This window comes from Saccostrea echinata, unplaced genomic scaffold, assembly GCF_033153115.1.
Source record: "Saccostrea echinata isolate AGI-Se365-2 ecotype Australia unplaced genomic scaffold, CSIRO_AGI_Sech_v1 ptg000027l, whole genome shotgun sequence".
NCBI classification, from domain to species: domain Eukaryota; kingdom Metazoa; phylum Mollusca; class Bivalvia; order Ostreida; family Ostreidae; genus Saccostrea; species Saccostrea echinata.
This window is the reverse complement of record NW_026889776.1, coordinates 13,142,834-13,208,323: the sequence shown is the minus strand read 5'-3', so window position 1 is coordinate 13,208,323 and position 65,490 is coordinate 13,142,834. Positions and strand designations below refer to the sequence as shown.

Below are 65,490 nucleotides of genomic sequence, written 5' to 3'. Positions count from 1 at the left end.
TTACCTTTTTTGAATGTCATCTCCTGATTTGATTGTAAAAATGACCTTCCTTTGTCCTTTGTAAACATATTAGATAAGGAGAGAAATGACGGTGCAAACAGGACTACTTAAGTAAACTTTTGAAGAACTTTTTTTTCAATCAGTCCAGTAAATAAATAAATAGCGATAGAACATGTTTAAAGCTTAATCGAGCACGGATATTTTGAGTGCATTCTTACAATGATGGTGCATATTTTTGTAAGAGTTATAGGAATAAAAGGTTGAAAATTCTACTACTAATAACTATAATTATAGGATATTACGAAGCCACTTTAGTCGTTTCTCCTGCTTCTTTATAATCGTGTTTACTGTCTTTGTTACATTAACGATTCATTAACCATTAGTATTGCATGTAATCGCTCAATCATGGACTTTGACGTCTCGCTGTTTGCGGACATAATACACCATTAAACAAAGAAGGATTAGAAGTGTGTGAAATTACCATTTTGCTTTTGTCTATCCCCCCTAAGTTTCTGGGGTCAGATTTGTATTTCAGGTCACGACTTCTAAGTCAGTAAAAAAAAAATCGTATAATACACAGTCTATGCAATTCATACAATTAATATTTGTCATTGATATGTTAATGTTCAACTGAAATGAATCACAAAAATGAGCTGTTAGAGAAATGTGCTTTTTTAAAATATATTGTTGACAATTTCATTGTATTTCAGGTATGAAATTTACATACCAACTTCAGTTACAGAGTATACATGTAACTGCTAGTAAATATGAGTATTTTGTACTTCATGATAAGTTGCCCTGGAAAAAGGATAACAGAATATTGTCACTTTTAGTGCTAACTTCCTAATAGTTGTAAGTATAAAGTTTTTTAAAAATTACAACCTTTTGAAAGTTCAAAAATTACAACCTTTTGAAAGTTCCTAAAAAATAGGTTTTTTAAAGCTCAAATACTGGAAAATATTTTAAATTAATGAAAGAAAAAGGTAGAAAAATTAGGGTTTTAGTCATCCGAATGGAAAGTGGTTAGATCGTCTCTTTATAACGCAGCTATGTTAAGGCTTCCTGAAGCTTTAAAATGCGCTCAAAACATAATATGTCATTGCGAGGTCGTTTTTGGTTTTAATTTATAAGTATTGAACTTTAGTACTTCCAATTTATATAAAGGGTTTCCTCGGCTATATATTAGCATATTTCTTATGATATCACATGACTTTGTTGATCACGTGACGGTCATTTATAATTTTTTTGAAGTCTTTCATATAAATCGCTTCGGCGCAGCTGATTAACACAATAATTATTAACATTTTGTTATATAAATAAAGTCATCGTATCCTTGTGTATCAGAAATGTGCTTGGGAAAAGTCATAGTATCATTTGGGTACAAAATATTTCCTGAGAAATTCAACTTACCTACAAATTTGAGGGTATTTTTCACACAATATCGTAATCTGTATTAAAACAAAGCCAGCACACATTTTTCCCAAGCAAGATTCAGTCAGAGAACAACGTCTTCTTACAGATTTCCACAAAAATTCTCAGATTAATCCTCATTAATCACCTGCGCCAGACTCTTTTATACACACAAAATAAATTCTACCTCCAACCACGGGTATAAAACAGAGTACATTTCAAAAGTATATTTTTCATAAGCATTTTGAACATGATGAATTTCAATCAAGGGTAGGTAAGCGGTGTATTTTTTAAAATATTCGGACATAATAGACTTAAAAAATCTTTAACGACCCGTGAATTTTGCAATAGCTATCTAGCATTTTACATGCAGTTTGAAGTAAAGTGTAAAGTTCATGACACTCTCCCCGTCATAACACCTCACGTTTGCAGTGACCTGACGTCATTTTCTATTATGACGTCATATTTTGGTAGTTCAGAGATGTGAAGGCACAGAGTGCACTGTCATATTCTACGGGAAGCCTTAACCTACCTGCGAAATCCGGAGATAATTTTTAACTCGCGATTTCAAATTCTACTGTGGTACGTGTAGACAGATGCTACAAAAGCGAAGTCCCATGTCGCAGTACATGCTGACATGAAAAGTAAAAGTGCTTCAGACAGGTTTTACTTTGTAATCTTCCATCGGCAATCTAGGGCGTTCCAATATAATTGAAAAAATTTAGAAGAAAGTAAAAAAAATATATTAACGATTCGTATTTTCCCTAATCATAATATATACTCGTATTGTTGAATTCTGTTCAAAATTGTTTAATAAATTTAATTTTACTGAAGTATCACCCTCCTCCCCCCCCTCCCCCCCCCCCAGAAAATAAAAGTATAATTTATTCATCAAACATTGAAAACAATGGGGCAACAGAACGGGTTTTCATTTGTCTCAACAGTATTGGTATTTCTCACATTTCTTATTAATTATGAAAAATGTTCTATTCTGAAAACTGTAGGTGGTGACATCCCGACAATATTAATGACCATATAAAAATATTATGCATAAAAATGACCAGTTTCCACATCTGGTATTTGCGGCATAAATAATCAAAACTGAAAATAATCAAAACTGAAAATCCAAGTCTCAGATTTATATTTCTAAAGGATATTCAATTTGTGTAAATTAGAATTCTTGTCTTTGAAAATGTAAGAGGAGTTAGGCGGACAAATGATGTACCCTATTAAGAGAGCATGTCAGTAAGCATTGAGCTTTCTATGGAAAGTCAAAAATATGAATTTTTTTTTTAAATAGTGTGTATGGATTATTTCTGTCCCAAATAACAAGAAAAATAAAAATTAATGATTTCAACCATAATCACTGAGTCGTATCTAAGGAGAAACATTTCCTTAGTTACCATGGCAATTTTTCACATTCAAAACGGGCAAATACTGACATAAATAAATGTATTTTTCATGCAAATGTTCTCAAAAGATGGTTTAATACTACCTATTTTTTAAAGATGACTAAATTGATAGTTCTACTTTGCCTGATTAAATTGGATTAAGTTCTTCTATTATGTTGCTATGGCAATGGGAAAAAGTGACAAGTTTAGCATTGAAAAAATTGTTGAATTTAAGACATTTTAAAACGCATTTGACAAAAATCCGTACAACTGCTTATAAACTACTCTATAATGAAATTTTGTAACTGTTTGAGTATACAAAAAAATTAAAAAATAAAATTCGGTAGACTTTCAAAAACATTGTTGCCATGGAGATTCAAAAATATGCAAATTTTGGCATTTTTTGATGATTTCCTGTTAACAATTCAGATTACTAGAAGTAATTTGTCCTTTCAGACACAAGATATCCTTATTCCACATGGGTGCAGTTTAACAGGAAATGAGTCATGCACTACTATGACCGTCTACTCACTTTGACCTTTGACCCAAGGTCAAATTATTCTTTATTATATATTCTATGTATAATAATTTCTTATCTAAATCTACACGATTCTTTATATTTTGAACCTTGCTCCAAATGTTTCATACATTGATACACAGTGTATACTGTTAGACAATTCAAGAAGATAAATTCATGCTCTACTGTTGACCTTGACCCCAATGGCAAGGTCATTTAATTAATTTAGGTCAAAGTAAAAAAAATTATCTGTTATGACCTGTTCTTGAAATACATGTATTTGAAACATGTGCAAAGTAATGCATCATGAACAACCTTCAATCAACACTAAATAATGAAGCTTCAACATCAATAATGATTAAAATGACCTTGATGTTCCCTAAAATTGTCCTTCCCTGCACTATGTAAAATTTTAGCCCCATTCATACCTAGAGGTTGACGATCTGAGGGGAAAAACTAAAATCCACATAACTTGAGAATCTTTGCAAATTAATTGATTTAGTTGGTCTTGCTATTCTTGAAAAGAATATCTGAAAATTTGTACATTTATTCTCATTTAGTCTCCATTTTAGCCTCATCTTAGCCCCTGTGACCACAATTAGTACACAATGACATCTTTTCTACCCGAGAATTCCTTGCATAATATGACAAATCCTGGCTTCGCTGTTTTTATTTTTTGCCTATATACTTTAATTCCCTGTTATGGTTTCACCTTAAACTCAATGGCCATTATTTGATATATCAGGAAGCTTTCACATCATCTTTTTCTTAAGATTTATGCAAATATCAATGACCCCACCCTATTTTTGGCTTTCCCTGATTATCTCCTCTTGGGAAGGAGCTTGGCCATTTATTTGTACGAACTTGAAATATGCCCCTTTCCTAAAGGATATTCGTTGTCAAGCATGGTCCAATGGTATTTTCAGTAAATTTAAAGATGAAAATGCAGAAGTGTTTAAGATGAGGAAAACAACAACACAAATTTTTTAACAGAAAAGCCCATTAAGTACAGCTATGGTTAATGCCCCTTTAAAAATTTCTCCTTCAATAGTTCCATAAATACACTACTGAAAGCACTTACAGGGGAAATCCAATGAAAAATCTATTTTATTTTCCCCCTCTGCTTATATCATTCAACCTCTTATTTAGACAAAAATGATTCAACAAAAATTAATTTGACCACATTCATTAAAAACATCCTTAAAGTTCAGCCTACCGCCCCCCCCCCCCTAATTGTTTTTTTTAAATAAATTAAATGAAAAAAAAAATATATTTTGACCCTTTTGTAAAATCTTTTAAGGAGGCGGTTTGTTCATAGTGCATGAATAATGCTTCAACTTTTGACAACTACTTCTTAAGAAAATAAATAAAATTAGAATTTTCTTCCAAGTCCCCAATTTTAACTTGGAAAATCTTATAAGAACCAAAAATAGAATTTTAATGACTACTTATTTTTGCAAGTCCCATTTCCTAATATCTCAAAAATACAAAAAGAATTTTCATTATTTTTCAAAAGTCATTATATTAGATCATTTAATGTTCAGTTTATACACAAATGAGACTCAAAAACAATACCAAAAGTCCAAGCAAGTTCAAGGTTTGCCTGTGATTTGGGCACATAAATGTATTAACTGTCTATATCATCCAAAAAAATACATAACACATGCAATCCTCCATTCATTCAGATTCAGATCTGGGGATTACCGGTATGTGGTTATTAGACAGATATCTGATTTGGAACATGGTAAAACAAGATTAAACTTTAAAAATGATTCCGATCAAGATATGTTTCCTCCAGTGGCTTCTTTAAAGGAACAGGGTGTCATCTTCAACTATCTGTAAAAATAACAAAAGTTTATGTATTAATACTAAGTGATACAGTAGTAGATTAACACACTTGTACATCCTATCTTCTGTAAAGATTACATTTATGATATATGCATATAATTTCCACCATGCTAGTCAATGTTATTAATTACATGCAGCATGAACCGGTTACATATATGTAGACAAGGGAACAATTCAGATATATGAACAAGCTTCAAAATATATATAGGAGCTCTGGATTCTGGAGTGGTTGTGGGATGGGGTCAATTTTCATAGACAAACATCACTTAATTCCTCCTTCATATGTATGACTCTTTTGACCAAATAATAAGGTCTGGTTTCCTGAAGATGGAGGGGTGGTATGATAATTTTATTAATTACTTTATTATATACATTTTATAAACTTGGGAATTGTACCCAATAATTCATTTTTTTTCAATTCATAAGTTTTATTCACACTTTACATAATTCAACACTCAGACATACTGATTTATAAACTACCTACACATTTTCAATCGTACTTCCTTTCATATAGATTCAACAGCCTCAATCCATCGTTTTCTGTAGAATAACTCTTCATTGTGTCAAGTTATATTATTATTATTTAACCCAAAACTTAAAGGTAAATAAATTTGATGCTATTTTTCAACATTGAATTGGTATCAGTACCATTCCCAATCCATTTGGTAATTGGTAGAGAAAAAAACTCATTTGATATGTTTGCTGCATTGACTGTATGGAAGATGCAGGAGAAAAAAATAAGATTTGAACAAAGTTTTAGTTTTAATGTGAAATAATATAAACTCTGATTTATAAAAGAGGAAGGGCGTGAGTTAGAATGACCTTTTTGTGCTGTTAGGGACTTTAATCTTACCTGCAGTGTGACCCTATGACCTCTTTATACACTGTATATATATTCATAAACATCATAGACATGTCTCTAATTATTTTAGATATCATTATAGCATTTATCTATCCTTAATTGCATTAAGAGTAATCTATCAACTGCAGAATTAAACATTAGTGGTCATATAACAGGTTGCTCACAAGCTGTAGGTACGTTGCTGAACTTGCATCACTCATGCAGTCAGTGTTTGTATCAATCATGGGAAAGAGAAATAAATCTTGAGTACCTTCCTAATCTTTAATTTTACTTTAAAAGGATAAACTTATCAAAAGTTTACCCAACAATATACATGAAAATAAAACATTCAACATACCACTATCTGTTTTTGTCCAACAACTCCAAGTTGGAAATTTTCCTTTTTCTCCCGCAATTCCTCTATTGTTGTCTGTTTCATTCTTTCCGACCTCTTTTGCTAGAGAGCTCTTGCAAGGGAGGTAATCCAATCGTTTTCCGACATTGTTTTACAACATTTCCTCCAGATATTTTTCTTAAAGTCTTTAGTGTCTACCCAATTTTATTTATTTAATTTATTGAACAGAGTATTCTCCCTTTACAGATATATGTAGAATTTTCTAAAGTTGTCCGGATTTTGCAAACAACATAGCTCTTCATGCAATATAATTCTATAGGTAAAATCTAATAAAAATCAATTACAAAATAAATTTTCCTCATAAAATAGAAAAATGTATGTCAAAGAACTTTATGACCCACATTATAAAATGATACATGGAGTTTGGATGTAAAATACATGAATTATAACAGGATAAGGCAGTCCAAGTATTTCCGTAATAAAGTATAGCAAATTCCCTGGTTGCCATGGAAACAAGAGGTCATATGCCTGGGTAGGTATAATTTTTTGAAAGACTATTCATATGCATCATGTTCACAAAATTTGAGCTAGAAATAATTTTTCCACTTTCCATGTTTATATAGCATGAAGCTCAATGCTTAGTGACATGCTCTCTTAACAACATATACATTTTTCATAAAATTGACTTAGTTTAACTATTGGTGTTTTTCTCATTTATTATCAAAAATTAAAAAATACTAGTACTATGCACATCTCTGATATAATTGTTCTTCAAAATAAACCCATCTACCTTAACAATTCTTGTCTTTGAAAATGTAGGAGGAATTATGCAGACGAACGATGTTCTTTAAGGTCAGAAATGACCATCCAAGTACCATGTGCATCTCTCTGATATATATGTCCAAATGATCTGCAAAATAAAAAAAACCTCCTATCTTGCAATATCTTGAATGATGATGTACCCAGTTTACAGCCACCCATCAAACATTTTCATCATTTCAAAAACCGAAATTTCCCGACGAAGTACAAAGATAAAATCGATTTTATGGTCGCACCGTCATTCTCCAACTGTGTTGTTAAAGCACAAAAATTTACATATTATCATTCATAAAAAAAAACCGACATCTTTTTCCAGACACAGATTCAGCTAAATAATTTTCAGAATATGAAGTAAATGTATACATTTAATGTATTTATATAATATGTGTTTAAAAAGGACTTTGTCTAAAATGCATATACCTATGCACGTGGTCTGCTTAAGGACTTACAAGCAAAACTTTAGAAAATACATATCCTATGTAAAGAAACTTTACTAATGGTTAATGTTATATTAATCTGAATGTATACCTAATCTAAATTTCCTCTTTTCGGACGATTTCATCGTGCAACTGTATTTTGAGCGTTAGTCATTGTTAAGAATTGTGTTAAAAGTTTTTTTTCTATTTGTTTGAAAAAAAAACCCCCAATCATATCAAGATAAAAAGATTTTCTAACTGCGTGATTTAGTCCATGAATGTTTTTACCAAAGCATTAATATAATCAAAATGTATTTTTGTTGTTTGCTATATACTAACTTCTGCATATATACAGTTAAGATTTTGGCAAGATACAGTGAGGGTAAAAAAAAATCAACGGATTTTCCATGTAACCACAAAGTACCATCTCATGAACAGTAACTTCCTGGTGGAGATGATTACACTACTTAATGTGTGTCCTCGTACCTTCTTCCGGTATAGCGAATGCTTTGAAAGCATGATTGATGTACATGCAGCTATATTTCATCTGGCTTCCTCTTGATTAAGTTTCCCAACACAAAGGATATATAATGTTTTTTTGGTTTTGTTTTTTAACATAGGTGTCTCTTTTGTAACAGATGATTCTATTCGAGCCATAGCCTAGGGAGCCTCAGCCAGTATGATTTATATTTATTAAAACTTTTAAATATTGTTGCTCAGGCAAAATGCAAAAGTAAAGACGAATCTTAAACAAATTATATATGAAAAAATATCATCCGACACACTTAGCTGCTTCTGTTCATTTTTTTTTTTTGGGGGGGGGGGGGGCAATTTAAAGGGGTGGTAGAAAAAAAAAGCTCTCAGTGTCTGTGTATTATGACAAATTTCCAGCTTAGAAACAGTTATATCCCAGTAGCAATGAACAGAGTACTTCCCCGTTTTACTCCTTCCGCTACAGGTTATGATTTAAATGCAGAATATTCATTTGCAAAGTGGGTTTGTTAAATTTTGTTCAAATTCAAAAGTATTTCAAATCAGATTTTTACAAATTCTGTTTTAAATACACTGCAGATGTGTCCGTCGAAAACATAACTATTTATAATCTGTGACGAATCCACATGTAAGGCTAAATTTGGAACTTCAGAATTATTATAATGGATGTTAAGTGCAGTGGTACAGCTTAAGTCGAGAAAATAATTTGATCTAATAATCTGCTTGATAAAAACTAAGTTCTATCAAATATACAAAAAATCACTGATGGCATTTAAGTGAACATCAAATAAATTGTTGAAATGATGACCTTATCATGTTACCAAAGCTGTCCATTTGTATCTTAGAATTATTCAAATTTTCTTTTTCTTTCTGAAGAAAAGATCTCTTAAATTCTAGAATTTGAACCCGGAAAATTTGAATTCTGTAATCTCCTTGCATTTGCATTTTAAATTGCTATCAGCAAATAGAGCGTACCGAAATAAACAAAAAACAATCGCACGAAATTTGGGAAGAATTCAATGATAGATTGTACATAGTTTTCACACCTATAAACCCAGAAAGATCTCTGTTTTGCTTAAAATATTATACACATTGTTCTATATTGAAATATTCAAATTGAACTATTTTTATGCCCCCGTAATCGAAGACTCGGGAGCGTATAGTTTTTGCCCTGTCCGTCTGTTTGTCTGTCTGTCTGTCTGTCAGCAAAAAAAAAAATTTAACCTTGCCCATAACTTTTTATTGCTTTGAGCTATGGCTTTCATATTTCACAGGTGTATTTCTTGTGACAAGACCTTTCTTTGGGTACCATCATATTTGACATTTTGACCTTGACCTTGGAGTTTGACCTACTTTTGCAAAATTTTATGAGACTTTATCCTTGGCCATAACATTTGAGCACTTGGAGCTTGGGCTTTCAAACTTCAAAAGTTTAATCCTTGTGAGAAGACCTTCCTTTGGATACCAACATCTTTGACCCTTTCACCTTGACCTTGGAGTTTGACCTACTTTAACCTTGGCTATAACTTTTGAACAGTTTGAGCTAGGTCTTTCATACTTCGCATGTGTACTCCTTGTGACAAGACTTTTCTTTGCATACCAACATCTTTGACCTTTTGGCCTTGACCTTGGAGTTTGACCTACTTCAGTTTAAAAATTTTTAAATCTTGGCCATAACTTTGAACATTTGGTGTTAGGGCTTTCATACTTCACATATGCATTCCTTGTGAGAATGCCTTCCTTTAAATACCAACAACTCTGATCCTTTGACCTTGACCTTGAAGTTTGACCAATTTTTGAAAAACTTTAACCTTTCCATAACTTTTGAACAGTTAGTGTTAGGACTTTCATACTTCACATATGCATTCCTTGTGAGAAGACCTTCCTTTAAATACCAAAAACTCTGATCCTTTGACATTGACCTTGAAGTTTGACCTATTTTTGAAAAACCTTAACCTTGGCCATAACTTTTGAACAGTTGGTGTTAGGGTTTTCACAGTTCACATGTATATTCCTTGTGACAAGACCTTCCTTGGATACTAATTTTGGCATTGATCTTGACTTGGACTATGACTTACTTTTAAAAATGTTTAACATTGGCCATAACATTTGAACGTTTGGTTCTAGGGCTATCACATTTCACGATCATTTGTATCACTTGTGACAAAAACATCCCTTGGGCACCATTTGACCTTGACCTTGTCGTTTTACTTACTTTAAAAAAAACTTTAACCTTCGCCATAACTTTTCAACGGGTTGTACTAGGGCTTTCATACTCAGTATTTCACAGGTATATTCCTCGAGACAAGACCTTTCTTTGGGTATCAACATTTTTGATTTCTTGACTTTGAGCTTGACTTGCATTTAAGAAACTTAAAGCTTCGTCATAAGCTGCCATAGGGAGGTACATCTTGTTTTTTCACTAATGGGGCTAAGTAATAAACAATAAAACTACCACATTTGAACTCCAAATAAATGCATGTATTCAAATTTTGAACTCTCCAGGCGCTTGTGCATTTCACCATTTATGTGTATCGGACGGCGAGAAAATCCACACGTTCTTACTACAATAAAAAAGTCATGAGAGAGAGATATAAATGAATTCTGCAATAAGGAAATTACTGGGGTTGACATGAGTATGTCTCTTGAAAAGGTTTCAGAAAAGTTTTTCAAGTATGCCATTCCATAGGTTTTGAAGCTGTATAGTTAATTAATATTTACAACGCGTTTTAGTTTAGTTTGCAGACAGTGCGCCGTGCACGATTTCAGACATGTTATAATAAAAAGGTAGATTAAGAAAAAAGAAGTCGATAAAGTGCACCAGATTTTCTTTCGATCTTGTTGTACATACCGTATCCAGTTGCAATAGATATTTCAATCAAAAGCAGCATATTATACTATCTAAGAGACTTCATATCTGTTGTTATCATGTACCTACTAGCTACATGTACATGTATGTGGCCAGGAAGTTAGAAGAAAAAATAAAAATGCCTCGTATGGTGAAACCTTCAGACGATTATTTAAAAAAAACAAACAATTATTCCGAGTTAGACAAAATATAACTAAAAATATTTGTATTATGTAAGTGTATCGTCTCATATTCATTTTGTATGTAATTTATTAACCTGTAGAGTACCTGATGAAGTATCCGTATAGTTAAAGGAATTAAATTCGCATAAAAAATTATATTAAGTTCTCATAAAGTAGCAGATTTACAAAGAGATCAATGACCATTTTCGTCAGGTAAAATCGATATCTGTAAGGAAATTCAATCTGTCAGTTTTATATTTAATCTCTGCTTGTAATTTACACATATCATTTTTAGAAAGAAAAAAAAATCTTTCTTGCAGTGTATATAGGGATTTCTCATTTGTTTCATGCATTTTCGTCTTTAAAGACAACGAGAACACGTAATCACAAGAATAAATAAAAATATTAACTTTCTAAGGAAGAAAATATTTCTTCAATCAATGCCATAACTTATGTACATGATCGCCTTCTGCTACAAACTAAAAGTGTTTTGAAGCATTGAACTAGTATCATAACTAGAGTAAAACTCGATTATAGTAAAGTTCTGGGGACCTGCGAATTTACTTCGCTATATTCGTAATTCGCTATAACGAATTCGTTAAAGTATACATAACAAATTCGCTATATAGATTTTTTTTCCCTTCAAGAATGACTACATAATGTATTTAGGGACGTAAAGAATACAAACATTTACCTCAGAGTTCAAGAGTTTTTGGATGAATTGAGTTTTAAATATGACTTCTTACAAAATTAATATCAGTTTAATATTTTAAAAAATTGACATCTTTGAAAATTCTCTATAAAAGATGTTAATTTCGTTATTTTTAACTTCTTGGGGACACGAAATTAGTTCGCCATAACCGTAAATTCGCTATATCCGAGTTTGTTACAGCCGTAAAAGTTTACAAGAATTATAAGGAATTTTGCCGGGGATTGCAAAAACTTCGATATATCCGTAAATTCGCCATATCCGTGTTCGTACTAAACGAGTTTTACTGTACTTGTCTGGTGATGAAATAACGAGTTGGTATTGAGATATTAGGGTACACAAAAATACCTAAAAATTCACATCAATTACCACCACTTTTCTATATCTAATTGAAACGTAATGTTAATTTTCTATTTATTGAAATTTGAATTTCTTTCTGCCTATCTGTACGAACAAATAACCCTATATGGTTGTTTTATGTGTATTTGCTATCCGTCTTCTACTCTACACCTATAATCCTATATTGTTGTTTGAGTTGTACACATATTGAAGATATCATCACCACAAACGTATATAATTATATATATATTAAGCATCCTTCATTTCTTATTTCATTTGTTCAGAATTGTGCTTCTTATATTTTATTAGCAATACTACAACAACAAAAAATCGGAGAATTAAACTATTTCATTTATGTTAGTATTAATCAAAAAGTTGAGTTTTGCTATTAATAGAATGCGTCTAAAACCGTGCAGAATAACAACAGGTTTACATTTCCTTTTCGGGAAAAATATAGTGGCAGTAGATAAATTTCAAGAAGCTCAATTTCAGTGAAAAGTCACAAAAGTTCATCTCAAAACAGTTACTTCCTGGTGAATTTAAGTACTCTTCTTTCCGTTCCCCCTTGTACCTACTCTCGTTTTAGCGCATAACTGTATTTAGGAAGAACTATTGCGTTAATCTACTTTCCTTGTGTCTTTCTTTTAAGATAAGCAAGCTGTATTTTTATTTATATTCTGATTAAGTCTAAAATGGTGAAATTAACATGTACGTCAAATAAAACGATGTATATTTTTCATAAATTACGCAGAGGTAAATTTAAAGTATTTCTCAGATTCTTAACAATGTCAAGTTAGATGTTTTTATGATTTCTATGGACGTTATAATGACCTTATTAGCAAACATTACCTATCAACTGGTCGTATTGTGACTGACATCTTTCATACCAATTCTTACCAATCTAATACCAATTCTTAAGTAATTGTTTTTATACCAAGTTTAAATAATATTCCAGTACCTGATCAAAACATAGTGCTCACATCGGGTGTGACCCTCAACAGGGGATGCCTACTCCTCCAAGGCACCTGATTCTGCCTCTGAAATTTCCGGGGTTCTGTGTTTAATGCCCTGTAAACAGATCTGTTTTGTTTTAAATCGATTACTTTGCTATCTTCACCTTTTTCATATCATATTTGCATCTTCCAACAGGAAGGTGAAATGTCGTTTTGGCACGTCATGATGCATTTTTTCCCATTTCTGAATGAGTATGAGTACAAGGTACATGCGTCTGGCTGTGGGTTCAAATATAATGCAAAATTACTGACATCAACGTTAATATAGAATTTTTTTTAAATAATCTTATAAAAACATACAAATAAAGGACTGAATTCGGTAATGATCAATATTTGCCCCCAAAATAAAACTTTGACGGAGAAATATATATTTATGTTCTAAAACAGGGGAATATCTGCAGACTTCAAAGCACTGAATATTTTCATAAGCCATGACGCCATATGTTAGATATGACGTCAGAAAGATGACGCAAAATCAAAATTTCCATTATTTATTCAGAAAAAAGTGTATATTACGTCGATAATTTGAGTAAAAGTCACCGAGCGCAGGTCTGCTCAAACTCAATATTTTGATATAATGTGTAGAATGATAATATCAATGAAATATGTAAATATTGTTCTTGAGCAGGCCTGCGCTCTATAAATTTTATAGTAAAAATTGAACAAATTTTGTCTATTTTTTTCCTTTTTCTGAAAAATAACACAATATCCGAATAGTTTGTGAGGTCATAGAAACAAAAGTTGCCAATAATCTACTTCGGAACTATAATATTTTTTTGTTAATTTAGATTTCTCACACAATATATACAATTCAGCACATTTCAAGAAATTTTCAAAATATGACTCTTGTGGGGGCAAAACTGTGCATATACCGCATATAGTTCTTTAGGTATTTCCTTAGGGTGAGCCAAAACGATAAATATCATAATTGGGACTAACTAAAGATACTTTACCTATTCGCCATTTATATAGGGAGACCAACTTCTTCACTGCAAGGGACGTTTCATATAAAGAGACATAACTCCTGTTTCAAACAAACAATAGCAAAATTTAATTAAAAAAATGTGTTTTCATAGGTAAAGATCAACATATTTTGGTACTTTTTTAGGGATTGTTATCTAAGATATCAAATCGATGGTTTCGTTAGTGGTATGTTTACAGATACTCCCCGGATTCTGCACTTCAAGAGATGCTTGAATATTCATTTAATTATGTAATATTTGTCTTGCTGTTTTTGAGAAGAGGTCGATTTTTTCTATGTTAAACTGTAAATATCTTCTTGTGGCCCCATCTTGTCTTCTGGGACCACGATTAAAACGAATTTAATTCTGCCTTGAGGCTGCTTACATATTTATTTAATATAGCTAACTCTGACGTTACTCTTTTTGAGACGCAACGAAACTTTTCACAGAAAGTTTTCTTATATATTCCAATAAAGAATTGTAATACTGGATATAAATTTCTTTATGCAGCTTCAGTTTTATGTTACATGTACAAGTAGAAAACAAAATATGTTTTATCTAGTAAATTAATGAATAAGACGAACGTGCTTTACCACTCAATAAAATTCAAAAATTTCCTGCTTTTCAATAAAAGTAATTGAAAGTCCTTCAATATAAAGCATTGTAATATTGTAATGTATCTGTAGTGTACATTCCTCGGAATAACATTGATCGTAGCATGGATATCCTGAAATTTTTCAGAATAATATTTGTCTTTTATTCAGTAGGTCGATCGTTTGGATATGGTGAGTACCAATTCCAAATATTTAATGAATTTGTCTCTTTTCTTTTCGTTTTGCAAAATGAGATTTTCACAAATGAACTCATTCCTTACACATGGGGCTATATAAAAATTTAACTGGGAAATCAGAAGTCAGTCTGTGTTTTATATACCAAGTATTCAGTATCCTGTCTGCAGACATGGCATACATAAAACAGAATGTCATTTCAAACGCTATTATTTCGATACAATTGGGCCATATGAGAGTAAATGCAAACTCCACCAGGCAATTTTATGATGTAGCACTTCAAATCAATAATCAGTAAGAGAATAACAACGAAAGTGCTATATAAATGTAGTACATATTCAGAATGACGGAAGTTGTTAAACAAAGTTTATTTGCTAAAATGTGAAACATCTTCATAAAACAATTAATTTTTTTTTTAATTTATTTTAGCTATAATGAGAAGAAAGATATTTTGCATTATCGGACTGATATTGATTTAAGTAAGCTTTGAGAAAAAAAATAAAATATTAAGATTTGTTTTCCTACTGTTCTTATGTCTTGGGTTTTTGTTTGTTGTTTATTGTTTAACGTCCCTCGAGAGAATTTTTCAATCATATAGAGACGCCACCACTTGCCGGTGGAGAGCTAAAAATTTTGACCTACGCAGGTGAGTTAAGGCTAGGTGTAGGAATTTCTATGCAAATAAACTAATTAAAATGCCTAAAAACTATATTTATTATACAGAGAAAGTTAAAACTTATTGTCTAATACATACTTGGTACCCACGACATGAGATAGCCGGTACACATTATGACGTCATTCTTTACTACACAAGATTATAATGAACTTCAACAAAAATGCTTCGGCGCAAGGGCATACTCTATTTTATTTAACTGAAACAAGGTATATTTAAAAGCAAAATATTTCAAAGATTGCTGGTATTGCTGCACAAATATCAACAGCTCAGTTGTATAATTTCTATTTGTAAAGTTTTAAGTTGAATCAGGGTAAAAATGCACAGTCCGGTATACGTTTCCTCAAATTCTGATCAAATGAGAAAATACCCAGGATTTGTGCAGCAGTTTTATTAATCTACAGAATATTCTTTTTAGTATTATACATTTTTTATGTAAAATTAAATATGGAAATCCCTTGCGCCGAAGCTGTTTTGTTGTGTATATTATTGCCTCCAGTAGGTAAGAACAATGACGTCATAATATGACGTCATAATGATTACTGGCTATAACATATCGTGGGTACTAAATATGCATAAGAAAATAAATCAAAACTTTCTCTGAATAATAAATATACCTCTTTTGCGTTTTTATTAGCTCATTTGCATAGAAACGCCTATACCTAGCACATGCGTATACTCGGCACTTGAGCAGTGAGGGATCTTTTTTCGTGCCAGCACCTACTGCGACTCGGGACCTCGGTTTATACGGTCTCATCCGAAGGACCGGTCTCCACGTCCCTTAGTGGGATTCGAACCCACGACGTAATTAAGGATCTGCAACTCCTTACTCTAGACTCTAGAGCGAACGCTCTAACCACTGCGCCACGCGGGCGACTATGTCTTGGGTAAAGCAAGCTTTTAAAAAGTCATATTAACATAAGGGTTTGATTGGCAATGAATTAAAGTGCATTTGTGAAACTTTTCTCAAAAATGGATTTCATGATCTAGGAAATCTGATGTTTTTTCAATGTAAGGAAAATATTTAATAAAATATAACGATATCAAGGTGTCAACAGAAGCTTTGAATTTAATTAATTATTAGCTGTAAACTACATACTATGTTACTTTTCAAAGCATGAGAAACGAACAGGAACCATTTTTTCATACATATTACTTGTGTCATTGTGTAACGAAAGTGGCGGTAAGAACAAAATTTACAAATGAAAACTACAAAGCAATATTTGCATTGACTGCTTCCCGGTAAATTTTAAAATTTACAATAAGATATTTTAATCAAACATAATTGTTTACCATGTAACCTAAAATTATAAACCATATTACAAATTAGGAGCCTAACAAGGAAATATTCATAACTATTGTCACACCTGCCCTGGGCCTTTGGTTTTAATCAGGTAAACGGAGGACGTGTATTCAGTAGATAAGTCAGCATGGAAACAATTACTTAAGGATTTGTTTCAAAAACGTCCCAATTAGTTCCAACGACATATTATATTTGCAAACGAGGCCACTGTCTCGACCAAAAAAATTTAGAAATATATCTGATATAAATAATATGATTAGTTTTTCCGTGTCATTTTAAAATGGCATTTCTAATATTGCAAGTTGATTTCATGATATTAAGTCTACTTTCCCCTATTTTATTTCTTTTGTTTTTCTTGCCTCTGATAGATCCTGGATATCTTAATCATGAAATATGGAGATAACAAACCATAATCAAGATCAAAAGTCCATTGAAATAATATGAATTTGGAGCAGAGCAAACACGGATATCTAAAAACATCAGAGGTGGGATCAGATGCTATGGAGGAGTGAGCATCCTCTGCCGACCGGCACATCCGCCGTGTGCTCCTTGTCATGACCGTGAAAATCTAAAACTCCGCAGACAATTCATTGTGCAAATAATGGCCTAACAATTTGTATGAAAAATGTCAGTCATCACTCATCTTAAATTCTTAATGATATATTGTATTTGTTGACTATTTCATTGTATTGATTATAGAATTTGCGAAATGTTGACTTTATATTAGATTGTTGATATCCTTGCTTCATCAACTTAATTGTCAATAGTTTGCCTTGTTTAAAAATCGTACGTAGAGTATGCTCCTGCGTAACGAATCAAACATAAACTCCACATGCCGGTGATAAGGGTATATCGCTACATAACTAAGGGAGGTTGATGAAAGAAAAAAATGGAGTCATTCTGTTTATCTTAAAGTTTTGTTGTTAGGTTACATGTACCATTAGCGTGCTTATCTAGTAAAATATCCAAAAACGAAGCAGATGTGTCAGAATCATCTTTCTTTTCTTCTTTTAAAATTTAAAATTCATGGCTGTGCAAGCTTCTCAAATTATTTTCAGAAACAAATGATTGCCAGTTGGGTTCATTCCTAAAAATCACGTTTTATGAAATCAAAGGAGATTTCATTTACAACAAGACACTTACAAAAAATCTCACCGAAATCCGTAATATATACGTTTTCTATGTACTTTCTGTTGATAATTACATAATACAAAATAATAACGAAAAATAATCAAAGAATGAACATTAATCAAACATCCAAACAAAATGCCAGTCCATTTATAAACCTATCCCCGAGACAGACTGGTCTAACTTACAATTCTCTTATTACCCGACACAGCCTGCAACTGTCTTAAATACTCTATAGCAAGCGGCCCATTGGCCACAACTCTCACCTGAGTAACTATGACCCTTCTTGTTCTTCATCAGCAGACTTTTTCATAGCTTTGCTGTTCTTTAGGAGAAGATTTTCGAAGATTTTTCCTATATATTAATATGTAAAACTTGATCACCCTTTGTAGCCACATCCTATCCCCGGGGGTCATGATTTGAACAAACTTGAAGCTACACTATCTTAATCCATATAAATAAGACATATCATGGGTTTGCTGTTCTTAAGAAGAAGATTTTTACAGATTGTTTCTATTTATTTCTATGTTAAACTTCGTTTGCTCTTAGTGGCCCCATCTTTGCCCCGGGGATTTTGATTTGAACAACATGAATCTACCTTACGTGTGGATGCTTAGACATAAATAATACTGATAATTGCTTTGCATTTCTTTATCAGAGGATTTTTTAAAAAGATTTCTCCTATGTTTTCCAATGGAAACCTCATTGTAACCCTACCCGCAGGGGGTCATGATTTGAACAAATTGGAATCTACACTATCTGAGGATAATTCCATATCAATATGACTGATCATGGTTTTACTATTCTTAGAAATTTTTTAATTTTTTTTCCCTATTTATACCCATGTAAAATTTTGATCACCCATAGTGGCTCACCCAACCCCCGGGGGTCATGATTTGAACAAATCTAAATCTACACTACCTATGGATGTTTCCATATAAATATGAGTGATCATGGCTTTTCTGTTCTTTAAAGAGGATTTTGAAAGATTTTTCCTATAAATTCCCATGTAAAACTTTGATCGCCCATAGGGGTCCCACCCTACCTCGGGGGTCATGATTTGACCACACTTGAAATTACCCTATGTCACGAAGCTTTCACATTTGCCCCCGTGGTTCTTAAGAGGAAGATTTTTATATGGCCCCATCAATTTTTTTTTCTTTTTGTTATTTATCTACGGACTAATTTTGATCAGAAAATTTCACTTGAGCCTTCGGCTCAAGTGAGCTAACAAAGGGACTACGACCACTATATCAGTTAAAGTCAACAAGTTACTATAGCTATATCAGCAGGACACCAAGGAATTACATTATATGTAGATCCCCCAACTGAGTGATCTTCCGAACAATTCTGCTGTTTTCCGACAATTCCAAGAGCCTAGCCCAAATAACGTATGAATAACGCAAAGTAAAATAAAAAATCTTGATGTCCAAATTTGTTCTTTCTGCAACCTGTCCAATTACTCTTGATAGGTTAATAATTGCCATTAATTGGTAAGCTGTGGCTGACTTAAACGTAAACGTTGTTTCGCTAAATTATGCAATATATTTTGGTAAGCAAATTCCAGACACTTTTCAATCCAGTATAAACCTTTTATATACCATTACCTCTGTCATCACCAAAAGCCCCCCCCCCCCTCCGCACACACACACAACACTTTTTTCTGGTCTGTTATTAGAAATGCCTACGCAGGTTACCTTTAACAAAGAAAATACATCGTGTAGATATCCTGACTATTCATATTTCTTTTCTTGCTTTTTGCAAAAGAAATATGATTGCGTCCATGAGAAAAGGGTGCTTATGGCATTTTCACTAAAACAGAGAAATAACGTCATAAAGATGTGACGTTGCAGAGTGACGGCGAACGTCAACGCAGGTTTTTTTTACCACGTGTAAACTACGTTTTGAAACTTACTTTTGCCGTAAAATTATATGTGAATATTGATAAAAAATTTATTTTCTTTCTTATGTTTAATTTGCGTCTTAATCTCTATGTCCACTGGATTTTATGAAGATATGACAGAATATTTTGTTCGAGATCGGTTTCTTTACTAGTAAAGATCGAGCTATGTAACTTAATTACTCTCTGATCGAGGCCTATAATTAATTTCTGTCAGAAGATTCAAACAAGGTGATTGACTGGCGTGTTGAATATATGGACGATGAATGTGATTTTATATATGAGGACAAGTTTGAGGATACGTGTTAAACACGGACATTATTATAACATCGCAAAGGATATTGATCCGCTCCACCATTCACAACATGTAAACATTTAACCATCGGTGCATGTTGCATAAACTTTTGTTGTAATTATGTTCCCCAAACGAAGTTTGGGAACATATTGTTTTTACTCGGTTTCTTATTATTATTATTATTATGTTCCCCAAACGAAGTTTGGGAACATATTGTTTTTACTCGGTTTCTTATTATTATTATTAAGGTCTTCCGTCTCCAACGGAAGACCTTATTGTTTTCGTTCGGTTTCTTTTTCCCTATTCTTATTATTATTAGGGTCTTCCGTCTCCAACGGAAGACCCTTCTATTATTCTATTGTTTCTTTTTCACTTTTATTATTATTAGGGTCTTCCGTCTTCAGCGGAAGACCCTTCTATTATTCTCCGGTTTCTTTTTCACCTTTATTATTATTATTTTTATTCTTTTTTCTTCTTACAAATTTTGTGCAGAGGATTTCTCGGAGATGGCTGGATTAATTTCATTCAAATTTTCATGGTTGATGCGTTTACATCTGAAGTTAATTCCGGCAATTCCGTTAAGGGATATTTACTTCCGGTCGGAAGTTATCTCCCTTTTATGAAAATTTAGAGGGCCTCCTTGTCTGCGATGGAACTCAAAAACGGCTTAAGCTAGAGTGCTGAAATTTTCAGTGATGATAGAGGACATGTTGCCATTATGCACCTGGGTTTGGATATTTTCCGGAAGTGCCTAGTATGGAAGCTCGGTAGGGGTCGAAATTTAGGACACGAATCATGAGTGAATTTTTGAGACATTTTGTATCATATCTTTTAAAGTGTAATTATTTTGTTAAAACATACTGAACATAATTTGTGCAGAATGACAAGATCTTTAATATGATATCAGGAAAAAAGGGCTGACTTATCATATTAGGGGCCGAGAGGGGCCAAAAGTATTAACTCAATAACTCTTTAACGATCAATATTTTGGTATACATTACTGAAGCAAAAATGTTTATCTCAACAATTCACAACTATATTTTATGATATTCATATCATATGTTACATAATTAGGGGCCATAAGGGGCCAGAATGCTAAATCTTTGACGCTTTATATCTCAAAAGTGGGAAATTATTTGATAAGCAATATTGAACAAAAGATGTTCAAAATAATGTTCTTAACAATATGCAACCTTTCATTTTTTGCTTAACGTCCCCCTTAAGGAGTTGAAGGGCTGGCCCCTAAATACTTCTTTTGCAAGTATATCAGAAACGAAAAAGAATTTCTAACTAGTTGTTGAACAAAAAGTGTTCAAAATCATGAGAGCTTTAAAGTGATGTGAAGAAAAAGGGGCTGGCCCCTGAAAATAGGGGTTGAGAGGGGCCGAAAGTCTTTGAACAATAACTCTTTAACGATCAATATTTTGTAATGCATTACTGAAGCAAAAATGTTTATCTCAACAATTTACAACTATATATTATGATACTCACATCATATGTTATATAATTAGGGGCTATAAGGGGCCAGAATGCTCAATCTTTGACGCTTTATATCTCAAAAGTGGGAAATATTTTGATAAGCAATATTGAACAAAAGATGTTCAAAATAATGTTCTAAACAATATGCAACCTTTCATTTTTTGCTGAACGCCCCCATTAAGGAGTTGAAGGGCCGGCCCCTAAATACTTCTTTTGCAAATATCTCAAAAACGAAAAAGAATTTCTGACTAGTTGTTGAACAAAAAGTGTTCAAAATTATGAAAGCTTTAAAGTGATATGAAGAAAAAGGGCTTGGCCCCTCAAAATAGGGACTGAGAGGGGCCGAAAGTCTTTGATCAATAACTCTTTAACGATCAATATTTTGTAATGCATTACTGAAGCAAAAATGTTTATCTCAACAATTTACAACTATATATTATGATATTCACATCATATGTTACATAATTAGGGGCCATAAGGGGCCAGAATGCTAAATCTTTGACGCTTTATATCTCGAAAAGGGGGAATATTTTGATAAGCAATACTGAACAAAAGATGGTCAGAATAATGTCTTTAACAATATGCACCCTTTCAATTTTTGTCAAACGCCCCCATTAAGGACTTGAAGGGTTGGCCCCTAAATATTTCTATTCTACATATCTCGAAAACGAAAAGAAATCTCTGAATAGTTGTTGAACAAAATGTGTTCAAAATCACAAGACCTTTCATTTGATACCAAGAAATAGCGCTGACCCCTCAAATTAGGGGCTCAGAGGGGCCAAAAGTCTTTCATCTATAACTCTTTAAATGTCAATATTTTGTTATCAGTTACTGAAGCAAAAATGTTCATCTTAATGATTTGTAACTATATATTATAATATAAAGATTATATGTTGCATAATAAGGGGCCAAAAGGGGCCAGAATGCTAAATATTTGACGCTTTATATCTCAACAAGGGGAAATATTTTGATATGCAATATTGAACAACAGATGTTCAGAATAATGTTCTAAACAATATACACCCTTTTAATTGTTGCAAGACATCCCCATTAAGGAGTTGAAGGGCTGGCCCCTAAATATTGTTATTCTATATATCTCTTAAACGAAAGGAAATATCTGAATAATTGTTGAACAAAAAGTCTTCAAAATCACAAGACCTTTCATTTGATATCAAGAAAAAGGGGCTGACCCCTCAAATTAGGGGCTGAAAAGGGTCAAAGGTCTTTCATTTATAACTCTTTAATGATGAATATTTTGTTATAAGTTATTGAAGCAAAAATGTTCATCTTAACATTCTGCAACTATATATTATAAAATTTTGATCATATGTTATGCAATAAGGGGCCATAAGGGGCCAGAATGCTAAATCTTTGACACATTATATCTCGAAAAGGGGAAATATTTTGATAAGCAATATTGAAGAAAAGATGTTCAGAATAATGCTCTAAACAATATACACCCTTTTAATTTTTACAAGACATCCCCATTAAGGAGTTGGAGGGCTGGCCCCTAAATATTGTTATTCTATATATCTCTTAAACGAAAGGAAATTTCTGGATAGTTGTTGAACAAAAAGTCTTCAAAATCACAAAACCTTTCATTTGATATCAAGAAAAAGGGACTGACCCCTCAAATTAGGAGCTCAGAAGGGCCAAAAGACTTTCGTCTATAACTCTTTAATGATGAATATTTCGTTATAAATTACTGAAGCAAAAATGTTTTTCTTAAAGTTCTGCACTATATATTACAGAATTTTGATCATATGTTACGTAATAAGGGGCCATAAGGGGCCAGAATGCTAAATCTTTGACACCTCGAACAAGGGGAAATATTTTGATAAGCAATAATGAACAAAAGAAGCTCAGAATAATGTTTGAAACAATATGCATCCTTTCACATTTTACAGACGAATATCTCAGTCAAGATCTTGACTTGTCTTATCCAAAATCAGACGGAAGACCCACTCGTTGCTCGCAACGAGAACCATCTAGTTATTATTCTTTTTTTTTCTTTACAATTTTTGTGCAGAAGATTTCTCGGAGTTGGCTCGATCGATTTACTTGAAAATTTCAGGGAAGATGTATCTTTGTCTGAACCTTATACGTTTTTCTCATTTTTTTGAAATTCACTTCCGGTAGGAAGTTATCGCCCTTTAATCAAAATTCAGAGGACCTCCTTGTCTGCAATGGAACTCAAAAACGATTAAAGCTAGAGTGCTGAAATTTTCAGCGATGATAGAGGACATGTTGCCATTGATCACCTGGGTTTTCAAATTTTCCGGAAGTGCCTAGTATGGAAGCTCGGTAGGGGTCGAAATTTAGGAAACAAATCATGAGTGAATTTTAGAGACATTTCTTACGATATCTTTTTAACTCTGAGTATTTTGTTAAAACATATTGAACAGAAATTGTGTAGAATTACAAGATCTTTTATATGATATCAAGGAAAAAGGGCTGACTCATCACATTAGGGGCCAAGAGGGGCCGAAGTTCTTTAATTAATAACTCTTTAACAATCAATATTTTGTAATCCATTACTGAAGCAAAAATGTTTATCCCAGCAATTTACAACTATATATTATGATATTCACATCATATGTTACATAATTAGGGGCCATAAGGGGCCAGAATGCTAAATCTTTGATGCTTTATATCTCAAAAGTGGGAAATATTTTGATAAGAAATACTGAACAAAAGATGTTCAAAATAATGTTCTAAACAATATGCAACCTTTCATTTTTTGCTAGAAGTCCCCATTAAGGAGTTGAAGGGCCGGCCCCTAAACACTTCTTTTGCAAATATCTCAGAAACGAAAAAGAATTTCTGACTAGTTGGTGAACAAAAAAATTGTTCAAAATCATGAGAGCCTTAAAGTGATATGAAGAAAAAGGAGCTGGACCCTCAAAATAGGGGCTGAGAGGGGCCGAAAGTCTTTGAACAATAACTCTTTAACGATCAATATTTTGTAATGCATTACTGAAGCAAAAATGTTTATCTCAACAATTTATAACTATATATTTTGATATTTACATCATATGTTACATAATTAGGGGCCATAAGGGGCCAGAATGCTAAATCTTTGACGCTTTATATCTCAAAAGTGGGAAATATTTTGATAACCAATATTGAACAAAAGTTGTCCAAAATAATGTTTTATACAAGATGCAACCTTTCATTTTTTGCTAAACATCCCCATTAAGGAGTTGAAGGGCCGGCCCCTAAATACTTCTTTTGCAAATATCTCAAAAACGAAAAAGAATTTCTGACTAGTTGGTGAACAAAAATTGTTCAAAATCATGAGAGCTTTAAAGTGATATGAAGAAAAAGGGGCTGGACCCTCAAAATAGGGGCTGAGAGGGGCCGAAAGTCTTTGAACAATAATTCTTTAATGATCAATATTTTGTAATGCATTACTGAAGCAAAAATGTTTATCTCAACAATTTATAACTATATATTTTGATATTTACATCATATGTTACATAATTAGGGGCCATAAGGGGCCAGAATGCTAAATCTTTGATGCTTTATATCTCAAAAGTTGGAAATATTTTGATAACCAATATTGAACAAAAGTTGTCCAAAATAATGTTTTATACAAGATGCAACCTTTCAATTTTTCAAAAACGTCTCCCTTAAGGAGTTGAAGGGCTGGCCACTAAATATTTCTTTTGCAGTATCTCGGAAATGGAAAAGAATTTCTGAATAGTTGGTGAACAAAAATTGTTCAAAATCATGAGAGCTTTAAAGTGATATGAAGAAAAAGGGGCTGGACCCTCAAACTATGGACCGAAAGGGGCCGAAAGTCTTTGAACAATAATTCTTTAATGATCAATATTTTGTAATACAATACTGAAGCAAAAATGTTTATCTTCATAATTCACATCTATATATTATGATATTCACTTCATATGTTTCGTAATTAGGGGCCATAAGGGGCCAGAATGCTAAATCTTTGATTCTTTATATCTCGAAAGTGGGAAATATTTTGATAAGCAATATTGAAAAGATGTTTAAAATAATGTTCTTAACAATGTGCAACCTTTCAATTTTTGCTAAACGTCCCCGTTAGGGAATTGAAGGGACGACCCTAAATATTTCTTTTGCAAATAACTCCGAAACGAAAAAGAATTTCTGAACAGTTGTTGAACGAAAATTGTTCAAAATCATGAGAGCTTTAAGGTGATATCAAGAAAAAGGGGCTGGCCCCTCAAAATACGGATCGAGAGGGGCTGAAAGTCTTTAATCTATAACTCTTTTTGATCAATATTTTGTTACACATTACTGAGGGGAAATTGTTTTTCGTAAGAAATTATTTATATCATTATATTTGAATGAAAATCTCAATCAAATTCTTTTCTCATCTTACCAAAAATCGGACGGAAGACCCACTCGTTGCTCGCAACGAGATCTCATCTAGTTATTATTATTTTTCTTCCAACCGATTTTGTGCACGCGATTTCTCAGAAACGGCTTGGCCGATTTACATCAAACTTTCAGATGTGAAAGATAATCAACTGATCTTGATAGGTTTTTTTGTTTTTTGATGACGTCACTTCCGGTCGTGAGATATCGACGATTTTCTGATTTTCAGAGGGTCGGCTTGTCCTGGGGTGTTCTCCTAAACGAATAGAGATAAAGGGATAAGATTTTCAGTGAAGATAGAGGAAAGATTGTAGATGTGCCATTTCGCATCTATATGTTTCCAGCTCAAAAGGCGCTGAAGCTCGCCTGAGCTCGAAAAATAGGCTCACAAGCATCTCGCAAAATTTGACACGTTTTCTTTTGTATCTTTTTACCTGTAAATATTTTGTTAAAACATATATTACAAAAGATGCACAAAATGACAAGACGTTTCATTTGCTATCAAGAAAAAGGGGCTGATCCCTCAAATTAGGGGCTCAGAGGGGCCAAAAGTCTTTCATATATAACTTTTCAACGATCAAAATTTTGTTATCAATTACTGAAGCAGAAATGTTCATCTTAAGGATTTGTAACTATATATTATAAAATGAGGATCATATATTGCGTAATAAGGGGCCAAAAGGGGCCAGAATGCTAAATCTTTGACGCTTGATATCTCGAAAAGGGGAAATATTTTGATAAGCAATATTGAACAAAAGATGTTCAGAATAATCTTCTCAACAACATTCACCCTTTTAATTTTTGCAAGACATCCCCTTTAAGGACTTGGAGGGCTGGCCCCTAAATATTGTTATTCTTAATATCTCTTAAACGAAAGGAAATTTTTGAATAGTTGTTGAACAAAAAATCTTCAAAATCACAAGACCTTTTATTTGATATCAAGAAAAAGGGGCTGACCCCTCAAATTAGGGGCTCAGAAGGGCCAAAAGTCTTTCATCTATAACTTTTTAATGATCAATATTTTGTAATAAATTACTGAAGCAAAAATGTTCATCTTAACATTCTGCAACTATGTATTATAAAATTTGGATCATATGTTACGTAATAAGGGGCCATAAGGGGCCAGAATGCAAAATCTTTGACACTTGATATCTCGAAAAGGGGAAATATTTTGATAAGCAATATTGAACAAAAGATGTTCAGAATAATGTTCTAAACAATATACACCCTTTTAATTTTCGCAGGACATCCCCATTAAGGACTTGGAGGGCTGGCCCCTAAATATTGTTATTCTAAATATCTCTTAAACGAAAGGAAATTTTTGAATAGTTGTTGAACAAAAAATCTTCAAAATCACAAGACCTTTTATTTGATATCAAGAAAAAGGGGCTGATCCCTCAAATTAGGGGCTCAGAAGGGCCAAAAGTCTTTCATCTATAACTTTTTAATGATCAATATTTTGTTATAAATTACTGAAGCAAAAATGTTCATCTTAACATTCTGCAACTATGTATTATAAAATTAGGATCATATGTTACGTAATAAGGGGCCATAAGGGGCCAGAATGCAAAATCTTTGACACTTGATATCTCGAAAAGGGAAATATTTTGATAAGCAATATTGAACAAAAGATGTTCAGAATAATGTTCTAAACAATATACACCCTTTTAATTTTTGCAAGACATCCCCATTAAGGAGTTGGAAGGCTGGCCCCTAAATATTGTTATTCTAAATATCTCTTAAACGAAAGGAAATTTATGAATAGTTGTTGAACAAAAAATCTTCAAAATCACAAGACCTTTTATTTGATATCAAGAAAAAGGGACTGACCCCTCAAATTAGGGGCTCAGAAGGGCCAAAAGTCTTTCATCTATAACTTTTTAATGATCAATATTTTGTAATAAATTACTGAAGCAAAAATGTTCATCTTAACATTCTGCAACTATGTATTATAAAATTAGGATCATATGTTACGTAATAAGGGGCCATAAGGGGCCAGAATGCTAAATCTTTGACACTTGATATCTCGAAAAGGGGAAATATTTTGATAAACAATATTGAACAAAAGATGTTCAGAATAATGTTCTAAACAATATACACCCTTTTAATTTTCGCAGGACATCCCCATTAAGGACTTGGAGGGCTGGCCCCTAAATATTGTTATTCTATATATCTCTTAAACGAAAGGAAATTTTTGAATAGTTGTTGAACAAAAAATCTTCAAAATCACAAGACCTTTTATTTGATATCAAGAAAAAGGGACTGACCCCTCAAATTAGGGGCTCAGAAGGGCCAAAAGTCTTTCATCTATAACTCTTTAATGATGAATATTTTGTTATAAATTACTGAAGCAGAAATGTTCATCTTAACATTCTGCATCTATATATTATAAAATTTGGATCATATGTTACGTAATAAGGGGCCATAAGGGACTAGAATGCAAAATCTTTGACACCTGATATCTCGAAAAGGGGAAATATTTTGATAAACAATATTGAACAAAAGATGTTCAGAATAATGTTCTAAACAATATACACCCTTTTAATTTTTGCAAGACAACCCCATTAAGGACTTCAAAGGCTGGCCCCTAAATATTGTTATTCTATATATCTCTTAAACGAAAGGAAATTTCTGAATAGTTGTTGAACAAAAAATCTTCAAAATCACAAGACCTTTTATTTGATATCAAGAAAAAGGGACTGACCCCTCAAATTAGGGGCTCAGAAGGGCCAAAAGTCTTTCATCTATAACTCTTTGATAATGTTAGATAAATCAAAAGAATGAAATATAATGAGGGAAGTCTATATATTATTATCTTTTAATAAAGATCAAAATCTTATCTCATCTTATCGGAAAATCGGACGGAAGACCTACTCGTTGCTCGCAACGAGATCTCATCTAGTTAGGTCTTCCGTTCACAACGGAAGACCTATAGTGATTGTATTGTTTCTTTTTATTATTATTATTATTATTATTATTATTATTCCTCCCAAATTTTGTGAGCGCGATTACTCAAAGATGGTTGGATAGATTTTCACAATTTTTCACATGATAGTAGGCTGATATATGAAGTTTATATAAAATTCCGTTTTTTGAAAAATTCACTTCCGGTCCGAAGTTACGGCCGAATTTCCAATTTTTAAATGGACTTTTGTCCGGAATTTTTCTCGGAAACGGTTTGAGGTAAAGATGTGAAATTTACAGGAGTATTAGATCATGACATTCTCTTTGTTTCGAAGTTGTTTTCGTGTGTTTCCGGTACTTCCTGTCCGAACCGGAAGTGAACTTGTGTATGGTCAATTTTAAACTTTTTTGTTTTTTAATATTTTTTCAAGATATTTTTATGTATAACAGAGATTAGTCTACAAATACTAAATATATAATTTGTTTTGAAATCAGATTCCACATTTTGTAGATTTTCGGTACCGTCATTTTCCCTATTTACGTAATGGGCAAAGAAAGATAACTCTGACTTGTAAGTGAGAATAGAACTTTCGAGATAAAGGCTGAAATAGTATCGATGACGTTGTCGATGTCTGCATTCTATTTAGACGTTTCATATTCACTCTCTTCTACATGTAAGAGTACCTTGCTTTCCACATTCAGTGTATAAAGTTGCCACTGCAGTGTAAGACTGTACATATTGACAGTTATTGAAGAATGCATATGTATTTACACATGTATATATATCTAAAATAAACTGATATATGGCAGCTAGCACATTCAAGTAAATATATATTATAGACAGTATACATTTATAGTGATGGAATGTAATCGTAATACAGCTTTAAAGCTTTTTTATATAAACTGAAACCCGTCACTTAAAATTAGGCGAAAAGGCGATTCTTGTGAAATACTCAAAGAGTTAATAAAATATTATGTGAAAAGGCGATTGTGTGTGAATTATGGCTCTGCTAGATGTTTCTTCTGAAAAAGAATTATTACAGTGATAAAAAAAAAATGCACAGGTCAATTGATAGGTCGGATAAGTATTAAACTATCTACATTGTACTTCCTTTGAAGCGCCCCACCCCTGTCTTGATTTATATTTGGAGAGGGTGGCGCAAATAGGCGGTATTTAAGTTATACATGTGGTTATAGTTTCTTCATATTCTATAATGGTAGATTTTTTCTCATAATATGAAATTATGATACTGAAATGTTAAATTTAGATGTCGAGAGAGAGAGAGAGATTCCCTCTTAATCGCTCCTCCTATCCATATATACATAGAGCAAAGAAATGTTCTATATCTTTAATAAATGTTCTTTGATTTCAAGGTCAGACATGATCACAACCTGTTTTTTTCTGCTTAAAGTATCACACGAAGTGTTTGGCCTGTCAATCAAAATCACTTGACGCTGTATGAACTGCAGTATTCTATATAAAAGTATTTCGCCTACTACCATTTAAATGGAAAGTACCTTTTACTATAAATAGACTTACTTGATGCATAATTATGCTGTATTGAATTATGGAAACTGACTTTGTGAAATACATGTACATGTACAGAATACGGAACTGCTTCTACATGTAAATTATAGAAAATATTTCTGGGTAAACCTATGCTCTGATTCGGGCTATAAATTCAAGAGAAATACTTTCAAACTGTATACGAGATATCGTCAACATACCTGCACTGCTCTTGCACCTGGTGTGAAGTATTTACCTTGAATACCATCTGGTTCCAATGAAATGCATCTACAATGTACTTATTTTCGGGATTCTGTTCATAACTTGAATGAACAACACTTAATAGAAAATAAAGATGTTATCCTAAGAAAATGAGATAATTGTACAATTTATGGATTTTTTTTAAAATTCTAGGCTTAAATTATAAATCAAAATTTATATAAACGAATTTAATGAAATGATGTCCATAAACTACACCCGTTGATTTATATCATTTGTATAATGTTTATATTTTGTTTGTATAATTTAGTCTTTAAAAAACTTTTTAAAAATACTGCGTTTATGGTACATGAACTTTCGGATCATCGGTTTTTCTGTGTAAAACAAAAAATAATTCTCGGATAAATTTTATTGAACAAAGAATAGGGTGAAATAATTCTAACATTCTAAAAAACAAAATTCACCTGGCGTTATTTTTTCTCGCTATTAAAATCATGTATTAAAGAAAGCAAAACAGATTGTCTGGTTCCGCCGTGATTACGCAAGACGAGTAAAAACAAATTTAATTTATAGTATTTACATGTGTAGTATATAGTATTTCATTCAATACATGACTATATTTTTAAGAAGTCACTGTTATTTGTTGCTTTTTTAGTCGGATCTTGTTTTTCTCACTTTTAATCGGCTATGAACCTCCACCACACCCCCACCACCACCCCCCGGCGAATATGCCTCATACAGGATTAAGACTATCATAATTTACATGGTTTCAATTAATTTGCCGATATAGACCTATATTAAATAAGGGTTATTTTAATAACAGTTAACATAAAGTCTAATAGCAATAATTTATAATTATTTACTCCGAAAAGTTTTATTTATTTATTTTGTGTTCTTATGTATTTTTAACAAAAGAGGATGTAATCATTCAATGTTTGCTAATTTATACGAAGTTTTGAGTATCTGATATATAAATGATAAACAATAGAATGTTAAACGACAGTGATTTTCACCGTTTCCTGTCTAAATCAGAACCCCTGTTTCGTATGGTCAGTTCCTTCGAACTCGTATGAAATCCTGTTACGTAAATTTATTTGAAACTCATAGCAAGTCCTCCTGAACAGATTCCAGACATCTGCAGATTCTGTGGCAAAATCTTTCTAGATATATTTATGCACATCACCTGTTCTTGCTCGCTGACATCGGATTTACGTAATGGCTGGTGGGATGATATTTCCAATAATTTTGATGTCCACCTCTCTGCAGAAATTTGTGCAAGGACAGATGACGAGATATTTCTTTTTCTTCTTGGAAGTAATTCTGTTCATTTACTATCTGGAAAAGATCTTCGGCAGCTTAATGTGACCAACTTTCGATACATACGAAATGTTGCCACGTGTTACAACCGAGCCCTCCAATTCTATCCATAGGTGCTAATTGGTCATCAAAATCAAAGTACCTTAAGTACTGAAAGGGTATTTTTCCAGTTAAATATTGTATGTGTTGTTTTCTTTTCTACATAGAAAAAAGCGAATTCTTACAGATTATATAGAAAAACGGAAGACCTTTTTGTTGCCATGGCAACAAGAGTCTAGTTATTATTATTATTCTTATTTCTTCTCCGGTACTTTTTTGTCCGCGAGTGTTCTCGGAAACTGCACATCCAATTGAGTTAAAACCTTTTTAGGGTTACTAGGTATGTTATGTAGATTTGCGGAACGAAGGTCATTTTGCGCGCACGTGCACGCACGTGCGTGCGCGTGCAATGCGTAAAATGAACAATATACATGATATAGCTGTAACTTATATATTTTTTGATGAAATGCTTTGATACTCAGAATACAAGGATATATTAAAAGTGTAGACAAGATGACATGGTCAACATGCACATGCATGCACGTGCGCGCACGCGCAAATCGTAAAATGACCAATTTACTTGATATAGTCGTAACTTTTATATTTTTTGATGAAATGATTTGATTCTCAAAATATTTATACATATTAAAAGTGTAGACAAGATGACATGGTCATCATGCACATGCATGCATATGCATGCACGTGCGCGCGCATGCAATGTGTTGAATGACCAATATATTTAATATAGTCGTAATTTTTATATTTTTTGATGAAAAGCTTTGATATTAAGAATATACAGATATATTTCAAGTGTAGACAAGATGATGTGGACATCATGCACATGCATGCACATGCGCGCGCGTGCAATGTGTTAAATGATTCATATACTTAATATAGCCGTAACTTTTATATTTTTTGATGAAAAGCTTTGATACTAAGAATAAACAGACATATTATAAGTGTAGACAAGATGGCATGGTCATTATGAACATGTATGCAGGTGCGCGTGCGCGCAATGCTTAGATGACCAGTATACTTGATATAGCCGGAACTTATATATTTTTGATGAAATGTTTTGATACTGAGAATATAAAGATACATTAATAGTATAGACGGGATGGCATGGTCATACTGCACATGCATGCACGTGCGCGCGCGTGAAATGGAAAAAACGACCAATATACTTCATTGCCTTATTAAATGAAGCTTACAGGAAATAAGACACCAAAAGGGAGTTGGGGAGCGTTTGGGGAACATCTGTAACGGTCCCCGTTACAATTATAACTAGTTTGTGTTTTTATGCAATGTAATTGGTCAAAAATTGAACCTCGACTAACTTCTTCTTACAGAAAAGAAAAGCATAGTTCTGATGAATGCTTCACAAACCTAGAAAAATACACAGGAATGACGATAGTAGAGGAGATATTCTTTTCTATAAATAAAATCAAGAGAGATAACCCGAGGTACTACAGAGGTACCAGAGAGGGAATTTCGTTGCAAGTTTACACATTTCTTTTTCAAAATATTTCAACTCGCATGGGTTTGATCCCGGATTATATATATAAAAAAAAATATTTAACAACAGTTAAAAACACGTTTTAGTTATTATTAGATTTTTAAGAATAAATATTTTTGTACTGTTCATGAGCAAGTCTCTAGAAATAAAAAACAAAATTGAACTAATCTTCTCCATTATCTTTAATAACATATTTAATTTGACAAAAAAGTAAGGAAAAAAAAGAAAATGGCTTGAATTCACAACAAAATTTATAATCATTAATTTCAGCGCATTTCAAATTTTTACTTTAGTTGTTTGTTAGTTTGGTCGTTTTTATTTTATTTTATTTTAATTTATTTTTTTAGTTATTTATTTATTTTTTTTTTTTGCCTAGTACTTTTGTTTCTCACTTACACTCTCGATATTTTTTAAGCATTTAAATGATTAACAGAAACTACCATATGAAATAAAATATCACTTGAAAAACAGAATGAACAAGTTATTGCTTTAAAATTGATACGAGAGAGAAAGAGAAGGGGTTAAATTGAATTCAATTTATTACGTGTAATATGTGTATAAAGAAATGTGAAACTTAAGTAAGAAGATGAATTTTCAAAACAATTTCATTATTAAAAAATTAAATAAAATCCTTCTTTTCTAAATTATGCCTATAAATTTTCTGGAACTCAAAATTTTAAATTTTATGGTACTAGTTTAATGCGTTTATATGAAGGTCAAAGGTTTAAATATCATCTGCAATTTTCACTGTAGTCAATTTGGTCTTTGTCATTCATAATATCTACGCAGTACAAGTCTTTACAGTCATATTTTTATTAATGATACATGTATATAAGCTTAGTTATCGACTTGGAATAATATTGCTTAACTTGCCTTTGAATTATGTAAATGTTTTTTTAGTCTTTATTTGTAAAATAATGCTTTAGAATTACATGTAGTTTAAATCAGGCTTTATTTGTGCATGTACGTAATAAAATTACGTACAAATACATTGCGTGACACATGAACATTATGCTTGCAAGGTTTTTATTTTGGCTGTAGACACACATGCAGGCACTTGTTTCGGCAATAAATTTTTTAAACCCATAGTATAATAATGTTATTAAACTATGGGTTAAATTTTTTTTTACTGAATCAAGTGCCCGTGGGCAGACATGGGGGATGAGGGCATTTTTGTATAACCGGGACCTATGTCTGACAGATGTAAACTTTACAACGCTTCGACATAACTTACATTAGAATTTCATTTGAGAAAGAAACTGAAGGGGGAAGGAGTGTTGAAATTTTGAAATTCTTTTTGAAACTATTAATTAATAGCAATAAACCTCCATGTACCACTTTGCAAAAATCCGTCATTTCAAAACTCGGCCAGTCAGGAAATATTACGTACATGTAACAGATACACTTAACTGGACATGCACAATATCAGTCTGATTTCCAGTTGAATAAATAGAGGATATTCAATGTTTTGTAGATGAATATGGAATTCATTTCACGAGTGGGACAGGATTTTTTTTATATTTTTACGAGTGCGAAGCACGAGTGAAAATACAGGTGACTCTCGATCTCTCGAAGTTCAAGGGACCGCAAGAAAAGTTCGAGAGATCGAGGGGTTCGAGAGACAGAAAGTGAAAAAAATCCGGAATTTTCATTTCCGATCATCATTGTTCTACTATTATAAATACCGGAAGTAAATGTCGATAATGTCATTGCACGTTTTCATTCGTATTTTACAGGTAATTCACTTGATTTCAACAACAATGATCGTATTTTGAATAAATAAAACGATCTCTTTAAGTTTCTGTATTTATTTGTTCTCATTTCATAACTACATGAATCCTGAATAGCAATCGTCGGCGTGGCTACCCCCAGCGCTTCATCGGGTCCTTCACCAGATTTCTCGTATTAAATGGGTATTCAATTCTTCAGATAGGATTTCTTGTGCAGTGTTTGTCATACTGGGAATATGTAAACTCTAATAAAACTTCATAATCTATGAAAAATTATTGTCACGTCTTTTAAATTATTTTCTAAAAATTACGTCTCGCTGTCAAGTCAAAATAAGTTGTTAAGCAATTCGTTTATAGTTTACCGATTGTAACCAATTAATTATATCAACACTCGGATGCTCTCAGGTATAGTGTCATCTATGTAAACACCCAATTAACACCATGCCAGCCCGAGGCGTTCACTGTTATCCAGGTAAGTCTAAGCTGCATTTTACGTTTGATCGGCGTGTGCACACACGCAATCTAAACTTCGAGAGATAGAGAGTGAAAAACAATGAAATGTGTGTAACGGGACCCAGGTCTTGGTTCGAGAGATAGAGAACTTCGAGAGATCGAAAGTTCGAGAGATAGGAAGTAAATTTGCTTAGTTATATAGAAGAAAAAAACGGGACCGGAGGTTCACTTCGAGAGATCGAGAACTTCGAGAGATCGGAGTTCGAGGCATCGAGAGTCACCTGTATTAAAAAATCCTGTCTCAAAACATTGAATTTTCTGTTTATTACATTTTCTTTGATTTTCCCTTTGCCTCTGTCTTTTCTTACATGTAACACAGTGTCATAGGCCTGACGTCATAGTTGAGCGGTTGAGACGTCATAGTTTAGCAGTTGTTTGATTGAAAACATTACATAGCATGGATTTTAGTAACATATGTACGTAGAAATTTGCAGTGTTAGCTCTATCAAGATGCTTAGGTACTATCTCTATCTTATGACAGGCCAGAAATTATTTTTTACTTACTTTGATATCCTTTCACACTGTGAGAGAATATCATTCTGGTATCCTTTCACAGTGTGAGAGAATATCAATTTTATCCAAAAATAAATCACAGTATTTCACTGTTGAAAATGTAATAAAATTAAACCTTTACTATAAATTAAACAGCGTGATTCATTAAAACAACATATATATATAATTATATCTGATTTATCTATTAGAAAATTTATTTGATTTAAGTAAATGAAAAGATAGACAAATCGATATCACAATTTTACGAAATACGGATTACTTCATTTTAAATGACAACGAAAGTGCCCGGAATCTATTACATGTCTACTTCTAAATCATTTTCATTTTCTAAAAAGAAATTCAATTGTTGTTATTCGTCAGTGCCATTTCACTCATTCAGGTCGCCCGCGTGGCGCAGTGGTTAGAGCATTCGTTCTAGAGTCGCGGAGTAAGGAGTTGATCCTTACGTCGCGGGTTTGAATCCCACTGTGGGTCGTGGAGACCGGTCTTTCGGATGAGACCGTATAAACCGAGGTCCCGTGTCGCAGTTGGTGCTGATACAAAAAAGATCCCTCATTGCTCAATGGCCTTCAGTGCCGAGTATAGGTCAAAATTTGCAGCTGTCCACCGGGAAGTGGTGGCGTCTCCATATGAGTGAAAAATTCTCGAGAGGGACGTTAAACAATAAACAAACAAACACTCGTTGATAGCAGTTAAGTTCCTACTTTCGGGCATGTGGAGCCCGGTCAAAGATCCAAGAATCGTTGATTGTTTATGAAAATGACATTTAATTATATGAAGAGAGATAAAGGTGCAAAAGTAGATTGAAAAATAATTTCCCTTTGTTATTTTAAAGTATCTAAGTGGTGTGTATCGTTTGTTCGGAGGGGGTGGGGGGGGGGCATTAGGCTTGCGCACCTTAAGAAAGCTTTTAAAAAATGCTATTCAGCTCATATTAACCATAAGTATGTCATTTAACTTTTTAACTCCAACCCCACCCGACCCAACCCAACCCATCCCCAAATAATCACCACCGGAAATCTTGGAACTGACCTTAAGTTAGAATTCATGCGTGTGAACTGTAACTCATTTAATCAGCCTGTTTTGTAAGTTAATAATAAAAAAAATTGTTCAATCCTCGAATTAAAAAAAGGTGTATTGTGTCAATTAAAATAACTATTATTTTATTACCATATACAAAATAAAAGTCCTTCCGAGTTTTTGTTTGAAAAGATTTTGTGGAATATTCCTTTAACATGCAAGTATCTACTGTGTATCAACTTAATGTCCTTAAAATGTTTAATATTAGTCAATAATTACATTTCACATTTTAGTTCTTTATCATGTTTATATTTAGAATATATATATATATATATATATATATATATATATATATATATATATATATATATATATATATATATATATATATATATATATATATATATATATATATATGATTAATGTTATGTCATGAATAACCATAAGTGTAGTTTTTTCCTCTTTTTATATTTAATCATCATGATGTCATCATGACATTGTAATCCATAGTCATGGACTGAAATAAACTAATTATTCAGAAATTGAGATTAATTGTTCATTATATAAAATAATCATTTGTTTATAAGAATAAACCAGATGCATGCCTTTCGTGTTTAACATTTGGAAAAAAACTTGATAGTATAATATGTTGAAAAAAAAATAAAAACAAATATTGTTTTGCCGATCTTAATACATTAATAAAATTCACTTTATCCAATAATTCTCATCAGTATTTCATTTCTCATTTCTGCTCATTGTTTTGTATTCCCAAACATACATTGGATAGTTGTATTGCATTGGATATCTAGATTTTTTTTTCTCAATTCTTGAGCTAGGAATATGATGTGAAATGCTGGGTTTTTGAAGGTACATAAGTAAAAAAAAATGATAAACATAAGAGACATTACACACTGAAAACTTACCAGAGATTCATACGGTCTATCTGGTCTGTTTTCAAAGGTTATTAACGCTGGACTCGGATATTCATTTTGAATTTCAACCTAGTGTAATACAGGGAGAATAGACAGAATAAACATATAAACGGATTGTGCATAATTACACATTTATTCAAAAATATTTTTTATATGGAAGAATGAGGGGAAAATGCGTAAAAGAACTAAAAAAAGGTACGATTTTATAAATGAAAATATATTGTTAAACATGTCATTAAGATATGAGTATTTTTTAGTTCTTTTAAATTATGTTTGTTGGCTTATGTGCTTACTTTTTTGTTGTTGTTGTTGTTATAAGTATTAAAACAATCATTTAAAAGTCATATTTACATAATCTTCGTTCATATTTCCTTTCCTAGTCATAATGTTTTATTTAGTATTTTCCTTCTTGAATCTCTGACAAAAAATACTAAAAAATATCAAAATATTATATTGTAAAATTGTAAGAAAAATTAACATTTTAAGGCAAATAACTGTTTCTCTTTATCTTTCATTAATAACTGAAATCTGTCATTGGAAGCTATTTTATATATGTAAGTTGAAATTGACAAATGAAAGGAATAGGAATGTCTTTAGAATATAATAAGTAAAAGAATACAATTGAGACACTAACTCAATGTCAAAATTGCTGTTTATGTGCAAATATTCTTCTTCATTTTTGATTTAAAATCATTTACAAGTGAACATTCGATTTTGAAGAGGTGAAACATAGATGAACGAGAAATAAATGTGAGTTGAAATTTTATGAAATCCAGTTTCTACCTAGTGACTAGATTTGTTTCAGAATTTTCTAAAATTTCTACTCCCAAAATGGATTTTTCAATCATTTACAGGAATCAAGCTCCTTATTTACATGTGTACGAACGTGTTCCTAATAAAACATAAAAAGCAATCGCGATTAACAGAAGGTAAACGAAACTAGAAAAAGGGAGATACCAAAATAAGTTAAAAAAAATAACAACAAAGCAACCAACATAATTTTGAAAAAATTATATACAACGATTTTAAAGAGAAAAATAAGGTAATAAGTAAATGAAATATACAAGGGACAATCTAAAATTTACCATCATCTTGATATACCGAGGTCACATTTTAGCCAATGGTCAGGCGACCAATTTTTTTTTCTTATCATCGGCTGAAAAACATGATCGGCCGATAAGGGTATCAGGCGACGCTGAGCAGTTACATTAATTCTTAAGAAAAATAATAGTTTTTCAAAAACTATATACATGTAATTCTAAGTCGGCAAACAGTCGACCGATCATCGTTTGCTAAGCTACAGTTTATGAAACCCAATTTTTAAATGTCGACCGACTGACTTAACGAACTGTCTGCCGATGGTCAGACGATGACTGAAGATTGGGCGACGGACTATTCAACGACTGCTTCAATTGATTGAATCGGCCATTGACGCAGAAATAAATATCACATGGCCCGACAGACATAAAATTCGTCCGCCGACGAAAAAAGAGGTCAAAATCGGGCTAGACAACGCTTGATGAACTGCCGAATGTCGCTTGAAGATTCCTTTTTTTGCATCAAAAAACGACGGCAGTTGGTCGTTTTTGGAAATGTGAATGGGGTTTTACTAGTAATGATCAATGAATTTAACTAGATTTATTGACATCTGAGAATAATTAAGTAACCCATTCTTAAATTCAAAAGATTTAGAAAAAATAAACAAAATTCCATACGCTTTAGACAAGATAGAGTAAAATAAAGGTTACCTTTTGGCGTCTGTACTAATATATCCATGGTCACATTAGGGTACTTAACAAAACCGGAAGGAAAGGGAAAGGTTAAACTGATCAGTGACTAGTTTTTTGTCTAGTCATAAAGCGCCCAATGTTGTCTTTGTATAAAATATAATAAAAGAAAATAATCTTAACTCAATTTGCTATTCCCTTTTACAACATATCATGTATGTGTAAATCAAAAGAGTAAAATTAAAGACTAGTATAATTACCGCTAAAGCTGATAATAAATATTTTGTTAGTTTGAGTGATGGGATATAATATTTCGTTGAATCTGTTAGAAAAAAGGAAACTTTCTTTCATCATCATTGACGCTTACGAAGATTTTTGTTTCAACAACAAGTTAATAACAAGGTTTCTGGGAGTATTTCATTATATAATTAGCAATATTTAGTCCTCTTTCTGTATGAAACGTACACGTATGTAATTTGTCTAAAATCATCCACGCAGAACAAATTGCAAATTTGACGTAACTCATCAAAATATACTCAATTTACAAAAATCAGTTCAGTAAAAGTCAGCATCGAAAGACAATTGTTCTTAAAACTAAGTAGGGTTGACTGAATGACAGACACAGAGACAGACAGAAAAAAAAAACATAGTCCCTTCTTACATGTATTAAATCGATAGGGGGCTAATGAATCATTTAGTTTCAAATCATTGAGAATTAAAAAAGATACTGTTAAAACGAAGTTTTCAATGATCGTATATTTTCAAAAACCAAATTGTTGCTATGAGGCCATAGTAAAAAATCCTAGATTCTAATCCCCGTCCGCCCCGATATTTTACAGACGCTTCATTTTTTTTTTTTTTTTGCAAACAATTTTTTCGTCCTTAGTCTGATCCAGATAGGTATTCAACTTACAATTGAACTTAAGTTTTAAATCCTGCGGATAGACCTTGTGACCTCAAAATTTATAATGGTTTTCTACATTTCAGAGGAAACGAGTGTACAATGCTTGATGTCTGTCAAGGAAAGGATTCTCAAGAGCAGTCAATAACTTAATACTTAGATCTCATCCTTTCTGACCTTAAAATCAATATGGGTCATCCACTCCTTAAAAGGAAGCAGTATAGTAAGTGTAATGTCTGTCAAGCAAACGGCTCTAAAGATATTGAACAGACAAAACATTGCCTATGGTAGTGTAAGACTTGACCTTTGAACTTATGACGTCAAAACCAATGGTTCATTTACTTCTCAGTGGGTGTCATTTTTTGTCTTTCAAACATAAGGTTCTCAAGATATTGAGCGGACAACACTTAGTTTACCGACCGACATACCGACTTTATGATCGACAGGGACATGTGAAGAGCAATATGTCCCCTTCACAAGACATAAAAATATCAAATCTCAAATTATATTCCCCTCCCCCCGAATTTAAGAAAAAATGATGAGAATCTACGATTTCTTTCAATTATAGCTTAATATCACGTTTCATTTGAGTGCGCAATTTAATTTTCAACCAGCATGAACTGGTTGATGAGTGGTATTTCCTGTATAATATCATACCGCAGAACACTCTTCAAAACACATATGAAAAAGATAAAAATGCCCTTCAATCCATCTTGTATAGTCATTCAATCTACTTAAAAGCTCAAGAACATGTATTATATCTTCCTGCACTCACTCTAAATCCAAGTACCTAGGAAATTACTTTTAAACGACAGGTCTTATCTAAGTTTGTACCAGATAATATATAAAGTGTCAATAAGCGCAATTAAAGATCATTGATGCAACCGGAGAGGGGGAGAGGGGTCCATATCTTCTTAAATGATATTCCGCCTCATTCAAGACCTATTTTTGGGGTTTAGAGGAGAGGATTGAAACTTCTTACGGTCACTCATATCCATTATATAAATATGCAAATCATTTAATTTTTGCGAGACCTTATCTTCGAGAATAGTTTCTTTGAATTTTAAATCAAAACGAAATTTTCAGGAATTTAATTGTGATACTTATCAGAAAGTAGGTATGCAGGAGAATAAAATTTTTGTGAGCAGACGGTGTCGCGTATTTACACGAAAATAAAGTTTTCGTAAATAAAAGTAAAGTGCTACACATTAATCTTACAAACCCTCCTTACATGTACTTACTGAATCCGCGAGCAATGCATAGCACCTTACATTTTGTTCATCGACAAATATTGTTGCAATTTATACGTGTTCTTATTGTAACCAGACACAGTATGTGCCTACTCTTTCAGCAATACTGCCAGTCTATCATAAGGATTATTTGTCGATTTGTAAGTAATATATGTATATTGTCGCATTTCCTCAATGTGGTTGGTGGGTGATTTCTTTTCTGCTCATATTGTCGCTGATATGGAAATACGTACCAATGATGGAAAATACTGCCTGCAGTAAGGTAAAAATATGCTGGGGGTGACATATGTACTGCCAGACTTCAATGTGTTTTGTATCCGGGTGGCATTAGTACACTGCATCAAGGACGTACGGAACAAATCAACTGTATAAAAGCCTGTAATATCCGTTAGTGCATGTTCCGCTTTATTTAGCTTTATCGGAGGGTTCGGACAATGACATATGCGACTATGCGTCACTTCCTTTTATTCGGAAATGCGAATTTTAGAAATGGATAGAATTAGCACTCATTCCATTTAAATAACGTCGTATTATGCAGGATAATGGTAAAATGGCACCCCATGATGGGGCTTAACGTGATTACATGTATCTTACAGAAAAGTAAAACAGGCTGATGCATGGTTATTGCAAAGATTGACACATACAGAATCAGGACACAGCGATGTACATGTAGTTACGAAGTCCTGTATATAATTAACACGAGATGTTCTCCTGTTCGAAGTTGTGCTACCCCAAAACAACGCTTCTGCATCCAGTTTACCTGTCATAATCTCCAGTGTGGCTGTACTCATGATACACTGTAACAGACGTTTAGGCTATTACTGTGAAACTCTAAAATTGGACTCGATGGACCTTTTTTTGTGAACCGCACGCTAGTCGCAGAAATCGATGTCTTAGAGAAGTATTAGGACAGAAAAAATATTAGCATTTGTCAATGGGTTTTCATTTGTGAATCGTTATTTTTGTTTACCATAGAGATGATTTAAATATGTAAATTTATGTGACATACTTCAAACTATTTCAGTCTATTGATATTATTCTGTCTTCCACATTACATGGTGTACCCTTGTAATAATTCTTTTAATGCTGATTTTTTTTTTATCATTTTGCACACTGTTCAGCATTGCGTATTTATTTAAATCTTTTGTTAACAATATGCCCTAGGCTAAATGGACTATCTTCTTTCTGCGCAGGACATTAAAAAATAGTTGAGGTCTTTTTAATGTACATTTTATTGTGTATTCGAAATGACTTAACGAGAGTTGATTCAAAAGAAATGTCACAACTGGTCTTAAAATAAGTTGTGACGAATCTTAAATAACCGAAAGATTTCCCCCCAAAAAATTACTTATTGATACCTCGATCTATTTTGACTTCTGCCCCAAAATTTCATTCAGATTTATGCGATTAAAATAAACACATTGTTGGGGATCGTCTATCGTCGCAAGGCAAGAATGTACAGACCTCCTTATGGCGTTTATCTTCTACACTCAATTTGAATTTAATTACACGTACGATTTACGCAAAACGGAATGAAGTTAGAAATAACATTTGCGCAAGGCTCAATTAATTTGATACTACAACTCAAAACAAGACGGTGTAGATTATGAAAAAGAAGCACGTGAGAAGTTAAAAAGATATGCAGATGAACTGAGAATGAGTACCCAAAAGTATGACGTCATAATGACGTCGGTAACATTCTTGCCGTGCGGCTAAAGGGCACAACCTAACGTTGTGTTTATCTTAATATTTCAAAAAGTATTTTATATAAACAAAGGGAATTTTTAGACAAAAATGAAAATAGATACAGGTATTTATATGTCAAACTTTGTTGATAACATTTGATCATTTAAGATTTTATATCAGCTGTAACATTACTTTTGGGTCAACTCTCGCACCTGTTTTATACAAAACAACAGTACACATGATCAAATTAACTCTGATCGAAGGTCAATGAACCGTCAAAATACCTTGTTACAATTCCCCACTTAAAATAAACAAACAATGTTTTGAAAGTCTTTGATTTATATAAATTAACTTCTTGACAATTGGAAAAGATCATTATAAAAACTGAGAGATGTGTTCGTCTATCTTCTTGACAGGTTACAATGTGTTGCTTTTAAATTCGTTTATCAAATGCACTACAGAGCAACAAGAAGAAAAAAAAACAGAAGTAAAATCAAGAGAACACGTACATCATTTTTCAAAAGGACAAGCGGTTTGGTAGATTTGTTTTCTAATACATCATATTTATATTTATTTTTAAAATATTTCTGCACTTTTAAGTAAAGGAACAAATTGTTTATTGATCCTTTTGATATTTAAATAGCTGCATTCATATGCAAGCTTGAATAATGAAGGCCTAATTGTAAGAAAAATGAGCTAAAATTATTGCAAAAACAATTTGTTATTTACTTCTATATATTGTATCTTTACATTTTATTTTACAATAACATCAAATACTACGTTTCGCTGGGAAATATACGAACATAATGGAATGCAACTTTCATACTTATCTCAAAAAGATAAATGTTTGCTCGATTTTCTTATGTAAAGGATGAAGATCCACGCTAGAAAAAAGTTTATAACTAAAGATGATTTTTTTTATCTCAGCAGAATCGTTAAACTATGTTGCATGTGGTTGTTTAAAAGCATATATATTTTATGGCGTGTTTAATAAAGCCCTTACAATATACACATATTTAGAAATATTCAATCACTGTGAAAGGAAATCTTCTTATTTATTTTTTCTAGTGCAATATTTAAATATCATTTTTGGTATTTTTAGAAATTTTTGATGGGGATTAAGCCGATTTTTTTGTTCTATAACGGCAATTTTTCAGACCTCCTAATATTTATCAATACTGAATACAAACACCATTGTGTACATTCCTTGTCTTTAAATTCCTACAGTTTGTTTAATATTATTGTGTTTTCTTACTTTGTGAACCTGTCGCCTAGTAAGAGGGCGCTCGCTTCGTGAGGAAGGCCCGGGTTCGATTCCCGGTCCCAGCGCAGCGTCAAACCTAAGACGTTAAGCACTGGTAGTGACTGTTCCTTTGCCAAGCACCTTCGCACTAGAAGTGATAATCACAGGTTTTCTCGATGAGAAAAAACCGAGATCTCATGTCATGCAAAGCTTTGACACTAAAATAGAGTCTTAAGTGCTACAGCCGTATGCGCCATGCAAAGGCAAAAATTTGTTGCACTTCATCTAAAGCAGGTGACGTCCCTTTTGATTGAAAAATTCTCGAATAGGATGTTAAACAAATTTCAATCATCAATCAGTCTTAGATTTCGCTTTGTAGAAAGAGATTTCATACACGAGAAAAACTTTTCATCTCAGGCATTCAGATCTATGTCTATTAATGACTTTCTGTCTGTCCCCTTATACACGTAAACTAAAACCTTGCCTTGTCCCCCAAATTAAATAAATTTACTATGAATGATAAGATTGAAGAACTTGTAGGAAAAGAATGCATTTTAATTAATTACCTAAAGAGAAACATTAATTCTCCAATGCACGCATGCATGCATTCGAATTCGAAGCAATTCATTTATATTATGTTATTTAAAATATGTATCAAATTTATCAAATCACGCAGTCACGAAACTTCTAAAAAAATACAGGAGTTTTTCTTGAATTTATAAGGCTCCCCTGGGCCCTTGCCTCACCCGAAAACTCATTATTTACTGAACCGAAGTTTTTATTCTACGTAAATCAGGACGATTCACTCATGTACGAAACATTCAAAATTAAGAAAAATATTTAAATAACCCGTACAACAAAAGTGTCGAGGTATAGAGTTTTGTCATTGGCTGTGCTCTTCATTAACAACTATGCTTCAAGGTCATCTGGGGACAAGAAACAAAGAAAAGTGCACAAAATTATTGGCATATTTTCTTATATTTATTTTTATGCTTTTGCAGATATTTATGTGTAGAAGTGTGAACAGTGAGTGTCAGTAAGCTATATATATGATTCAGTTTCACTCCTTTTTGCAAGAAAATCATGCGCCGTGAGAACTCGTCTATTTTTGTAGATATTTGATGTGAGGAAACTCCATCAGTGAGGCATTATTTAGATTTAAAAATAATTTTACAATGTGCTTTGTTTTAGAAACGTTTTTGAAAGAAATAAGAATAAGTTTTTGTATACAATTCCATGCATGTATAAAATTTGAATTTTAAGAGTCATTTATTTTTCATTTATGTAGAAATCTAAATTCAATTAGTCCCAAGATCACGTCGCTTATTAAAGGAAATTTTTTTAAAAAAATTTAAAAAAAGTTGAAGGAGAAAAATTTTATTCAGAATAAGATTAAATAATAAGATGTATGAATAATCATGTAAAAATTAATATTTCAGGGTATAAGATAATAACAAAAAATGTAGGTTTGATTTCAAGTCAAAATAAAACGAGTATAAAATCAGGGGGAAATGAAAATAAAATTGAGTTGCAATTCAGTAGTGAACAAATCTTAATCCAATAAAGATTCTAGTTCTAGTTTCTTTTCCACCTAGATCTCACAAGAAATAAAAGTACCAAACATAAAACTAGAGTGTTCCAAACAACGCATGTGTCACCTGCTTTGTAGCTTTATTAAAGGTGTACATAAATCTAACAGTGCTCAGCTTTTTATTTACTTCTAGCATGAAAGTTCAAATGCATTTGCCTGCAAAGAAAAAATGGCTTCCATGGGTAGTATATGACTGCGATAGAAGCTGACATTCAAAGAAAATATGGTTCGATCCCCAACCCTCAAATGAATATTTAAATTGAAAATATTTGAAATATCTATTTAACATCTTGTTAATACGTGTTTCAACAATCCTCCAAAAGAGATTTCAGTCTGTGATTACTACAATTGTCAATCTACACGATCCATAGTGGAAAACCGATCCCGATGTACTTTCATGGTATTTAAATGTAAGTTTGTATGGTAACTGAATATCATAGTTTCAAAATTCAGTATCGTGAACTCGTAAACATGTATAAATGCTAATTATCAAACTCCTGCCTCTCAAAATTCAAAAATCATCAGTTAGAATAAACTGTCAAGAGTATTTTTGCAAAGTAGGTCAAAGGTCAAAGTCAAGTGGATTATAATGCTGGTATTTTTTCATATTGTCTTATTGCAAACAGTGCACAAATTCCTAAATAGCAAAGGTGTACCTCTTAAATGTCAAAAATATGCTGTTAATCGGCACTGTGAATTACATGTATTTAGAAAATTAAGTCAAAGGTTAAGGTCAAGAGTCTAGAGATCGGTAACCATAGTCATAGTGCCAAGCAATTACATGCAAAATATCAAATCCACACCTTTTACAGTTCTCGAGATATAGGGTGTGACAGACAGACGCCGGGTAAAGTAATCCCTTAGTACTGCAGTCTGCATGGGACACAAAACACATTAAATCACAAATAAAACGAAAAACAGTATATTGACTTTGGAAAACGTTGTAATGACTTGTGAGGGTAATCTCCCTTAGACTAAAAATTTGCGTATACACTATCATTTCTCAAATATTCTGCTATAGCCTCATGACAAAGCTGATATTCCTCCTAAAAAAAATAAATACATTACAATAATATGATTTTTTTAATCAGAATATTCATTTCTTTATTCCGAATAAGGATGTCGTTATAATGTACATTATTTGATAATGAATAATAATCACTCTTTTCATTTATTTCCAAACTAAGTATTTATCTATACTACAATACATTTTTTGAAATTTATAACATCAAATGAAACATAGTGTTTTCAAAACATAGCGTTGAATTGATCAATGTTACATATATTCTTGAAAATAAAAAAAGTTGAAAGTAGGTCTGTTAATACATACCAAGGTAGACACAAACTCCGGTCTACGGATCTGAAGTTGACGTGTGATGGTGAAGATATCAACTTCCTGATCCATTGAGAGTTGTTCCAGAGCGCTATACACCACACAGAATGCTCCACAACGTGTGGCACCATCACTATAAAAGTAATCACAGATACATTAAATTCCAAATTCTAACTACGCGTATCTCTTAGAACTGTTTAGTGTGAGTAATAAAGTAATTATTGTATATATGTGGTCTTGTACATTTTAAAGCCTTTGACAGAAAGCGTTCTAATTATTCTTTAAAATCTAGCAGAAGGCCATAAAAAGAATAAGTAAACAGATCCCTGTTTATGAGGAAAAGTAATCAAGATAATCAGTAAAATTCTCATGAAAAGTTAATTTTGTTTGAAATTACCTGGAGAGTATGAGAAGTCTGTTTCCATGATCAAAGTTTTCACTTTTTGCCGCCTTGACAATGTCCACTAAGTCTCTTTTGTCTGCGATAGATTGTCCTTCTTTCCATTTTTGGCATTCTAGCACAGTTACCCTCATTGAACTTGATCCCTGTTTTCCATGTAAAGGACTTGACGTATTTAATGCACACAATGGATAGAATTTTCTCTGAATGACCAAATAAAAAACGTTTTTGATTTAAATATTGCGGACTTTACAAACCTTTGGTTTAATAAGTATATTTGTTTTGGAAACATTCGCCGAATCTTCACAAGAAGTTAGCTTTATTGTGAAACTTCCAACAGTTTTCTCCATGTTTTTGGATGGGAACCAAAGAGAAGACTGAAAAAAGTGAAATTAAACTTAACAAGATGTAAATATTTCAAGAAAAAAATATCCCATTCCCCCGACCCCCCCCCCCCCAAAAAAAAAAAAAAAAAAAAACTATCAAAACTTAATATCCTATTTCATCAAAACATTTATAATAGTCGTAGTCGTATTTTTATTTATTTTGTAAATAAATTTTCTCATGATGTATTCAATATTACTTTTTTGCATCTTCGAAGTATAATTAAGGTCTTCCGTCTCCACGGAAGACCTTATAGTGATTCTATTGTTTCTTCTTCTTCTTCTTATTATTATTCTTTTTTTTTTAGACAAAATTTTGTGCACGCGATTTCTCGAAAACTATTCAATGAATTTCCTTGAAATTTTCAGGGATAAAAGGTCTTTATATGAATTTTATATAAAATTCCGTTTTTTGGTAAACTCGGTTCCAGTGCCAAGTTATGGACAATTTTCTGATTTTAAAATGCAATTTTGTCCGCGAGTGTTCACGAGAATGGCTTAAGATATTAACTGGAGACTTGTTAGAGATGATAGAACTTGACTTTTAGATTGGAGAGGGCACCTTTTCGTCTGTCGTCGGCACTTCCGGTCGCTTACGGAAGTGATCAAAGAAATCGTTAAATTTCAACTTTCCTTTTTTAAATCAATTCTTACATCATTTTATTGCATCTCTTTTGTAGTTTTGAAATATGTTGGTCCCACCGGAAACAAAAACGTCAACTTCCGGTTATAAGAGAAAAACGACATAATTTGAGTATTTTTCTTTCCCATTAATATCTATTGTAGATAAAGTATTTGGAATGAATTTTAAACATGTTATTCAGACAGATAATGTCAAGAGTAACCTCAAATATCTTTCAAAAATTCACTTCCGGTCGCGTGTTTTTCTGTCCTCAAAATGAGAAGTTGTCTGAGCAAGATCTCGGAAACGGTAAGAGATTAAGACACCAGACTTATATGAGTAACAGACCTTAAGATGTAGCAAAAACCATTTGGGTTCAGAGCGTCAACCGTCACTTCCGGTCGTCACAGGAAGTGATCAAAGAAATCGAAAATTTCAACTTTTCTTTTTTATTTAAAGATTGCATCACTTTATTGCATCTTTTTCGCAGATTCGAAAGATGTTGGTCCCACCGGAAACAAAAACGACAACTTCCGGTTATAAGAGAAAAACTACAAAATTTGAGTATTTTACTTTCCTATAAATATTCTTTATAGATAACGTATTGGAAATGAATTTTAAATATGTTATTCAGACTGCAAAGGTCTAGAGTAAACTTAAATATCTTTCAGAAATTCACTTCCGGTCGCGTGTTTTTCTGTCCTCAAAATGAAAAATTGTCTGAGCGAGATCTCAAAAACAGGTAAAAGATTAAAACACCAAATTCTTATGAATAGCAGACCTTGGGGAGTAGGCAAAACCATTTTGATAAACGCGTCCGTCGTAACTTCCGGTCGTCACAGGAAGTGATCAAAGAAATCAAAAATTTTAACTTTTCTTTTTTAAATTAAAGTTTGCATCACTTTATTGCATCTCTTTCGCTGTTTTGAAACATGTTAGATTCCACCGGAAACAAAAACGTCAACTTCCGGTTTTAGGTGATAAGCTACGTTACTTCGATATTTAACCTTCTCATAAATATTGCTTATCGATAAAGTACTTGAAATGTTTTTATGCATTTTGTAGATACTGCAAATGTATAGAAAAACGTCAGAGATTTTTTTATAAAATTCACTTCCGGTCGCGTGTTTACCTGTCCTCAGAATTAGAAATTGCTCGGCAACAGTAAACGACTGAAGTCTAAAACTTTCAGAACTGATAGTCATTCATCAGTTTATTTGAATCGCGAGGAAATCTTGTATCGCCGTTACTTCTGGTCGTGACAGGAAGTGATGCAAAAAAGTGAATGGTTAATAGTTAGCACGTTGGATTTTCACCCTGACAACCAAGGTTAAATCTCCAAAGTGTCTGAATTTCTTTTATCACCTTTTCAGCTTGAATTTACATTTTTACTTTCAAAATCGGACGGAAGACCTCTCATTGCTCGCAATGAGTTTCTAGTTATTATTCTTTTTTTTCTAAACTGAAATAATTCCAGTAAGTCAATGACATTGTGTGGACTACAATTCTTATATTCATTATTATTCTGGTGGAACTACCAGAGTTACTTACGGATTCCAAATCAGATAATGGACAAAGGAAGACAACCACACTGACATTCATATCCTTCACCAGTCTTAGGAAGTCTTCAGTGTAGTCTTTTAGTGGATACTGGGCACTGATAAGGCTATCGTGTTCTTTGTAAGACTGAAAAAATATCATTTCTTTTTATGAAGACTTTTCGTAAATCATGATTTGATACAATTAATTTTTAAGCCATGAAAGAATTGTAGATCACACATTTGTCACAGAAAAGGATATCATTAGAAGTATCGTTACAAGGGTTTTATTTGCCAGTAGCCCCTTTTCACAAAAACTATCCCACTAATTATAAAATATGATTACTGAATGTTTTTTTTCTTTGATAAAGATATTACTTTTTTCCTGAAGGATATATCAAAATTTATTGTAATGCAATAGAAATAGGAATATATAAGATTTTTGACCCACTCTAATTTATTTATTTATTTATTTTTTTTTTTTTTGGAGAGTTGAAAAAAAATATTTGTCTTGGTCATAAAATTTATTAGCAATATATTTAGACCGCGGTAAAAGGAATTTAAGGGCTCGCTAAACGATGTGCATGTACACTAAAGACATCTAATCCCATGATATTTTTGCAGTTAAAGTAATCTGCCATAAGTCCTTAACTAGATAGACTGAAATCCACAGTGCATTACATATTTTCAATTTGTAATCAATCAAGGTATTCTTAACATTTTGCTTGCGCGTATTTTCTCATTTAAGTAAGCAACAGTGACTTTTGTTTTTGTCTTAAAACATTCTTCCTAATGCTAGGTACCCTAGTTGAAATGAAATATATAAACGCAATATTTCCACATTTTTAAAGTATATGTTTTTTTTCAATGTCCAAAAAGTTTTCATTTTTATATTGAAGGTCTTTACAAAAACGCAGCTTCATTTATGTATAATTCAATTTGACATATTCCTTCAAATATACTTGACCTGGAGAAATACAGCGTTGTAATATGTTGATCTCCCTTTTGTATATGTTAACCGGCACATGAATTCTTCCACTGAAATGGAAGATTAATAAAAGGCACGAAGTTTTTATTTTTATTGAATCACTTCATTTTTACAAAAACAACCTTTATTTTTTATGAAAACAAACAATGAAAATAATTGAAAACAGCTCAAAAACTGACGTTTGTTAATTTTAAAACTTGATTTAAAGTTTTGATAATACCAGGAAGGACGTCCTTTGTGTAGTTGGCTTCTATATTAGTACGTCCGGAGTCATGCTCCACATCTGTATAAGTTTTCCTAAGAGACAGCAACTCCTAAAATAGTTACCATGAGTCAAATAGAAAAAGAAAGCAATGACATTTTTTTCCTTTCAAGAGCCCTGAACACAGTTGCATTGTTTACATGTTTAATTTCTATGCTTATTCAAAAAATAAAACCAGCTAAATGAATTAAACTAACATGAATTCAATGACACTGACATTCTTCCTTACATTACGTCATACATTAGTTTTTTTTGTAAACAGGGCACGAACTCTGTTATTGTTAATGTTTACGATTCACCGGGTGTGTCCAATTTGTTAAACTCTACACACAACACTGAGCATGGACTGAACATTATAGTGAGTTGGTTTTGCTTTCTCACATTTCTATTCTGAATTTTCTTGATTATAGTTTTGATATCTTTCATTAAAACACAACAAAATTTCTACATTTCTTGAATATTGGGGATAAAGTTTACTTTGTGAAAGTGCAAGGATGGGTCGATCAAACGCGTCCCGAAATTTGTAGTTTAAGTAATTTTCAGATAAAAGAAGTTTCTGAACACGCTTTATATATTATATATTATACAGAATATTTGAGAAAACATTAACTTCAAATCTGTGCCCGGGCTCCTTTAAGTAAGGAGAATTGCTGAGAATTTTAAAAACCAAAACGATACATGTTGATGTAGGTCAGCAGCAATCTTTAATCATGATTACTGCAGTTAAATGTACCTTAAAGTCTGAAGACAGAGGGTTTGATGTAACTTCTCCACAATTGGTGTAACAAGACTTATGTTGATTTCCTTGTAAAATTTCCTCCGTTGCGATGCATCTTGATTTCCCCACAAACGATTCGTAAAGTACCAAATAGACAGTCTTGTATTGTTCCTGAAAATTAAAATATGGTGAGATATTAGAAAGATTTATTTAAAAAACCATGATTTTATCATGTAAATTTTACACAAAAACCACAAATGAAAAAACAACTTCGATTACAAAGACTTATAAATTATCTTGGAAATGTCACACACAAACGACAAATAAAAAAAACAACTTTGATTTCACTTTTACATTCATGCACAACACGATTTAAATTTGATAAATTAAATGTGATTTGATTTTCTAAAGGTGAAAAAACTAATCGTATCTTTTAAATAAATATTATTTAACGCGTCATTAAATAGTGCATTTGACTACATTATTTTTTTTATAATGACTAATTTATTGTGAAATGCTATATAAATGAAAAATGAATCATTATTCTGTTCTGAACATACGATGTGAATGTGATAGTGGTACACATCGAGACTAAGATTTTTTTTTTTCCGAAGAAGAATTACAATAACAAATTATATCATCCTCCTTTAACGTCTGGAAATACGATATGCATTAATACTGAATATAAATTTAAATGATCTATAAAATATATTGTATAATATGTGTTTTCAACTTTATCGAATTTTTGCATTCAAAGCAGTCTTGATGTATATGATTACGATTATGCTAAAATGAGAATTGATTTTAATATAAACTTACCTCGCCTTGTATCATGTTCATTCTGTCTTTTCTCATGGTCCTGACGTACATCGGTACATTGATTTTACCATTTCTCTCCCCTTCCCGATAGAGGGCGTCTAAAGCTATGTATGTTCCTGTTCTACCGATGCCAGCACTATATTTTGAAAGTTAGAAGTAAGAATGTTTTTAAAATTCATAAGGAAAGATAAGATAAAAGAGAGAGAGAGAGAGAGTGGATTAAACCTGCAGTGTACAGCAATGTATTTTCCTGGGTATTTAGAAGACATTCTCATCACGTGACGATGGAATACGACGAGACTGAGTGGATCAGGAACTCCATGGTCCGGCCATCTTGTGTAGTGAAACATCACCACCCCTCTATCCTTTTGCTCCTGCAATCATATGTGAGATTCTGAATGATTAATTTCAAGTATAAACAGTTATAAATAGCATATTGTTTCAATTTTTAAGCTTATTCTTTTTTTTAAGTATTTCCCAACTATAATTTAAAAAAAAAAGATCTCCAATGAGAAAATAACAGAGAATTTTACAATTCCTCTGTTAGGATTTTTTTTATTACATTTACTTATTATTATTATTATTATTATCACTTTAGGTTTAAAAGGTGTAAAATGTTTGATATATTTCACATGCAAAGAAAGGACACTTTATTATTTAAAGCTTTTGCCTAATCCTGTTTGTTAAATTCAATGACAATTAAATATGTTCAAACTAATAATTTTATCCCTTGTAATGCAATGAATACAGCCTTGCACCTGCTTATAAATTATACGTGTTATGTAAACCATTTCACTACTTTAAGCAGTGTATGACGATACGGTATTAAAAATAAAGATGTTTTGACTAGTTCATTGCTTTGCTAACAAGGTGAAATTATTTCACAGTCAACCCATTTATTGTTACCAAGTGTCTTTAGACCTTGAATATACTCCTTTTTCCCTTTGTTTCTGATCTTAAATCATGCTCTTTGTTGATTATAATTTCCCTCTTTTTCATAATTTTAATCATTTTGTAGTAGGGTATATTCTTATACATAAAGAATATGTTAATATAAACCGTTTAATTAAGGAATAATATTATACATTTTTTGCATGATAGTGGGGGAAATATGAATATTTATTCAGCTAAGAAGTATCATATTATATATATTTCTTGGCTGAATAAATCTTCATGTTTCCCGAACATTCATGCAATGAATTGTTTATCATACCGAAACAAGCAAAAACTTTGAAATAAACATAAACTTTCAAATTCGGCACCGCTCTCAAATTCACTTTCATTTTTAACGTAAAGTTGATGAAACCCTTTGACACATCACTAATCATCAATTTTGTGACGTAAACCAGGCTATTGTGACGTTTACTATTCTCGGGATTTTCTTTTAACGAACGATAACTATTGCGGGAAAATTCATTAGGTATCCGAAGAGGGCGAATATGATGAAAAGCATGCCGGCGACCGTGAAATATAAAGTTTTTTGGCCCGATCACGTGATAATCTAGAACCAATCAGATAACGCGTTGCGTAGAATAATTATAATGAGGTATAACAAATACATTTGTGGTATATTTTTTTTTTTATATTATCATACACAGAGAAAATATCTTCATACCTGTATGAAGTTTTTCGAAGGTCATGGGTCATTACGTGATCTAATCACACAGCGCAGTAATATCTACATAAAAAAGACTTGCTCTACGTAGCAATCCCTATAGCGTGTTTTTAATGCATAAAAATGTACAAAATACGGAATTAAAATAATAATCATTTTATTTACAATGTAAACTAGTATTTAATACAGTTCTTGATCGATTTCACATAGAGAATAGAAAACTACGTGTTATAAGTTCCATGTCTGAGCTGCAGTCTCAACGTTTGTCCTTATTTTCTTGTAAACCTCTGAATGCTATAATCTTTTGTCATTAAACTTTACTCACAATGAATTTGAAAATCTGTTGGAAAATATCAATTTAATGCAATCACGCCATAAACAACGGACAAACACTGCACTTTGGAGGTTCGGTATGCACACCTCCATCATCGAGATCGTTGTCTTAACAGGCCCTAACGTAAGCTGTCGCCAGTGTCTCTATATTAACATCATAATAAACATGCCTTACGAAATCGGATCAAATTTTAAACTTGATTTCAAGTTAATTGGTCCGGACAGGTGTCTCCATCCATCCCTTTCCGACCGAAATTCCTCGAACTTTTTATTATCAAACATCAGACGTGTTTCTTGTGCTTTTAAACATCGAATATGGGTTCTCACGAATAAAAATTCCCAGACACCAATATGCTCACTATAATTGATCAGAAGTAACCCTTAACAGAATATTCCCTTCAAAACAAAATCCTTTGCCAGATGAATTTGAAGCGTAACCGCTTTTCAAGCCAATTTACACCTTGCGTAATTTGTCAAAATCTACGACGAACAGTTAGTGCAATATTCATATTCGATTGTCCGGCTCAAATGTATATATAAGTAATAAATAACAAGTTTAAAACTTCACTGGGAAATGAAGCGTGTCGGTACGTGATCAAATCTTCTGAGAAGGCCTTCGGCCTTCACAGGATTTGATCACGTGACCGACCCACTTCATTTCCCAGAGAAGTTTTTTAACTTCTTATTTATTTCTTAAACGATGTTTTTGCTATCAAAAAACTTTGCTAACAAGGTCAAATTCATTCTTAAGGTCATCAATTTAGCCTTACCAAGTGTTTGTAGACCTTGAATATACACCTTTTCTCCTTTTTTCTGATCTTTGTTGATTATAATTTCTCTGTTTTTCATGATTCATAATTTTAATCATTTTGTAGTAGGGCATATTCTTATGCATGAAGAATATGTTAATACAAAGCGTTTAATTAAGGAATAATGACGTTTTTACTACTTTTTACTAAACTTTGCTAACAAGGTTAAATCCATTCTTAAGGTCATCAATTTAGCCTTACCAAATGTTTGTAGACCTTGAAGTGTCTTTTAGTATAATTGGCATACACCTTTTCTTCCATGTTTCTGATATTAAAACCTCCACTCTGTAGTTTGTCGTTAATGTTTGGCCAGTACTGGTTGCACTTGTTCTAAATACGGAAATAAAAGATCAATTTTTTTTTTATAATTCATTTATTTCATATACAACAAGATGGAATGAATCCGTATATCCACCTGGAATAAAGTTAATATAAAAAATATTATCAATTTATATCCTAGGGATGATTTTTGAGACTGTTACATGTAAACACATTGGAATCGAACAAAATTTATTTTCTTTAGGGAGCAATGAGGCATGCATTAGTTTATATTGCATTCAAAAATTATAAACTCTTCAAAGTTTTTGATATTATTGTCTGATATCGATACTATTATGCAAAGGAAGAAAAGATACTGTTGTGTGTTTTCTATAGCTGACCTTTGCCCCTTCTTTGAGATTGGTCAGACAAACAATAATTGATACGTCCTCCTGCCAAACCATTTTCCAAAAATCAGCAATCGTCTTTGGCTTAGGACCTAACAAGAAAAAAAATAAATGAAAAAATGAAAAAAAAAAAAGAGAAGCAATCAAAAAGAAAAAAAAGAAAGAAAAAACCCAACAAACAATTCAGAACAGATACAAAATTGATGTACAAAACAGATGTTCTTTTAGTATAGAATAATCAATTTTTTTTTTTAATTTATGAATTTCACTATAAATCAAGTATTGTTTTTAAAAATAAAGGTACATGTACTTAAGTTTACCTTGCGTGGCAATGTACGAGCGTTTTCCCTGAACATCCTATAATTGTTAAAACACAAGCAAAATGAGGCGTATTTAAATGCTGATACAGTTTATTTAAAATAAGTCCGAATGCATTCAAGAAGAAATTCAAAAACACTAAGATAAAAATAAAAGAAAACGTTATCGTTTTAGCATTTTTTTTCTTTTAAAAACGCCTATTTGTACACAAAATAATCAACTAATACTAAAGTATAAGATATTGGATGAATATATTTTATATTTACATTTTCAATATATTCCCCCTATGATTTTTTACAAAATAGAAAACAGTTCATTTTCTCATGAACTACCATGAATGGGCATGTATATCTCCATTGTTACGTCATAATACTTACTTGACGTCAAAACTATAGTGCAAACTATTTTGCTTTAAAATGACAGTTGAATGGCGTTTTTTGTGGCAAATTATCAGAAAAATAATGTAAACAAGAGAAATGAATTAAATGTTTGAAAATTTATGAGGTACATGTACTACAACGCTTCATGCCGGCATATTTATCATGAAGCGCTACCGCGCTTCATGAAATATGCCGGCGTGAAGCGTCGTAGTTCATGTTCTCATGAATCTTCAAAAATTAATTTCTTAATAAACCTACCTCTATATAATTAGCATTAATGTAATCCCCTTCACTGGGAGATGAAGTGTTCAATACAACTCGGGAATGGTCATCTGTAGATTATAATTTTAGGCATACAGAATGTATATTCTTGATATGATGAATTTCTGTCTTTCAAAAATTGATATCTTAATATTGTAATATTCTTACATGGAAACGTCGTTTTGTATCTATTTTTAGGTTTATTTTCGGGTCGATTGGCTTCCTCACATGGATGAAGTTCGCCTTTTGGGATATCCTGTAAAGAAGGGTCTTGCTTAAGTACAGAGAACCTAAAAATGAGCACATGAGGTTCAATCATCATTTACAACTATGTGATAACCTCACCGTATAATCTAACAATCGCAATAAAAAATTCTGGATGGTTTTTATATCGCCCTTTACCAATCAACATATTTCTGAGTAACATTCTTCCAGATTTTATTTAAAAAATACCTGATATTCATATTGAAAGCCAGCATCCTCTATGGCAGACATTTTAGATATGATGGCCTGTAAATTGTTTACTGGTATACATTTATTCGTCGGGGGGCCTCTCTTGGCAGTCTCATTTGCATCATCATTGTCTTTTGAGTTATGAATAGAGTCTACATCATTTATGTAGTTGTCTGCAAAATTTATGTATCAATTTTTTGTACGCTTTACATTACCCTGTCTTACTATATCGTAAAGTTTGAAATAGGATAACCCAGAGTTATTCATTCCCATATTGAATGTATACGAAAATAAATGTGATGAACAAAATTTCCAACAAAAGTTTGCAATATGGTCAAATCATACTGCATTGGAATAACTATTTTTCATAGGTCATCAAAAATGTTGAATTCTTTCAAAAAATTACTTTTCATTAATATAATAGATTAAATAACAAAGTGTTTCATTCCTTTATTTTATATGTAAATGTTAAAAGTTAAAAGTTGCAATGAAGGACAGAGTATTTTCAATAATGTTTTCTTTGCCACTAAGAACATTACCCTATCTCCCTGATCAGGAAAAATAATAATTTATTTAGTTTTAAAAGAAATATTAAAATTTATTTTCAAAATTATAGTACTACTATGCCTTTCATAAACATGAATTATAATGTTTTAATAATGTTTTACAATTGGTCTTACGTTCTGGTGAGGATTCTCTGTTTACTTTTTCCACAATAGAAATATGCTTCATGTTTAAAACATCTTTCCTTTTAGTTGACGTCTCTGAAGATTTTCTTTTAAATCTACAACAATGTACATGTATGTTTATTCCTAATGTAAAAATATTGAATCAGTTTTCACAGATAGCGTGTAAAATAACATTCTGATAAATAAATAATAAAGATTGTAAATATGAGCCATTGTTGCTCAAAGGACAACGTTAAGTTACTCTTTCTTTATCTTCTTTGGGTCACATGACCCTGCTATGCGTACGTACCGTATAAGTAAAATGACCAAAACAACAATGACGATAACAACTGCTAACGGGACAACAACCCCAACAGCAGTAAGTGCATCAGATGAAGGAGCATTAGATATCTGATATGCTGTAACTATCCCTAAATGAAAAAGAACGAAATGAGCATGATTTTTTTTCCTATCACCATTAAACAACATATAGCAAATTATAAATATGCTGTGAGAGAAATACCATCGTTGCGTTCCCTCAATTATCATGCAATTGTAAAAAAAAAAATTAAACGAACCTCTAGAAGAAAAAAAAATGATAAGAAGATTATGCAAAGAAATTAAATAATAATTGTTGAATACGAAGGATAAATTTACATACCTTGGTCACATTTTTCCCCATAAGCTCCTCCCTTGCAACCAGCCAAACAACTTCCGTTGAATCTGTCACAAGTGCGATTTACACAATATTCACTGCAGGGTGATTGACAATTTTCTCCATAGGACTGATAGCACTCTTGAATTAGACAAAAAAGTGGTCCCCATATACGTAAAAAACAAAGCCTTTTCTAAATAATTTTATTCACTGAAAGTGAGTGAACGTGCATAATAACTGTGGAATCATCGTTCGATGGGGATCAATGTTCGTGGATTTCGTGTGTAACCCTCGAATTTACATCCACTCGGAAAATTATTTGTCAACGTATTGACTTATTAAATCTACAAAAATGACAAAAGCACATCCCCACAAACCAATAAAATTTTGCTTGCCCATGTAGACTCCCACGAATTTAAATGATTCCACAGAATTGCATTATCGATCCGTAAGTAACATCTATGAAATATGAAAAGCAAAGCAAAATTGAACTTAGCGAATTTATTAACAGATGCTTTTAACAGTAGATCCTGCTCTATCTAGGTGAAGATTTTGTTTCTATAAACCAGAAGTTTCTGTCAAAACTGTAACCCTACTGGTTTGTACATACAACAAAGGAAGAGAAAAGTAGCGCGTGGACTTAAAACTTTGCAACAGCAATAAATAAATAATAATCCTTGTTTTACTCTCTTTTTCGGCGAGATGAATTGCAATCAGGCTAAAACTGTTGAAGGAGTAGCCTCTGAAAAGATTTTTAGAGAAATTCCGATTTTAGTTACCATGGCAACATCATTCATCAAAATCAAAAACAATATAGACTATAAAGTAACTGTGGGGTACTTTACAAGTATGTATTAACACATATACAAACACGTATACAGATCCATAGGTTCTTTCCCGGGCCGACTCCCTGCTCCGCTGCTGTCCCTGACACGTCCTTTCAGCTCGGCATCCACGTGTAGAAGAGGTCCGTGCGACTATCCCGCCGTCTAAAGTAATACAGACAGTAAGTCGTACCACGGGACAGTCGCACAGATACTACACTCCCCCCTGTTTTCTTTGAAAGGCTGGAGTCTACCACAGGAAAGAGGGTCCGGAACCATCTCCAACGTCGGGGCGCTGTTAACACCCTCCCGGGCTAACTGACCAAGAATAAAGAGTGCCGGAACACGCTCTAAGCAAAACCACACCCAGGACTCATATTAGGTGTACAAATCCGGGATGAATCCCAACTAGGTGGTATATGTCCGGGATAATTCCCAGACAATTATCCTATATCCGTTTAAGGATAACCGAGTAGGCCAAAGGTCACCAGGCCCACTCACTACTGAGAAACTGTGACACCAGTAACACCATCAGGCCATGGAGGGTAAACTCACTCTCCGGCATCGCCCACGCCTCCGCCTTGATCTGTATAAACGACATGCACTGTTCTCCTCTCGTGTCGTACTGTCAGACGACAAGGGACTGCCAGAATCAAATGGGGTTGTCCTCACTTCCGCAACAATATCCTTCGTGACCCCATCTATATCTACCTCCAGGGTTGGGCCTTGGTCCACAGAACTCGGTGATCCCCCAGAAACTTGACCATAGGCTGCCTCATTCGAATGTTGGGCTGGTCTTGGGGAGAGAGATGCAACAGTGATATCCTCAATACCCAAATCCAGTAATGATTCCTCCATCATCTCTTCCACCGGGCCTGTCATACTAAGTCCACTTCCGGGATGGGTCAAAGGCACCACGCTGCCTAACTCCCCAACCAAACGAGGCACATACTTGGGAGAATCCGTCTCAACCATTTTGCCTCCTGTCAAGGTCACTCTCTCCTCCGGAGTCTTCAAAGGGGCAGCATAGAGCTCAACCTCATGCGTCTCACTACCCAAAGTCAGGGTCACGGGTCCAACTATGAATCCCTCCAACTTTGAATCCTCCCCAGCCTGTATCATGGTCACATGTTCCCGGATTTGGGGCTTAGGCTTCAGCTGGTCATACACCCTGGTCGACAACACGCTGACCGCTGCCCCAGTATGAACTACTGCTTTCACCCCGATGCCTTGCACGTGCAGGCTAATGGTAAAGCCAGCAGACGAGCTTGACTGTCTTTTGGGAACAGAGGGTTCTTCCCCCTCAGACACAGGCGATATCAAGTCAAAATTACAGGGGTCAATCCTCCCCAAATCCTGGGATTCATTACCAACTATGGCTGGTCCAAGTGGCTCCTGAGTGGATTTGGGGCTACAGGCTTCCCCACCTCCTCTTCCAGGGTATCCACTTCCTCCTCAGCCATGCAAAGCCCTGGCACTTCCATCCTGCGGCACTTGCACCGATGCCGCATACAGGAACGGAGAACACCGGTCCCCAGCTCCTTGGGATCCAACCTACAGGATTTCTCTCCAGTGGATCTTTTCATCTTGGCTCCGTCCCTAGTACATCAGTAGCGACTGGCTTCCCTGTAACATGGGTGGGGCAATCTCTACGGAAGCGTCCCACCTCTCCACATTTAAAACATATAGCAGGCTTCCGGTCCCGCTCCGTCCATCTGAGTGAAGATACCATTCCTCAGATGTTTCTGAAGGGGGGCAGCTTCCCTCTGCCTAATCAACTCCTCAATCTTCTCGAGCCTGCTTCGGAGGGCTTCATGCTCCTCCAGAGCAGGGACATTTACTGTCCCTGGATCATCCTGTTCAGTGTCCTCGCCGGGGATCAACTTCCACACCTCTCTCTTGATTTAGGCCTATGTAGCCGGGAGTGCTGGTAGTATTGCATTCGCTCCACGGCTTCTTCCATAGTCTGGGGATGTCCGTCGAGTGCATAAAGGCCAGCATCACGGTCCTCGGTCCCATAACACAGCCGAGGTATAGCATGAGTGTGAACATCAGGCAAACCAGGGAAAGCTCGAGCTGCTAAAGTCAGCACTCTTTCAGCCCACTGACGAAGTGACTCCCCTTGGTTCTGGCTGGCCGACTGAAAGTTCAGTTGATGGGTGAGGTCGGATGCAGAGGAGCCAAAACGCTTCTCAAACCTCTGCCGAATATCAGCGAGTCGGAGATGACCTGTTTCCAACAGCAGGGTATAATAATCACTTGCTGCCCCTCAAGGCAGAAACAGAACTGGTCGTGCTGCTCCTCCTCTGTCCACAGCTGGCTGCGAGATATCCTCACGAACTTATGCAAAAATGCCTTCCAGCTGGTCTTACCATCATACCTAAGGTCCTTGTACCTGGGCTCACTCCCGGCAGCTACCCAACTGGTGTTCTGTGTGGGTGTACTAAAGCTGCAAGCTGACTAGCATGGTGTCCCAGCTGGGCAGGCCCACACACATTCGGCTGCATATGTGCTAACCTCTCCCCCTCCCTTCCAAGATGGCAGGCCAGGGTAAAGAGATAGGCAGGACTACAAGTCGCTTTCACAGGGACACTATGATGCTGTAATACACCAGGCAAAGCCATACCATGGTGTGTGATTGGAGTACTATCGCTTCGGTACAACACAGACTGGGCGTGGTCAGGAACTGGGTTTGGTCATGCCTACCACCAGGACTGATGTACGCTGATAGGGGCGCATGGTAAGGTGTACTTGTGGAACTAGGATATAATAATGTAGGTTGGGGTCTGGCAGTAGTCACACCAGTGTCTAAAGGCCAAGAGACTAGGTTACTATTTGCTTGCGACTGAACCAGCGCTGGGGACACTCCAATATTTATGGGGGCAGATATAGTGCTTGGCATTGAGCTCCGGGGTTGCAAATCATCCCCAGGGAAAGAGGGCGCACCAAAGTCTGCTAGTCTAGGTTGGCTCTGTATGGGTGCAGGGTCCCAGGTGAGCCCTACAGGATCTATGGGCCTCAAATGTTGACGATCATACTCAGAGGTGAGCTGTGCAGGCCTCACAGGCCTCTCGGATTGCTGATTAACACACGGTGTATGGGACGGAAGGGCGGGGTCAAGTGGGTGTGGTACAACCTCACCCAAGCGGCTTGGTCTATAACCCATGGTAGGAAGGCCCCCCAGGGTTAGCTGTGTCTCCCACATGGACAGGGTAGCTACTACTAGCTGGTCGCACATGGCCTAAGGAATAAGGATGGTTTGATCCCGAATTCAAGGGAACCTCCCTATATTCATATTTAGGTGGGCTACAACCCACAGTGCTACACTGTACCAGGTGAGCCACACCTACACGGGCTACCTAGAGAGGCCTCCAGGGAATCACTGGTCATCATCCCTGGTGAGCAAAATTGAGGCTGGGCAAACATTACCTCTTTTCTTGACACACCATGTAACACACTGCCCTCCCCACAGGGGATGCCCGAGAGCAGGCCGGGCATAGGTGTAGAGGGACCCCCCAGGGGTAACCGCCCTCCCATGTGGCTTGACATTGATTGAGCAAAAGGTGTGTGACGGGAGGCAAAATGCTCACTCCCACTATAAGCGTATGGTGAATAACCCCCCTCCGCGGGGTATCCCCTCACCCTACCCGGGGCGTGAGGGGTGATATTGTCTGACCGCGTGACAGCAGGGTCACTACCCAGGCCTAAAACCGACACATTTTCCTCCACGGACATATCAATAATAAAATTGCACAAAATAAATATCAAATAAATCACAGACAATCTACAAATTAATTCTGAAATTTGATTCAAGAAAATACATAAAAAATCAACACGTGCTCTCACGTACCTAGCAGCACCTAAAATGGCGGCTAAAAACGATGCCTGAAAAAAAAACTAACTTTGACAGCAGTACGGGAATCTCCCGGGCCCCGCGAGTTGGGCGCCAGTAAAGTTACTGTGGGATTCTTTACAAGTATGTATTAACACATATACAAACACATATACAGATCCGTAGGTTCTGGCCCGGGCTGACTCCCTGCTCCGCTGCTGTCCCTGACACGTTCTGTCAGCTCGGTATCCACGTGTAGAAGAGGTTCGTGCGACTATCCCGCCGTCTGACGTAATACAGACAGTAAGTCGTACCACGGGACAGTCACACAGATACTACAACTATTTTGAAAGTATTACAAAATCAAAAACCGATATATATATATATATATATATATATATATATATATATATATATATATATATATATATATATATAAAGTGTTGTCTATTTATGTGCCAAGTTATATTGATTGAATGATTATATATTGTTTTACGTCCCATTCGAGAATATTCACTCATTTAGAGACGTCACCATATACCGGTGAAGGGCTTTCAAATTTTGACCTTTACTCGGCACTCAGGGCCACTGAGCAGTGAGGGATCTTTATCATGCCAACGCCTGCCGTGACAGGGGGCCTCGATTTTGAAGGTCTCATCCGAAGGACACGCAACTTTCACTTTCAAAGGGTGGAGCGCATGGCGAAGGAACAATTGCTACCCATTTTTTATAACCTTAGGTCACTCGCGGCCGAGATTCGAACTCATGACCCCCTGATCACGGAGCGAGAGCTCTATCGACTGAGCTACCGTGAAAGGTACCAAATTTTATTGAAATCAGACCAAAACTGTCGGAGGAGTAGCATTTTTAAAAAAAAATGTTTACAGACAGACAGACAAAGGGACGGACGACGGACACCTTACTTTCACATAAGCT

General features: G+C 33.6%; 1 protein-coding gene across 1 annotated transcript; it reads right to left on the bottom strand.

The window, feature by feature from the left end:
* Window positions 1-47,342: 47,342 nt before the first annotated feature.
* LOC133193070 (receptor-type tyrosine-protein phosphatase alpha-like) lies at window positions 47,343-59,670 on the bottom strand. The gene is made up of 18 exons (XM_061329056.1): window positions 59,554-59,670; window positions 59,256-59,359; window positions 58,576-58,748; window positions 58,291-58,378; window positions 58,120-58,193; window positions 57,484-57,520; window positions 57,158-57,255; window positions 56,700-56,828; window positions 53,967-54,115; window positions 53,742-53,877; window positions 52,938-53,093; window positions 52,163-52,256; window positions 51,922-51,992; window positions 50,968-51,102; window positions 48,669-48,788; window positions 48,409-48,557; window positions 48,009-48,144; window positions 47,343-47,724 (listed from the first exon to the last, which is right to left on the bottom strand). The coding sequence occupies exons 2-18, from the start codon at window positions 59,305-59,307 to the stop codon at window positions 47,653-47,655; spliced, it is 1,869 nt and encodes a 622-aa protein (XP_061185040.1). The 5' UTR covers window positions 59,308-59,359; window positions 59,554-59,670; the 3' UTR covers window positions 47,343-47,652.
* Between the last annotated feature and the right edge of the window lie 5,820 nt (window positions 59,671-65,490).

Bases quoted from the DNA above. Each gene is read 5' to 3' on its own strand.
- LOC133193070 (XM_061329056.1), bottom strand. From the start codon at position 59,307: ATGAAGCATATTTCTATTGTGGAAAAAGTAAACAGAGAATCCTCACCA. The intron at 58,749-59,255 runs GTAAGACCAATT...TAAATTTTGCAG, and splicing joins CAGAGAATCCTCACCAGAAC to ACAACTACATAAATGATGTA. The intron at 58,194-58,290 runs GTAAGAATATTA...TATAATCTACAG, and splicing joins ATACAAAACGACGTTTCCAT to ATGACCATTCCCGAGTTGTA.